The sequence below is a fragment of the Anoplopoma fimbria genome, chromosome 18, assembly GCF_027596085.1.
Source record: "Anoplopoma fimbria isolate UVic2021 breed Golden Eagle Sablefish chromosome 18, Afim_UVic_2022, whole genome shotgun sequence".
In the NCBI taxonomy this organism is placed as follows: domain Eukaryota; kingdom Metazoa; phylum Chordata; class Actinopteri; order Perciformes; family Anoplopomatidae; genus Anoplopoma; species Anoplopoma fimbria.
Genome location: NC_072466.1, coordinates 22,799,795 through 22,864,812, shown reverse-complemented (window position 1 = coordinate 22,864,812; position 65,018 = coordinate 22,799,795). Strand labels below are relative to the sequence as shown.

General features: G+C 40.0%; 5 protein-coding genes across 5 annotated transcripts in view; 3 read left to right on the top strand and 2 right to left on the bottom strand.

The window, feature by feature from the left end:
* Positions 1-6,551: 6,551 nt before the first annotated feature.
* On the bottom strand, positions 6,552-18,837 carry frk (fyn-related Src family tyrosine kinase). The gene is made up of 9 exons (XM_054618119.1): positions 18,774-18,837; positions 18,161-18,632; positions 15,711-15,832; positions 13,762-13,925; positions 13,455-13,623; positions 12,310-12,468; positions 10,076-10,257; positions 8,905-9,070; positions 6,552-8,752 (listed from the first exon to the last, which is right to left on the bottom strand). The coding sequence occupies exons 2-9, from the start codon at positions 18,553-18,555 to the stop codon at positions 8,544-8,546; spliced, it is 1,566 nt and encodes a 521-aa protein (XP_054474094.1). The 5' UTR covers positions 18,556-18,632; positions 18,774-18,837; the 3' UTR covers positions 6,552-8,543.
* A 3,540-nt stretch (positions 18,838-22,377) lies between these two features.
* nus1 (NUS1 dehydrodolichyl diphosphate synthase subunit) lies at positions 22,378-33,984 on the top strand. The gene is made up of 5 exons (XM_054618442.1): positions 22,378-23,023; positions 24,036-24,167; positions 26,917-27,069; positions 30,916-31,015; positions 31,809-33,984. The coding sequence occupies exons 1-5, from the start codon at positions 22,624-22,626 to the stop codon at positions 31,897-31,899; spliced, it is 876 nt and encodes a 291-aa protein (XP_054474417.1). The 5' UTR covers positions 22,378-22,623; the 3' UTR covers positions 31,900-33,984.
* Positions 33,985-35,799: 1,815 nt separating this feature from the next.
* On the top strand, positions 35,800-46,804 carry slc35f1 (solute carrier family 35 member F1). Its single transcript, XM_054618901.1, has 8 exons — positions 35,800-35,894; positions 38,497-38,672; positions 41,022-41,149; positions 43,203-43,362; positions 43,501-43,657; positions 44,603-44,655; positions 44,785-44,939; positions 46,571-46,804. Exons 1-8 carry the CDS (start codon positions 35,800-35,802, stop codon positions 46,802-46,804), a joined length of 1,158 nt encoding a protein of 385 aa, XP_054474876.1.
* Positions 46,805-49,919: 3,115 nt separating this feature from the next.
* Positions 49,920-58,810, top strand: LOC129107251 (serine incorporator 1-like). The gene is given in 11 exon segments (XM_054618687.1): positions 49,920-50,044; positions 50,636-50,657; positions 50,660-50,796; positions 53,275-53,468; positions 53,738-53,817; positions 54,766-54,903; positions 55,306-55,475; positions 55,614-55,704; positions 55,895-56,036; positions 56,212-56,436; positions 57,666-58,810. Coding segments are annotated over 11 exon segments (1,377 nt in total). The 5' UTR covers positions 49,920-50,005; the 3' UTR covers positions 57,805-58,810.
* Positions 58,811-62,897: 4,087 nt separating this feature from the next.
* Positions 62,898-65,018, bottom strand: part of hsf2 (heat shock transcription factor 2) — a 12,768-nt gene continuing 10,647 nt past the window's right edge. The window contains exon 12 of the mRNA XM_054618682.1: positions 62,898-65,018. This exon is cut by the window's right edge and continues 541 nt beyond it. The gene's annotated coding sequence lies outside the window, so the exon portion shown is untranslated.

Below are 65,018 nucleotides of genomic sequence, written 5' to 3'. Positions count from 1 at the left end.
TTCATTACGTTTCCTGCCCTTATCTACTTCAATCGTTTATCCAATACTTAAACTAGGAGTAGGAAACCTTTTTGATGTGAAGTGCCAATTTTTTTATTTACTTTTATCAGTGTGCCACATCAACAATCAGGCAGGCATAAATTGACACCACATCACGATTTAAATAAATGTATCCTACCAACCCTCATACCAGTCTTGTTCTTTAGCAACAAACTTAATAAAACTCTGCACAAAAAACAATGGGTTCTAACCCATCAGAGGCACAGTAGGGCGGGCCTTCCATCGGCTGTGAAAGAGGTAATTTGGCATGCGGATAAGAGGACACTTCAACATGTCCAAAAAAACTCTCTTGCAAAACGTATTGCTGGTGTGTCATTGGTGGAGCTTGTGCCAATGGTGACGCACGTGCCAGACAGCCAGGCTGCTTTGATGACGTAATGGATGCAGATCGTTCTTGGAGCAGATGTTTTTACATCGGCCGCCGTAATATAAAGCAAGATGTTCCAAGACGCACATGGGCTGCCCAAGCAGGCAGTGTGGCCTGGGTTTAAATTAACATCCTCAGACTGCAGTCTGCTATTAAGGGGACAAAGTTACTAAGCAACTGCCTGATACTGGCAAATAAACTCAACCAAACTTACAATACTCTTACTCTCATCAAGCCATTTCCTATATATATCCGTGGTTTTATAAAAAAAAAAATGATATAGACACTTAATGACCAATGTCTGTGTAAGAGGGCTGTGCACACCTTGCGTAAAAAAATATAAATTGAGGACTAGCGTATTTTTGTCTTTTGTAGAGCTGTTCTCCTGCTATTCTCACGCCTGGTGCAGCCTTTTGATTATATCTGACGCTTAGTATTGCAGCAGCCCCTCTGCAAACTCCTCCTTTTTTTACGTGTTCAAATGTAGCGTAGGCGTTAGGTTGTAAGGTGCAACTGTTTAAACTTCTCTGCTTGTTTTTTCAGTTGCAACATATAGTATGCAGGTGTTGAAATTTCTATTTTGTGAAATTAGTTGTGCAACTCTACAATGTTTCCAAGTACTCAATGACAACTACAAAAGCAGTAGAGCACAAGTGGTTGGGAACTGCTGCTTCAAATTAATACAAACAAAACTATTCTAATGATCCAACAGCTTTGTTGCCTATGATTGATTGCTACCAGGACAGTTAAGAGAGAGAGTCTGGCTGTTCAGGGCCGTCTCCAACTCAATCAACTACTGGAGGTGCACATGTAGAGCAGATTAGGTATTGACCTGTGCATTTGTTGAGCGCATTCTCAGCAGGACGGCTAAGAACATTGAAGCGTGTTGATGATAGATTTCCACTGTGAGTCAACGCCACATGTGATTTTCAATCAGAATGCATCGCATGATGGACTGATAAGAGACGCACGCGTACACAGGGTCTCAAAGTGAGTGATGTGACAGATCACACTGTGTTCCTTTTAAGATGCTACGCTTGCGTTCAAAAGTGCATTATTGACAGGGAGTGTGGAGAAATAGTCTGTCTCTACCTTCTTTTTCTTTAATTAATAAGGAAAGGCCAGGGTTTGATTGTTTCTTTTCCCAGGATGCTTTCCTCTGCTTACAGCCTGTAGAGCAATGATTTAGATTTTAATGTGCAGAATCTGTTCTAGAGTTCAGTGGTAGAGGACTAGAGATCTGCTTCCTCTCTCAGATCTGATAGGTCTGGACAAAGTATTGAATTTTGGGGATGAGTTCAGGCTGCTCTTTGGGTTTGAGTTATTTTCACATTTCGTTAATAAAGAAATTTCTCCCCTTCAGTCTCTGTCTTTGCCAATTGTCTGTGTTGATTAAACTGGTTTATCAGTTTTTCAAAAGATGAGCAACTGTGTTAGAAAATATCTGGTGCTTTGATAGTTAAAAGAAAGCCTGTAGACTCTCCAAAATATGCAAGCAGTGAAGTTAATTATGACTCCCAAGATGCATTTCACAGGAACCATCGATCCCAGATCTGAACATTATGTTGCAGGCAGAAAGCTAGTGATTTTTCTCATCAGGGAACTGATAATACATATACATATATATATATATATATATATATATATATATATATATATATATATACTATATATACATAATATATATATATATATATATATATATATATATATACTGTATATACATAATGCATAGCAAATATGGGCATTTTCAATTCACTACAGGTCTGATTTGCCCCTCTTATTGACTTCCACTCAATAGAGAGATTAACCATAAATAAAAAGTATCAAATAGAGGATAGTATTAAATAGTATCAAAAAAGTCATACTCAACAAAACTCATTCAGTACAATGTGTTTGGTTGATGCTTTTAATAGGAGTGTAGGAATAATTTGCACATTAATATTTGCAAATTATTGATAATGAAGGCATTAGCCAATTAAGTTGGACCAGATGCACTTCTTTTGTTTTTACCTTTCACAATAAAAGCACTTAAATGAGAAAAAATGTTTGCAGGCAAGTATTTCTCATTTTCCTGTTCATCACGGCCCCGGTGTGTAAAGGCTTTTAAAGCCTTTAAGCAATGCTAAATGAGGTACTAGGCACATAGAGAACAAGCAATTGTCATGTTGAAAGCCCCTAAAACACCATTGAAGGGATCTTATTTTCAACAGTTTTATTGTCTTTCTCATAGCTTATATGATATAAAAGGCATCATAAGCGGCTGGTCCTTGTGCACCTCCGCCCCCTGGTGATCTCATCTTTGGACCCTCTTCAGTTCGCCTATCAACCTGGCATCGGGGTGGATGACGCTGTCATCTACCTGCTACAAAGATGCCTTTCTCACCTGGAAAAGGCTGGAAGCACTGTGAGAGTCATGTTCTTCGACTTCTCCAGTGCCTTCAACACCATCCAGCCTTTGCTTCTGAGGGACAAGCTGGAGCAGACCGGGGTGGACCACCACCTCACTGTGGATCCTGGACTACCTCACCAACCGTCCACAGTATGTGAGGATAGGGGAGTGTGAGTCAGATCGGGTGTCCTGTGCAATACATTACACATTACACTGTGCAATAATAGTTAAAAATAGTTAAAATAGTTAAAATAGTTTTTTTCTGTCTGTAAATATAATATTTCAGTTATTGTTGTTTTACTGTTTTTTTTATTGCTTATTTATAATACTTTTTTTTTTTTTTTTTCATTTTTTATTTTATCTTGTCTTCTTCTACTATGTCTCTTGTGTGCACTTTACTCTCTGCTGCTGTAAGCCTGCAAATTTCCCCGCTGCGGGACTAATAAAGGATTATCTTATCTTATCTTATCTTATTAAACATGTAAATCACACGGTTCAATCAAGCGTTGTATTCAACAGTGGTCCAGACGCACCCTACATTCTCCATGTTCTGGGAATGAGTCACAGTCAATCATACAAAGATGCCTGCAGACATGAGGAAGAGGAGGAGTAGCGCATCCGGAGTCTTGACATGTCTCTGTGAAAAGGGGAATTAACTCCGCACTCATAAATATGTTGGCTGCAAAAGGAATTACCGATCCCATTCTCGGCAGCCTATCTTTTCAAAATCCCCCTTTTCTCTATGCAAACAAGAGCAATTCATTTGAATAATTCTCACTAAACCTGTCTCATCCACTTGTTTTCCCTTTGAGAGGCAATCACACGTTGTCTGCTTGTAATTTATGACCACGGGGCAAATCTGCCGTGGTTTTTACAGGGTTGCATTAGAACACACTCTTGTTATTGCGAAGCATTATGGTAAATGGGGAAAAATACACTTTTTAATGGAAAAAGACAGGTGCTGTCCAAGGTAGATGCTCAGCCTGGTGCGTTTCTGAGACACTAAAAGGAAGATGGATTATTTCGCACTGCTACTTATTATCCAAATTATGCAAATCGTTTATCACTGTGAAATGTTTTTAAAAAGCTTTCAAACATTCCAGCCCCGCATCTCCAATGAATTAAGATGCATTGGGACTCTCCCAACAACTTGATTATTAAGTTAGTGAGCTTACAGTGCCGCGTACGGTTAGCCTTGTGACATAATTAGGCCTATAGCAACAATCACTTTCAACATGTTAGAGTGATTACAAGTCCTGAATTATTATCAAGCACTCGCAATTGTCTGCAATCACTGCTGGGAGATAGCAGATAACTCAATATGTAGTTTTATTTTAGAGGAACATTTTCATGCAGCTTTGTTGGCATGTCTTTCTCCAACAGGTGTAATCTTTGAAAGCTTTTACCAACAAGCAGAACTATTTCCATCTTAACAAACATGAACATTAGATCTAAATCCATAATATCAAAACCTTGGAACATAAAGAACAGGTTTGGGCGGTGGAGGGAGTGGCAGCGGCAAACCAGCTGGCATGAACACATGAAGAGATGTCAAAAGATGTAAAGATGTCATCACTGGCACATAGACATCAGCACATCTGTGTTTTCATTCATAAGGCCTTGTTATCTAAGTTCCTCATACCTACTCTGAACTGGGGAAAACATGTATCAGAAACTATGCACCTCACTACTATAATGCGCTAAAAAACTAAATGAAGTCCATTGACCATTGTAGGTTCATTTGAAACAGCTCTATGTTCTACTGCAGATATCTATCATAATACGTGTAAAGTTGTCCCTCCGTTCTTCATGTGCAACATGTCTTACAATGTAGCTTTTTGGCGAGTAATACGTTTGTTCCAATATCACATTTTTTCACATTGTGTCAAGGGGACAAGAAAGGCCCAGAAACAACTAGAGCAATATCCTGGCTTTTCCTATAAATAAAATAAAGTTTCTCAACATGGGTGGGTTCTAGATGAAACCCTTGAGTATAAAAGGGTTCTTGGTATTACCCCCTGGGTGGGCTTTATAATATAAACCCTTGGAATATTAAAGGATTGTTGGTAGAACCCCAGGGCGGGTTTTGTTGGTACCCTGAGAAGGTGGACAGGTTCTGGATAGAACCTCTCTAAGCTTCTGGTTGGAGCAACTACACCATTTCAGGGTTTTCTGTAAAACCTTTCATAATGGGTTTGGGTTGGAACATTTAATGGACAGTTTTAGGTACAACCCTTTGAAAGGGTTCTACGTAGGTGGACCTACCAGGAACCAAAAAGGGTTATCCTATGGGGAAATGTCAAAGAACCCTGTATGGTTCTAGTTATCACCTTTATTTTCCAAGAGTGTTTACGTGTCAATTTCAACATAGTGCACGTCTAAACATGCAATATATAAGTGCTATTGGACAAACACCGAAGAGGTTCCAGAAGATTTTAGGGGGGAGAATAGCAGCTCAAATGGACACTTCCTGATAGAATTCAGGTCATGTTTCTGGAGGGAAGTGCAACAATATTCTCAAGATGATATCTTAATTTAGACAACCAATCTGTGAAGTATCCCCTGTGAATATTATTCTGGCAACGTAAATGGTAATGGACGTATCTCACGTCTGATTAAAGGCGGCCATACATATCACCGCTACAGTCTTAAAATGTTTTGATCTGTTTGATTTTCAAGGTTAAATGTAAACATTCATTGACCTGTGATGGCTTATTTTAAATTATACACATACGTATCAACTCACAGTATTATCTGCAATTACGCGCAAATTCGGGACATGTTCATTTTCACCCAAATAATCAAATGTAGAACACACAACTGTTTACGGCTGAAAGTTATCAACCAAGATATTCTCAAATCTCCCTGAGGTCACCGGTTACACCGATTCCTGCCACCAACTCCAATGCCATGCCACTTACACACTGCTCTCTGACAGGGAGGGTTGCAGGAATACATATCAGAGGGATTTTTTCACACACTAAAAATGTAAAAGTTAAATCTGCTGGTTGCAGGTTAAACTGTCACATATGACTGGTTTTAGTTTAGAGATTGTTGACTGACTCTGTTGGCTTCAGTCAGGTATCAGGAGGAGGCATGAGTGGAATCAGGAGAGTGTCAGCACCACTTTGTGGCCAAATTGAGAAATTACATGTAGGCATTTTTTTTAAGACAGCCCATGTATTTCTGCTTAAACTATCAAGCTTTTATGAATTTACAGGCTGTGATGTTTAAGCACGCAGAAAATCAAAAAAATTGATTAAGTAACTTTTTCATTTAAAGTTGTCTGCTTGATGTTTAAAAATTGCTTAAGAAAAGAATTCTTACAATTAAAATGTAGGTTTTGACTATATACTATACAATACTTTGATTGGTGCAATTACAATGTTTATTTTCTCACTTGTATTGTTTATAGCATTGATTTAATTTAATTATGATAATCTAACCATATATGTATATATTTTTTTTATATAGTATTTTTTCATACTTTAATTTTAATATTCTTTTCTATATTTGTTTATTGGTTGTTGGCTACACTTTTAGTCCTATATAGAACATGAGGTAGAGGTGCACTTCCGATGAAAATAAGTAACTTTGAAAGAACATCCAAGCATTTTTCCCCCCAGACTTGCCTCTAAGGGCTTCTGTATGATACTATTTACTTAATTCCAAAATACAAGCTTTACAATTGCACTTTTTTGCTATAATAAATAAAAACCAAAAACCAAAGACTGAAGTAAATACAAATCATTTAATTATGCCATTTACAAAGGATCATTTTGATAAAATACAGTAGGATTATATAAACACCGTCATGGTTAAAATGTACAATTAACAATAATTTTGTTCATGACACTAAAAACATTATATACAATCATCAGAGCATGAGATAATCCACCATGTTCAAAGACTTAAGTATGTGTAATGCGTTCCATTAGGTCCAATCGCTTCGTTGCCGTAGTTAGTAATGGTCAGAAAGAACACTGCCACAGATCTGAGAGCAGCTCTACAGTGTTTACCAAAACATCATTAAAAAGAACGGATTTAGTCCAGTTTCACATGGTTCAGTCATTGAGCAATTATACTGTAGGTCCTCCATGTGTAAGACTTACAAAAAATGCATACAATTAATATACCCCATTATGAGAGCAGAAAGGGACAGGTACAACTCAGATGTGTGGGTATAGTGATACAATGTAGCCACCAGGGGCAGACTTGATGCATTTTGGGGACCTACAATTAAAAAAAATGGGCCGGCAGGCTTAAATGACAATAACAAATTCCTGTGTGCACACAAAATAATCATTTGTGCTCTTGAAATACTTAATTTTTGCACACAGTTTAACAGAACATTAAACAATCTTTAACACACGTTAAAGGGTTGTCATTTTCAAAAATACAAAGTTTTAATGGGCAAAAAAAAAATCTCCATCCAGCAAAGAAATCAAAAAGCTCTGATAAACGGACTGGTGCCGAGCGGGTAGCGTACAACCAGCAGTAAAGTTAGCAACTAGCTGGTGGTCATAGTGGCGAATCTATCAGCTGAAGAGCTACACATTTTTGTTGGGAGCTTGTGGAGACCAAAAACAATGCTAAAAGAGAGGGAATATTGGACTTTGATTCATGAGGAGGCCGGAAATAAGAGAAATTAATGCTACCAATGCTCTGCGTCTGCTGGATGTGTAAATAAGCTGTGTAAATAATTGCTAGTACCTTCTCCACATTAACTTCAATATGATGTGCACCACCCTAAAGCAGCCCAGAAAAAAATATACATTTTAAATACGAGTTTAAATAAAAAGTATAATTTCATTTAAGTTTCCAGACATTTGTATTTAAGTATTATTTAAATGTGCGCCCATGAATTAGTTTTTCCTCCAGGACACCTGCAGGGCTCTGTTCAAACCTCACTGTATCTTGTTTGTTTTTTTAATCTTTCTTATGGCAGTTATTAGAGTGGCACAAGGAACCTGAAGTGAAACAATTTGATCGTTTAATGGAGGGCGTGTACTTAACTCTTGAGTGAAATAGTATGTACGCGAGCACTTTGTAAATTAGGAGATAATCTTATTGTTCTTTGATTTAAATGGGCAGCTCTGACTGCTGGTCACAGACACAGTTTCCTACCTTTTAATAAGGTTAAATCGCTTCTGGAATCTTCATAGGAAATCAGTAATGATCAGCACATGCCACACCCTGTGTCACAGGACACAAAGCCAAACAGATCGAGCAAACATGACTCACGGCTCCTCTCAGGTACCTGCCGGTAATAGCTCGGCAGGTGGACAGTGGAAAGAATGCGCACTATGCCGAGTGCGAGAAGAACCGGTCCGTCGAGATGGGCCGATAGCAGCTTTCTGTCTCTGCTGTAAAAGGCCTCTTCCAATCGAGTGTGCTTTAAATAGTTAGGCTAGACAAGTACACGGCCTGTCTGAAAGTGCATTCAGTTGTCAAAGAAGGCCAAACCTAGGAGTGTTGCTGCAGTCAAAGCTTCCTCACTGCATGTCAGGTACAGCCCCACCATTCTATCACACACAGATCAAACATTTTAGATCCTTCATTTCACCGCAAAGGAGTTGAATTTAAATCACAATTCAATCTGTTATTTCATAAAAACATCGACGTATGTTGAAGTTTGGATACAGGTGATTTCGATTTAGCTTCGGTGCAGAATGTTTTTTTTGTTATCTCTTTCTTTACGTGCGTCCCAGCCTCGTCGGTGTGCTAGTAACGGCCGGCGTCATCGTAGGAGGTCACGTCCATGTCGAAGAAGTCCTCCAGCTTCCACTTCAGGGTCTCGAATGTGGGGCGGTCCTGTTCGTTCTCCTTCCAGCAGTCCATCATAATGTCATACATGATTTTGGGACAGTTGGGGGGGCACGGCATCCTGTAGCCCGTGGGGAGCTTCTGGACAACCTGGTAGTTCGACATGGCTGGGGATCACAGAAGGACATTATAGCTTATCTTGCAGGAGACAATTGATAAGCATTCAATGTTTGAAACTCTTTGAATATTCAAAATAGATCGCTTCCATTTATCTCTATGTACAAAGTATCATTCATGACAAGGCTGACTTAAGTCTCACCTGGGTAAGGCATCTGTCCAAACGTCATGATCTCATATAGCAGAATTCCAAAAGACCAAACGTCCGATTTGATGCTGAACTTGTTGTCGTGGATGGCCTCTGGCGCCGTCCACTTAACGGGGAATTTAGTTCCTTCTTTGGCCTCATACACATTTTCATCCTCTTTCTAGAAACAAAACAATATTTTTTATTTTACAGTCAGTAAGTCAGCTTTAGTGTAGAGATCAGGTGGTAACCTCCGGGTTTAAAAAGTGAAACCAATGCAGAGGTGCCTTTACAAACTGGGGGAATTTTTTTTTCATGCAATCAATTCGCAACCATATTTTTTCAAACTGTTGTTTTTGTCAAGAATACGTTCACACAGTACGCAAGTATTATATAGCAAAAAAACGTTTGTTTTTGGAAGGAAGTCCCTTTCTTTGAGCTTTCGCACCGCGACTAAAGGCATCCAATAACCCCATTGTACAGAACAGGTTGAATTGCGCTTATATTTACGAAACAACAAAACCGAGGCTGAACCAAGACGGCCAACTTTATTACTCCTTTCAACCGTGACAAAGGCAGTGCAAACCAGATTCACTGCTTCCGTTCTTAGCTTTCAACTTAAATGGCCTTGACATATACGATTTGCAGGATTTTGATTTAGTAAATTATGGTTTCATTTTTACTAAAATAGACAATAAAGAAGGGTATGCTTTAGGGCGTGGCTACCACAGCGTTGTACGTTCTGGGAGTTGTTCATGTACTTAAACATTTTCAGTGCGTTTTCAGTTCATGAAAGCGTATTGTACTACTTCCAATTCTTATATACAGTCTATGGCCAAAACCATTACTGTCGCAACGTGTGTCAACATGTGACAATACCTAATGTGAAACAAACTGTCTGGCTTAGGTTGTTGAGTTTATATTAGGTTGTATGATACATGCCAATAAATGAGGGCAGTGTCCGTAATTAGTATGCAGGCTTGCTTTAACTTCAAGGAATTAAAGTTCACCAAAAAGGACAGGACCAACACCTACCAAGAATCACTGTACACTAAGTTGATCAAAAAGTTAATTTAGTTAATTATTTCTTGAGTCTAGTGAACATTTTTATTTGGTGTGATTAGTGAGAAGGACTTTTACACCTGCCAAATGCATTATACAACACCGCTTTGAATGTCAAACCCACCATGAAGACCCTGGCGAGGCCAAAGTCAGCCACTTTGCAGATGTTGTTATCGCCCACAAGGACGTTCCTGGCTGCCAGGTCTCTGTGGATGTAGTTCTGTAACTCCAGGAAAGCCATGCCCGATGCCACCTGGGCAGCCATCTCAATTTGGTCAGAGATACCCAGCTTATTGCCCCTATCCTCTGTAATCAAAAGAGAGGCACAAAATCAGCCGCAGTCCTTCCATGTTAAAGGCATCATAGGTGGAAGAAAAAGAAACATGATAAAGAAGAAAATTGTTCTGCCCATTGGCAAACCTGGCACATGCCCAGGAGAACAAAGTGTTAGCGGGCCCCCTGGCTTTCATGTACAAAATATAATTAAATGAGATGCGTAAAGCCAGGAAGTTTTTCAAACTGACCACAGAGAACATAAAAGTATATATAAGTCTTGTTCATATGTATGAGAGATGGTGGGGCCATTGCATGTCTTTTTCCAGGGGCCCATTGTCTCATAATCCTCCCTTGGTTGAGCCATTAATCATTTTAAAATTGGAAATCAAATGAAATTGAAATAAATGTAAATTTGAATGAATTGCATTCTTACTTGACTGCACGACAGCCAACAACTCACATTCATGACTTGGCAAGCAAGAAATGGAAGTGATGAGAATTTTTTTTTTTTTTCTGTGAATATTAACAGTCTCAAGTCATTAGTCACACTTCGGTTCTCTGGCCACATAACATGTAACTCTCCGAGTCTTTGCTTCCCACTGGCTAGCCAAACGCCGTCGCTCTGCACTGCGCTCATACAACGGTTAAAGCTGATAATGCAATCCCCCAACCAACAGTCATCGTAAACCCTGTTAGCTCTTTGGGCACTGTTGCCTTTGTTTGCACCATTTGCGCTGTGAGCACCGTTAGCTTCTAGCTGCCAGCTCAGCCGTCGCCATGTTGAGAGCCGTGTGGAGGCTTTCCTTCAGTTAAAGATATGCTCTTATGGTCAAGTTTAGCAACTTTAAAGTAAAATTTTGCCAGGGACTTACTCAAACAGGCATGCTTTTAATGTTCACTACGGTTATAAAAAAAGATCTATAGCAGTTACAGTCTAGATTACGTGTTATACTTCCTACCTGTGACTTTGAACATGTCCTGATTCATAGTAGAAGAGTGTATGGTGGATTATGGTGTGTCACCACATCAGTTCCACATGAGCGCTCCTTCGAGTGACACTCACTCTCAATGGAAGCTACACTACATATCTCACACTACCGTACGTCATGTCAGTCTAAGAGGAGACGCACTACACATGTCAAGCAAGTACGAGGTCCAAAATGAAGCAAATCAAAGGGGTTTCATCAAAACACTATTTAGCATCATGGCCACTCTCTGTCTACTACAGGTGTTCCTGTACATTGGGTTTATGCCACACAGAAAAAACAGGTCACAGTCACCACTGCCCACAGTTTAAGTCCATCAAGGAATTTCCATCCATTCCTGATTGTCTACTGCTGCAATGATGATTGTATACATTATGGACAGATCTGCTCATTATTTCTTAAATTAATTAGCAATGGTTTTGTCCATACAATTCCCAAACATAATACAGGTTCAATGCCAACATAACATAGATGTGAAAATATTTCATATTTCGAAATCAACAAATCTTCACACTAGAGTTAAAACCAAAGAATGTTTGACACAGCTGAAAAAAGCATTGCCATTTATTGTCAAATTTATTTCAACTTTCTCTATTTTTAAAGGTGCATTTAGAAGGGAAAAAAGTCAGAAGAGGCTAAAACTCTTGCAAATTAACAACTTAAACGCTCAGTTTTTTAGATTATATTAGTCGTTGCAGTGTAACAATGGATGTACGCACAACTATCACTGGATTATCTTGATACTGAAGAATTAGATTCACAGAGAAGTTTTGGAGTTTAAAAAAAAAAAAAGGAAGAAAAAAGAAAAAGATTCACTCGGTGAGAAAGTGGGCCGACCTGGAATCTGGAGGGGAATTTGTACACAGGGTAACTGATTTATAGGCGACTGGGCTACCCTCTGGCCGAGACTAAATAAAATGAATGTGTGCAGCTGGGATCAAAGATTTATAAACTGTAGGCTCTAAAATGGTTTTGTTGCTGTGGGATAAATCTCTCCTGCAGCCTGACCCTTGCACATTAGCGTTGGACTCTGACCCTGCCATAAAGAAGCAGTAGCTCATAATCACATGGGAAAGTTGATGGCAGGTTGTCTTACTGTTGAGGTACTCCAGCAGGCTGCCATTTTTCATCAGCTCTGTGATGATGTAGATGGGCTCCTTCATGGTGCACACAGCATACAGCTGGATCAGCTTGGGATGCCGCAGCCTCTTCATGATCTGAGCCTCTCTCAGGAAGTCTTCCGCGTCCATTGTACCTGCGATAGGTGTTCAGTGAGGGTATAAAAAGGAGTGGAACTTTTTTTTTTGTGTGACATCTTGGCTGAGTGTGCTGTGCAGTGTTTTGTACACTCACTCTAACAATCAATACTTTTTTTCCCCCCCCAAACAAGAAACTGAGCTTGCTTAGAATTCATTCTCCCCTGTCAGAATGTTAAAATTAAGTACATTTCAGTTCTAAGAATATGTGACAAATTAGCCACATGAATATGTTAAATACCCAGAAATATGGCCTGGGCTTTCATCAGGGTTGACCGGCAGAGCAGTGAGGCAAAGCTCTGCTGCTGCATGGTGCAGAGCCCTCCACCAGCTGCCGGTAAATCTGGGTCTTGGTCTGCAGTCTGAGCCTTAAGGAGTTTCTGGTGAGCCTGAATGATTTCGTCTCATTTTGCCGGAATCGGAGCAGCGAGTAGATTGACTAATTTCTATACAGTTACTCTACGACTTGTTCTGATTTCGGCGCAACCAGAATTTTTACTAGAAACCCGTTCAGCTCAGACTACAGCAGGGCCTCCTTCAAACTGCGGTATAAACTCAAGCGGGAGTTGGCCAAATTCTGCACACGGCAACAGCTGCTCTTCCACTGTCCAGCAGCAGAGCTTCTCCTCTCTGGTCCACCAGTTCCAGCTGGGAGACGACACTGATGCCACACTACTGGAGCCCAGGCCGTACTGCCAGCTGAGGGGAATTGAGGCCCTGGAGAACCAGGGTAAGGACCGCACGTGGGCAAATTATCAGACTTTGAGAGTTTTTCTGAAGGGACTCTGGCACTGGGAAACTTAACCGCTTTCTGTCCACAGGGACCGCCAAACTCAACACCGAATTACAGTGAAAAATTTGCTTTCTGATGTCGTTGATCACACAAGGAACTATTGACATGATCAAATCAACTTGTTTACTCATTCCTAAATAGTTTGATCCCGTTAAACACCTTCAGTAGGAGAAAAAGGAGGCAATAGCGTACCAGGTTTGAGGGTCTTCACTGCGACTGCTGTGGTGTCGTTCCACAGTCCCTCGAAAACTTCTCCGAACTGTCCGGCTCCGAGCTTCTTTAGCATCTTGATGGAGCTGCGCTCAATCTCCCATTGGTCCACCGTTTTGTAGGACAGGCCATGGGTCTGTGGAGCCTCCATCTACACAGACGGGAGGAGTTACTGTTTACTGAGATGACGATGTGACTTTATGCAGTAAAAAAATCTTAAAGACTTTTTTCCAGCAATAATGAAATTTAAACAATCAACAGGAAGTGTTAAGTTCACAACGTGTCTAACATTTTTGCATGGTTCTCCAAGGCGCACACAGAGGCCATCGGCCTGCATGGAGTAATGCTCCACTAACTCCTCCAGCGTTTGAAAGGATCTGCTCCTCGACACGTAGTAGTGACCATTCTCCAGTTTTCTCAGCTTGTAATGCTTCACCTTCCCATTGTCCAGCACTGAAAGACAAGTCCACATCAGTGATGCAATCATGAGTCAAGAACTGCATACGCAAGTTTTCCGCATGGCACAGGAGGTTAGGGAAAGGTTTTTTTAATCAAAGCAAGTCAACGTACGTTTGTCACGGTCTTTCTTAAACAACCAGCATGAGACATTCTAACAAGTTTATTGACAAAGAAGTTTCCATTTCCAGTCATTTCTAAAATATGGATTTGTTAGGAGGAAAAAAATAGGAATTGCTGCACTTGGTCATATTTTTTTTTAAAGGGTTAAAAATCCTTTATTGATACATGGATAACCATGTATTTTTATTATTCTTTTGACTTGCCAATGTTAATATAGCATGTTGTCATGATAGAAGCGTGTTTCTATTAACTGCATTAACTGTGGTTTCAAGCAGTGTTAATTGATGATGGGTGCTAATGATAAAATTGAATACAGACAAGTAAAAAATGGTTCCTGTAAATGTGCTTCATTATGAAGAAGTAGCGCCACGCATGTCAAAAACAGAATACTGTCCCTAATCCTTGATTGGTATCCAAACATGTCTCACCAACTTCATATTGAAACCATTTTAGGATGTTTTTGGAGGAAATAAGCCTGAAATTAGTTTTAATGCTGTAAAAAAAAAAAAATAGAACGACAACTATTTTTTTTTCATCTGTGCTCCCATCAGCGGAATTTAGGTTGTTAAACACATACACCAGATTCACGCACAAACTCAGTCGATAAGCCTGGAGTTAGCGGCTTATCAACAGGCTTTAGTGAATGAACATGGAAAGAATTTGGTCCCAATGGAAAGAAAGAGCAAGGCCCGGAGTGAAAGGAAAGATTAGAGCACAGAGATAAAAGTGATCACGCTGCTTTATATGAACACAGACCTTTTTTTATTTCACTTGATGGCCTTGAAGCCATTAATCATTTGAGTCAATTGAGGATAAGAGTGATTCACTGAACAATGCAGGGGCTGTTTGGAAAGGTAAGTACACAGTACACACACTGCAGAATGCTAACTGGGGAACTAGCATGACTTCATCTGAGGAAGTAATATTGATCAAGTGGAATAATACAATAGTCCAATTAGAAATGATTGGCAGTGTGATGGCTTTAGGTACGTCATTAATACATCTCTGCATCAAACAGGTTAAGTTATAATAGATAATAATCATTATGATACATTAACCACAATGTTCTGTTTTTACACACTTGCATTACCAAAACTGCTATCCGTGTTTGTATATATGGGGATGCAACACATTTATCACAGTCCCTGTTAGCGCTAAAGCTTTTGATCATTTTAAAGAGCATTTTAGTTTTAAAAACACTTTTGCTTTCTTGAGGAGCAATGATATGTATACAATAAGAAAAATAGGAAGGAAGAACTCATTGGTTTCCCTTTTTAGAAAAATTTACATTTTATTGCATTACATTTCAACCTTCCCAAAGTCAGTGGGAACCATCACAAATGTAAAATGTTATCCTTTAACTTTTGTTGTAATCATATCTCAAGTATATCAATATTTACTTACTCCTCTAGCTAAAAGCATGGAGGTCGGTTTACTTTATTTCATTACTTAGTAGAAACTAAAAACCCATTTGAGATACATCTCTTTTATATATTCATTTTCATTTGCCACCATATCTCACTGCCCCCTGCATTTTGCTGCTGGATTGAACAAGCGTGTGTTTTCTTACTTCTGAATTCAACTTTTTGAAAGAAGATTGCGTCATTTCATCTTCAAAATGTACACAACCCTTGTGAAGAGAATTTCATCAGAGCTTACCTGAGAGGGAGCGTTCCCCTTTCTGACTTTCACAGTTTCTGATGAGGAAGGCGCCATGCTGATTCCCTCCTGCCAACAGCATCTTCTCTGCATCCAGCCTCTTTGTGTCGGGAAAATACCATCTGCAAATGAGGATTCAAGTAAAAAAGGAGCAGAGCAGGTCAAACACAATAGCTTTCTGAATATTACCAATCATTTAAAAAAATGTATCAACCGTCTGGGGGCCCAAAGGGTGACTAGTAGTTTGGTTGATTGCAAATTGGGTTATCAATTCTATTGTTCTAACTAAAGCACTTAAAGTGGCCGAATTATGCTTTTCCACTTTTTCCCTCTTCTTTATTGTGTTTATATATATATATATATATATTTTTTTTTTTTTTTTTTTATTTATAAAGGTCCGTAGAGCGTACAACCTGAAGTCCACGCCTAAAAGGAGTTACCCCCCCCCCCCCCCTCAGAATCACTGCTCCTGAGCTGCCTGAAACGGCTCCATTGAATTCTCTTCTTCACTTCCGTAACTTTATGAGGTCATAATGTTACGGAAGTGACGTAAAAACTCCTTCCGGCTAGTTTGGCCCTCAAACAACAAAAGAGAGAGACGGAGCTGAAGATCCGGGGGAAGAGTTTTTTGAAATGTGAAATGTTGACCAATCACAACAGACCTAGCTGACCAATCAGAGCAGACTTTGCTTTCTGGAGGGAGGAGCAAGCGCTAAAATGGAGCGGGTGAAAAGAGGTGCTGCAGGACAGCCAGGATGAGAAAAGCAAGGCAGAATAGGAGCATTAACGCATGAAAACATGTTGTAACTGTAACTTGAGATAAAAATATGCACCCGGAAAATAGCATAATAGGGCCTGTTTAAACAAAACATACATAACAATCAATAATGTTTAAAATTGAGTGTTAATGTATAGTCCGGGGATATTCTGCAATTGTCCTTTTGTCAACAAATCCTCTGAAAGCCCTTTTTGTTTATTTTGCCTAAAATCCCACATACACAGTCCCGCTGTCACTAGAGCACCAAATGTGTGTCAATCGGCCGCTAAAAAAACAGTACCTATTAAATGCACTATTTCCTCATGTTTAAACAACGACCGTTCAAAACAACAGTGCCCAGCTGTTGTAGGAAATGCTTTAGCATCTTAACAATTACAGCTTTTATACAAAACCTATTGTTATTGACTTATATCCTCAGTGGGAGCAAGTGGGTTTAGGGCTGAGAATCACAAACAGGCAGTGAAAGTCTGACTAATTATTGTTGGATTGGTCTTTTCATGAGATTTGTTGACAATAAATAAGATATAGAATGAGACCAGCTTTATCCCCTTCGAACTTTATTATATACATTTAGTCTAAATATCTTTCAATCCTTCACAAAGGATTCCTGGACTGATGGAGGCAATCAGAACTATTTTTAACCCTGTGAAGCAAACGGGAAAAACCAGAGTACAGCTGTAAAGAAACAGGCTCCACTGAGAAGGCCAAGTATGCTTAGAGGGCATCGGAAATACGGGCTGGATTCTTCTGTGACGTTGCTTTTCCCAGGAATTCACATACTCACAGCCATACAGATTTTATAAATGAAAAAACCTTCTGGATAGGTTACCACATACTGTAGCATTTGATTAAGGCCTTTCATGGCATGTTGAGGTGATTACCTGCAGCCACAAATAGGTTTGCTGCAAACTAGTTTCTGTGATTTTCCAGAATGTTGTCACAGTACGTTTTGGCTTTTTCTCAAGTGAACCAGCCGATGCCAACCTCTGGGTTGGCATTCAAAAATATGTCATCCCTGCTGCATTCTATTGCCCAAGGAATGCTTGCATGAAAAGGCATCTTAATAAACTATTAATGTTCTTGTGTTTATTTACTATACTTTTTTACAGTATTGGCATTAACATAAATTGACATTTGCGTACATATGTTGTTCTTACTTATAGCATTCAGGCAATGTTTATTTAGCATATAAAAATAATAATAAAGTAGAGAAAATTAAAAAAATAATACCCACACACACACACACACACACGTTTAATTTGCTAAAATATAAAGCATGCTAGACATTATAATTACTTGTCAAAACACATCTGTCTGACTTTCATTCTTATGCCGCAATCTGGTATTTATACATTTCTAATGAATTTTCTTTTTTGTGTGTGTGCTAAAGTATCTCATGTACATTTCCAATACCTATACTCTGATTTGTGGATTGCTTTAAATCACGTGATCTTCTTCCAGTCTTTTGTTTATGAGCTTAACCCCCAGTGGGAATTATTAACCTGTAAGCAAGCCTACATGTCCTGCTCCTAGACAATCATTACCTGGTTTAACCCAGGACTTAAACCTGTGTGGACACCATTTCATTTCATGTGGAAGTGTGTTTTTAAAGGTGCTTCACCACCTCCACAGACACCACCTGTCCATCACAGGTAGATGGTGTATTACTCACGCCTCTGCGTCGATGCTCTCCACGGGGGCCACGTAGTTGGCCGGGATGTAGCCCTGTTTGGACGCAGACACCCCGGACAGAGCTTTGGCAAACCACCAGTCCCCATGGCTCTTATCCAGAGCCTGCAGCGTGTCTCCGGCGCTGAAGCTCAGGTCCTCCTCGGTGCGTGCGGAGTAGTCGTACTGGGCCACGAAGAACAGCCCGGCCTGCTCCGACGGCAGAGGAGGCCTCCTGTGGAACAACGACTCCTTCTTCTGATGGACCCCCGGGTTCTCCATCACCGTGGCGGTGCAGGTGGTGTTGTCAGGTGTGTCCTCTCTCTCGGTTTCATTTGGCTTTGTGAAAAATGACAAAAAGCTTTGCCAGCATGAGGACAGCCTCTCCTGGATCTCCATGGTTCAGCCGTCAATCACTGCGAGCCATTCCGTGTCCAGGAGAATCCCTTCTCCTCCTCCTCCTCCTCCTGCTCCTCCTGCTCTACCACATTACATTAGATCATTAAGTCATAAAGTGATTGTTTCACCCAGCGGTCTTTGACCTCGGCACAGTCCCAGCCAACACTTAATGTGAGTTGTTTCCTGGTTGAATGGGGAGTTCAACAGGTGTTACTCACCTGTACCTGTTGAGGAATGGGGAGCGGCTCGACCTTACAGACGCCCCCTGGTGGTCACCTGGAGGGCCGCACCTGGAGCAGAAATCAACGCGTCATCATTTTCCATCCATTTTTCTTTTTTTATGTACTTTATAACTATGAGATCACTGTGGAAGTTAATTCCTGCCAGGAAAATAAACAATAATAATAAAAAAAATAATCATGGTGAGTCACAATTATGTGGTACTCAGTAAAAGTTGTGGCATGTTAAAAATGTTTCAAAGTAAGTACAATTTTTTTACTTATTTAGATAAAGTTATGATGAATCGAAATGATAAGATAATAAGTCAAAATCATGGCCATATAACTGCGATGGGGGAAATACTTTGAAAGCATAAAGCTGCTATCTACATCACACTGGAAGAAGTAGAACTACAGTAATGTTAAGTTGGGCCTCAAGGTTAAATAAACATACTAAACCAAAATAAGATAAAAATACCCCACTGAAAAAGATATTCAACTTGCATATTTTTCGACCATTTGTCCGACTTGAGCGTCGGTCCAAACAAAAATAGGCCTGTCTTCTTACTTGTCAGTTTTGTAACATTTGACTTGTACAATCTTAACAACTAAATCAGTCTTGTCTCCCTCTCCTGCTGTCCCCTTGTGTGCGTGTCCTTCCTGTCCTGCCACTTTCTCTCCTGGCTTCCTGTTCACCGCCCTCGTCGGTTCATCATCCTTGCAGTATTTAAACCTTGGCACTTTGGTAAATACAAAATTAAATACATATTTACACTTGTAGCTCATTGAGATGTGGTAACCGATGCTTTGTAGCTTTACTCGACCCTGTTTAATTTATGGACCACCCTTCTCTGTTTCCTATGTTAATGTCCTGATTAGTGTATAGAGCAGTTATTCTCTAAATGAACCTGCAAAAAAGTGCATGTTTGTCTCAGTTTGGGGCCTCCGTCCTCACTAGGTCGGCGTTTTTCTCAACCAAAACCCAAAACGGCCCAGTGTGGGTCGGGGCTGTGTGGTAATAAGAACGTTTTTGTTTCCTCCTGTGATCACTCATTTTATATGTCAATAAAGCCGATCAGATAGTACTGCTGCTGTCAATAAAATGCATTTATCTTCATTTTGTCAGATGACATTGTGAGTGATTAATGATTAGCAGCTTGGCAATAACTGATTGTACTTTAGACGTGATTAAATAACACTCTTTGTGTCTCAGCAGAGACAGAAATATTTATAAAGAGAACAGCTGTAGTGTGAATTTTGCTGCATTATAACACAGTATAGGTGAACACAGAGAGGAGGAGACTATATGAACTACAAACATATGTAATCCGTTAGTCAGTTGTAGCAGTATTACTAGTGATATTTAAGTATTTCTAATGATAGCTTTAGTTCTAGTAGAAGCAGTAGGTTTAGTTTTGACTTCACAACAGAAACAAAGAGCTTTAAGAGGGTCTGCTGTCAACATTCCACCTGTTTATTGCTAGTTAATTTGTCTATAATGACCAAAAATATATGAAATTCTTTTACTGCCATCATTCCTTGTGTTTGAGTATCTCAGTATATTGACTACTAAACCAGTGTCAGAAAGTGCTGACTTAGACCGTGGTGAGCGTGCATACAGGCCACAGCGGTTGAGTGCATTACTTATTGTTTTCTTTGAAACAATTGTACCTGCTGATTCCAGGTCTTTCTGAAGCTCTCCACTAGTGGTCCTTGGCTCTTGGACAACTCTTCTGATAATTATTTTCACTCCTCTGTCAGAAATCTTGCGAGGAGCACCTGGTCGTGGCCGGTTTATGGTGAAATAATGTTCTTTCCACTTCCGGATTATGGCCCCAACAGTGCTCACTGGAACATTCAGAAGTTTAGAAATCCTTCTGTAACCAATGCCATCAGTATGTTCTGCAACAATAAGGTTGTGAAGGTCTTGAGAGAGCTCTTTGCTTTTACCCATCATGAGATGTTTCTTGTGTGACACCTTGGTAATGAGACACCTTTTTATAGGCCATCAGTTGGGACTGAACCAGCTGATATTCATTTGCACTGACAAGGGGCAGGACTGCTTTCTAATTACTGATAGATTTCAGCTGGTGTCTTGGCTTTCCATGCCTTTTTGCACCTCCCTTTCTTCATGTGTTCAATACTTTTTCCCTGTGTCATTCCATTTTATTACACATAACTTAATTTCTGAACTCATTTGTTTGGTTTTCTTTGTATGTATGGATTACTTGGGTTGTTACCGACATCTGGTGAAAATGTCATGTCAATGGCACCTTTAGAAATATATTTACTGAGAAAAATGGTGACATGTTCAATACTTATTTTACCCGCTGTATGTGAAGGTATCATTTCTGACTTACTAAAGTTAACTGTTTTTATGGCTTCTGGCAAATCTATCTATAATACGACAGCAATACTACAGTCTACAAATACTATTTTACAAGTGAAAGTCCTGCATTCAAAAGCATACTAAAGTAAAAGTAAAAAAGGATCAGCATCAACTTAAAATACTCATTATACATAGTGGTCCATTTCGGATTCATATATATTATATAAGTGACTTATGATTAAATGCATAAATGTGTACATCACTTTAATGTTGCAGCCAGACAGTATATAGGTTGCAGCTTGTTAAGGTAGAGATCATTTGAATTACTTTAAATAGTGCAAGGTAGTTTTACTTAATAATACATCATAGTTTGTAAGTTAATTTAGTGAATAGTGGAGTAGAAGTATAAAGTAGCATAAAAAAAAGGAAATACTCAAGTACCTCAAAATTAAACTTAGGTACAGTAATTGTGTGGATGATACATTCCACTATTGGTAACTCGAACTGATGCTTTTATTTAAGATCTGAAAATAAGTGTTATTGACCTTGTGTATATGTCTTTATTGTATGTACGGGGCGGCTGTGGCGTAGTGGAGAGCAAGGTAGTTCTCCAATCAGAGGGTCGGTGGTTCGATACCCGGCTTCGGCAGTCGATGTGTCCTTGGGCAAGACACTTAACCCCAAGTTGCTCCTGAAGGCCATCGGTGTGGACTGGATGATGAATGTTAGTTAGAGTCTGATGGTGGCACCTTGATGGTAGCCTGTCATCAGTGTGTGAATGGGTGAATGATATGTAACATACTACTGACTGTAAGTCGCTTTGGAGAAAAGCATCTGCTAAATGACTGTAATGTAATGTAATAACTCCTGCTTTAACATCATTTGATTTGAATTCATAATAGGCTTAATTTTGTCGCTTCAGTTTTTCAGAAAATCTATAACCAAGGCAGATGTGAAACCAGCAGTACATTTTATTATATATTTATCATCAAACTAGAGCAATACTGTAATGTAATGTAATGTAATGTATGTAAATTTAAAATAAACTCCTTATCTTTGGTCTTTTTTTCCAGACTAATGTAGCCTAAATAAAAACACAAAAACACATTTATTTTTTCAAAAAAGAAAATTAGTGATATATATATAATATATATATATATATATATATATATATAGTATATATATATATATATATATATATATATATATATATATATATATATATATATATATTACAATAATTTAGTTTTGTTGGTTTTTACCACTGACAATCTGAAACCCCACTTCACTGTGTGACGCGGTGACGCGGCCCTCAGTAGCGCGTCACTCTTGTCTCAGCCAATCAGAGCGCTACGTGTATCACGCTGAGGGTTCAGAGGTCAGGGGTTGACCACGAAAGAGGAAGATGGCGGCGGGCGGACCCATCTGCAGACAGCGATGAAGCAGCTTTAGCAGGCAGAGACGACTGAAGAGAACAGCGACCACTATCCTTTACGGTTCTTACGAGGAATAAGCACGCTGATGGCGCTGCTTTACGGCCTGTTGTGGCGGCTGCTGCTGGTTCTGGTCCACATCAACAGAGCGCTCGTCGTGTGGCTCCGTGTCCGGCTGCGGAGCTGCAAGGGCCGGCTGTGGGAGCGAGCTGTGGCCGCCCTGCTGCTGCCGGTCGCCCTGGCTGGGTTCCCGGACCACCACAGGAAGCTGAACGAAACCCCCGGTGCCACCGCTGACCCCGGGACGGGAACCCGCACCGCAGGTCGCCGGTCGCGGTGTCTGTCCGACGGGAGGTCTCTGGAGAAGCTGCCGGTCCACATCGGCCTCCTGGTGACGGAAGAAGAGCCCAGCTACACGGACATGGCCAACCTGGTGGTGTGGTGCATGGCTGTCGGCATCTCTTATGTCAGCGTCTATGACAGTCACGGTAAACTACCCGTCTCTCTGTCTCTCTGCTGTCTGTTTGTTACCGTCCTGACAGCATAGCAAACGGACCAGCTGCCAACTCACCATGTTTAAGAGTCATGTGTGTCAAGCAGCAGCAGCTATTGGGGACTGACTGCTGACTGACTGCTGACTGACTGCTGACTGACTGTTCTCTTGTCCTACTTTTCATTACATTACACATTACATTACAGTCATTAGTGTTTCTCAGTCAGCCCTCTGAAGCTGTCTAAATATGCCATCGTGTGCATATCTGCAGTGTAATCCGGAGGCTCAGGTTTGCTGTCACTGAACAGACTCCACTTTAGTCTAAACTCCAAAGTTGTTGTTTCCTTATCTTATCATTTACAAGCACCCCCTTTGTGTTTGATTAGTTTGTTTGATACGGTTTGTTTGGCTTCATAATGTTCCATTACTCATCCGGCCATAATTTATACAAGTCGAAAAGAAATGATCCTCCCCTCCTTATTTCTGTAATGTCATGTGACTGTAGAAGTTATATTGGTTTGTTCCACTTTATGTGCCTCAGTTGTAAAAAAAAAAAAAAAAAAGTTGAGCTGCAGAAACTATGCTCATTTCAAGGTCTCTGAGGAGACAAAAGTGAGACTATAGTATTTGGGTCTAAATCTTTTTTCCTGGGTTTAGTTTATTTGATGAACATCAAAGTAGCATTGTAACATGCGTTTATGAGCAAGGACCAGACGCACTGTGTCAAGTCTTTGTATTTACAACATCCCGTCCAAAGGAGGCTTATTCTCGAGGTTATATACGGCACACTGTGTGACTTATTCCAGCCTCTTCTAGAGCTTTATAGTAGATGTAAGGCCATTTTGTCAGAACATGATCCCAGTTTAGCTCACAAAGTGAGTCAAAGACTCCTCTGTAACATTGCCCTGTTTCTGTCTCCTCTTTTCTAACTGATGCATGAAAAATGTCTCTCTTATTTTAGCCCGGATTGAATGATCCTTACTTATCCTCATCGTCTCTTCACTCAGGTATTTATCGCAAGAACAACTCCCGCCTGCTGGAGGAGATAGTAAGGCAGCAGCAGGACCTGCTGGGTGCGGACGGATCCAAATACAATGTGGAGTTCCTTAGCAACGGCAGTGACAAACAGCAGCACCAAGGTAAAGCTCTGATGTTGCAGTCACTGCGTTTCAATGAACTTCGGTAAAATGAGGTTCCTCTAGTAAACTGATTTGTTAAATGTCATGGAAAGGAGAAATCTGGGCTCTCTCCGTGCCCACATGCGCTAATCAATATGAAACAGATTGAAAGAAGCCATAAGACAACAAATAATAATAATAAGAACAATAATAATAAACCAGCAGAAAATTAATAGGGTTCAACCCCCTTCTGAAAAAGTCATGGCTGACAGCACACAGCATAAGAAACAGATTACTTTAGTGCACTGGATTACTAACACAATATTAGTTATTTGATTTACATCGAGTTGGCGGTGTCATTTTGTACCAGGGCAAGTACAATCCGTATTTAAATAGTTCTCAATCAGTTTGTTCTTTTAAATCTTGCATGCTTGTCAAATAATCTAGTGTCTCCGTAGCTCACACCAAGATGGTTGTGTAAATCTGGACATAAGTCATGTATTGCCTCACTCACAGTAGGTCACAGTTTAGATTGTTTCTACTTCAGTCACCCAACTAGTTGTCAATGCACCATGTAGATGAGTGTAGATTTCTGCACATGAAATGAGAACCAAATGTAAACATTTGATTGCTGCCATTTTAAGATTACTTGAGACACAAGCGCAGTTAATATACAAATACAAATGCCAAGATTTAGGCCCTAACCTTGTTATCCTTTAATGTGGCTGCATTATATCACCTTTTCACACTATATAGATCTTAGTGATGTGAAACAGGATGTCACCATGATGACTGTGATAATCGCTTTGTTTGACGTCTTGGCAAGTAAGGGATTTACTCCAACATGTTGCTCAGAACAGCATGAAATGTATCTTTGCAATCAAGGCAGAGCATTTGTAGCTTCACTTAATGTGTCCCTCATGATTGGTTGGCTAACTGTACTCACTTAAACATCATATATAAGGATATGGCCATCTTGTTTGTTGGTTGGCGGAGTGGCTGTTTTTACAGTAGAGCTGAATCCCACTCCACTTCTGTTACACAAGCTTTCATCACCTCATTCCTTTTGAAAAGCTGAATTTTGATACGCTAAAGCTGAAGGGATATGTACTGTTGCACTAGCTGGCACCGGGTCATTTTCATTCCACACAGATAAATATAGAGCGTTTCCACAACATTTACAGTGCAAAGTGCAAGCTTGAATAAACTGGTTGACATTATGTAGTGGGGCTACCTTGTGATTGACAGGTCGCTACCTCTACAAGAGCTGTATAGGGTGTCTCTTCATCACTCGATCGTAGTCCTAATATGGTGACTTCTGTTCACTGGTTGCAAAAAGCCAAGATGGCGAGGGCCAAAACACTGTCGAGGCCTCAAAGCGGCAGTGCACAAAGCAATGCGTCACGTCACGGTGACTACGTTCACTTCATCTATACAGTCTATGATTATAGCATATGCTTGCATTCCTCTGATTTCATGTGGTTTTTTTTAAAAACCATCTTGAATCCTACTGTTATTGTTTATGTGGAAATTTATAAGCCAGGTTTTGTGCCGTCCGCTTTGTTTTCCTTTTTAAAATATATTCTTCTTTTTTTTGCACCTGGCAAGCATGTGTTTAACTTTGCAATCCTATGAATTGCGGGTAATTCCCTCAGACAAAGTCTGCAGAAATGCGAACTTACGGAAAGTGTTCATAAAGAACAAAAAATCTCTGTAAGAGAGCTCTCGAGCCCTTGGTTTGACAGTGGAACAGCCCTAAACCCTCGAGAACATTGCAGGAAGGCGCCTTAAATTTCACGAGCCCTTGTCTTGTTTTCTAGGATATTCATTCAGGATACAAAAGACAGAAATTGACACCGCCGGCTAGCCAACAAAAAGCAGCATCCACAGGTTTCGATCTCATACTAGATCAGTACAATGAAGTACTCCAAAGCAATATCAGAGTTGTATTGTGGAGGTCAAATTCAAGAATGCAGCTATAACATATTGAATTCTGCACCACACTAGACTTGGGACATTAGTTTGTCTGTCTGACAAGGTACCTGCCATTCTGTCCCGTTGACTTTCCTTGATGGTATTTTATGACTCAATCATATGGTGTCAGTCTCCTCCCAATGAACCCATTAAAGGAGAGTAGTTTCCGGGATGGTGATGTTTGTACTGAGGAAGCTGTGGAGCAGGTTTTTCTCACCATGCAGGCAGCGTGTAGGTTCTTGTAATATTTGTGTACCTCCTATAGACTGTAGCTCCAGTTTTACTTGTATTAGAATTCATTTGGCATGGGGACACAGATAGACTCACCCCCACCCCGGCTTCCTTTCAACACAACTTACTCAGAAGTCTGCTGTTGCTCAACCGATTGTGGGCACCACATGTTAACTTCAGGAGATGTAAGTCAGTCTCTACCCTATAACGTATTTTATAGAATGTTTATTTGCATATCAAGTTTTAAAGACAAAAAAGTCCTCTAATATGCACGTCATTTTTTAACCAAAAGTATTGAAATTGGGGATTTCCTTGTTTTCTAGCTTTTTCATCTTCCTTTAAAGATAAATACGCCTTATTTTTGTGCAGAGTTCCCCAAATTTAAAGTAAAAGTAAAAGCCTTCTTGTTTCCGAATTGTGTTAAAGGAATTAGTGCTCCAGGGTCAGTGATGTGAAGGTACATTATGCTCAGATTTTTAATCATGGAGCAGTGGAAGTTAATCATGTTTGTTGTGTGTGTGTGTCTGTGTCTGTGTGTGTGTCTATCTCTGTCTCTCTCTCTCAGTGGTTTCCTGCAGGCCCACAGTGAAGGTGTTGTCTCCAGAGGACGGGAAGCAGAGCATTGTCCAGGCAGCGCAGCAGCTCTGTCGCTCTGTGGAGAACAAAGAGAGGAGCTCCAAAGACATCAGCGTCTCCATGCTGGACGTACTGCTAAGAGGTACAAGTTTGTGTGTGTAAAAGTTCCTCACACCTTTTTTTACATAACATGCACCTTTTCTTTCGATATTCGTTCGTCTGGTATCTCTCCCAATGAATTTGTCTTGTGTTTGGGATGCAGACGTTCAGGCATGTCTCAGCTTTATATTTTCTATTACATTCTTGACATCAAAAACAGTGACGCAATACGCAGCAACCAACACACAAAACAAATTAAATCCCCATAATCATTTGCAAGTAAAAGTCTGGAAAACACCTCAGCGGAGAACACAAGGCGTGCTGCACTGCAGCTCCACAGCACGTTAGCAGAGCAGCAGCAGCAGCTTCATGGCTCCGTATCTGTCTACACAGGGTGCATTCAGGCACAGTATTGATTGTAGGTCACCTGCGTTTTTGCAGCGGTCAGAGCCCAACACACAATGTAGTTGCAATATTTAGAAAGGAAGGATGCACTTAAATAATTAAACATTAATTTAACACGGTTATTTTCTGCATTGTGCCAGTTTGCTGAAGTAAATCTGCACTCTGCAGTGCACTTATTTAAAATGGAAAAAAAGAAACTACCATCATTATTGCTCACATATTTTTACACATTATTAACTCACTACAAGATCTTAAAATTAACAAGATTATGTCAGAGTTCATTTAGGTTTCTTTATTTTTTGTATTTAGTTTATATTAAGAACTTTGTAATCGGTGTCTGTTGTTCTATTGTTTTATTTTTTTGACAGTGATTACTAATGTGCTTTCATTCAGTGGTCATAAATCATCAAGGTGTCATCATATCATCGTCCACCAGAGAGCACTCACAAGTACATTTTTTACACTGTGAGATGTCCTGCTCTGTATGTATCATGGTCACAATTATTTTCCAAATAGAGCTCAAGGAGATCTGAATAAGGATTGTTGTTTATGTTGTGTGTTTGCATCTATTTATGATGCAATAACTTGCTTCATTCACATTTCTGGATTACTCAAAAATGCAAGGGTCATAAGAAGAAACAACATACAGACATTGACACAATTTTCATCATTTTGGCTCTGTACACAACCACAATGGATTTGAAATGACACAATCAAGATGTGCTTTGAGTGCAGCCGTTCAGCTTTAATTTGAGGGTATTTACATCCGAATCAGGTGAACACTGTAGCAATTACAACAAATGATATACATGATCTCCCCTTTTGAAGGGACCAAAAGTAATTGGACAAAGTAACATAATCATAAATCAAATTGTCACTTTTAATATTTGGTTGCAAATCCTTTGCAGTCAATGACAGCCTGAAGTCTGGAACCCGTAGACATCACCAGACGCTGGGTTTCATCCCTGGTGATGCTCTGCCAGGCCTCTACTGACACTGTCTTCAGTTCCTGCTTGTTCCTTGTTTCCCTTCAGCTTTGTCTTCAGCAAGTGAAATGCATGCTCAATTGGATTCAGGTCAGGTGATTGACTTGGGCATTGCAGAACATTCCACTTCTTTGCCTTGATAAACTCTTTGGTTGCGTTTGCAGTATGCTTGGGGTCATTGTCCATCTGCACTGTAAAGCGCCGTCCAATGAGTTTTGAAGCATTTGGCTGAATATGAGCAGATAATATCGCCCGAAACACTTCAGAATTCATCCTGCTGCTTTTGTCAGCAGTCACATCATCAATAAATCCGAGGGAACAGTTCCATTGGCAGCCATACATGCCCACGCCATAACACTACCACCACCATGCTTCACTGATGAGGTGCTATGCTTTGGATCATGAGCAGTTCCTTCCCTTCTCCATACTCTTCTCTTTCCATCATTCTGGTACAAGTTGATCTTTGTCTCATCTGTCCATAGGATGTTGTTCCAGAACTGTACAGGCTTTTTTAGATGTTTTTTGGCAAACTCTAATCTGGTCTTCCTGTTTTTGAGGCTCACCAATGGTTTACATCTTGTGGTGAACCCTCTGTATTTACTCTGGTGAAGGCTTCTCTTGATTGTTGACTTTGACACAGATACGCCTACCTCCTGGAGAGTGTTCTTGATCTGGCCCACTGTTGTGAAGGGGTTTTTCTTCATCTGATAAAGAATTCTTCGGTCATCAACCACAATTGCTTTCCTTGGTCTTCTGGGTCTTTTGGTGTTGCTGAGCTCACCAGTGCTTTCTTTCTTTTTAAGAATGTACCAAACAGTGGATTTGGCCACACCTAATGTTTTTGCTATCTCTCTGATGGGTTTGTTCTGATTCTTCAGAGAATTGACAGCAACAGATTCCAAATGCAAATCCCACACTTGAAATGAACTCTAGACCTTTTATCTGCTCCTTGTCAATTAAATAATGAGGGAATAACACACACCTGGCCATGGAACAGCTGATCAGCCAATTGTCCAATTACTTTGGACAATTGCACTCAAAGCACATCTTGATTGTTTCATTTCAAATCCATTGTGGTTGTGTACAGAGCCAAAACTATGAAAATTGTGTCAATGTCCAAATATTTATGGATTATGTGTTGGAGGCAAAACAAGTGACACAGTTTCTCCCACAAACATTCATTAAATGAGAATAATTAAAGTATTGTTGCCTTAAACTGGTGTGTAGTTTTCATTGTTCACTGAGTGAGTCGAGCAGTGATTAGGATTCAAGCGGTGCTGCTTTGTTCCGCTTTGCAACTAGACCTGAATCCATGTTCATTTTCAATGGCTGCTCATCGAAATGATGCAATCATTTGCAAAAAAGAGTGTCAATTAATCCACGGATAGTTTGCTGAAACGATGCTTCACCTCACGCTCTGCTGCACAGTTTTATTTCAAAACATTTACTTTGATGTTGAAGGAGGCTTTTTAAATTCTCAAAAGTAAATTTACAGGGAAACACAACGCCAGTGTTAACCCTCTTAATTCAGCCTCCAGACCGGGTGCACAGGGGGGGATTTGTATGGACCATCCTTTACCGAAAGACTGGAGATAATGCCGGCCCATCATTCCTTGGGGCCAAACCCACCTCAATAGCATCCGCCGTTGCATCATAATTACGTAGCCGCCATGCAAGTACAATCCTAAGTCCTAATGAATTACCCTCATCCTTCCTCAACCTCATGACGTCTGCCATCGAGGTCAAGGAAATCTGGTTCAGAAGACATAGGACGTCTTTTTTTTTTTTTTTTGACAATTCGTCTGCAGCCCTTTTTTCCACGCAATTGTTTTTTGGTGAATTATCTCATGAAAAAAGCTGGATGAAAGCGATGACTTCAGCATAACTTCCCCCAGAGCTGTCAAACACACCGCTGCATCTGTAGGGGAGACAATAAAAGAGACCTGTTTTCAGCTCCTCTGTGTCGCCGTCGTGCTTCGGAAAGCAACAAAATGCATGCTGAGATGAGCAGAAACAGAAGGACAGCAGCAGCGAGATCTAGACAGCCAAGCTCTGCTTTTTATTTGCCATGTTTTTTGCTCAAATTGGAACCTTGTGCTCAGGTAGACACTAAATATACCCAGCTGATGGAAACACACCTAATACACTTTTTATCTGTTGTCACATTTGTAACTTTGGCTTTAAATTCCCTTGCTTTTGGAGTCCAGCGATTAAGCAAATTATTGCGATCAGGAGATTATGTAATAATTGAAGAATTCCACTAATGATGATCCGGCTTCACAAATATATGCAAATGCAGGCCCAGGACTTCTGCGCACACATTACTTAGTAGATCCCACTGCACTTAACGCTCATCACCGTTTCATGATTGGCTCTATTTAAATGCAGGTTTTACATTTTTTAAGTTTTTTTTGCTGTGTTTCCATTCAAAGTGTTAAAAGAGGTCATATGGACACATCAGTCGTGCTGATGTGCTTTGCTTCTTCTTTTTTTTTCAGAATCCAAGAACGTGCCGGACCCTGAGCTGGTGGTGAAGTTTGGTCCGGTGGACAGCACGCTGGGCTTCCTCCCCTGGCACATCAGACTCACTGAATTCATGTAAGCTGCTGTCTGAGTTTCGATGTATCACTTAAATATATTTATGACGGAGACACCAGGTATTATAAATTAGGCCTGATTTTTGCATAAAAAAAAGCAGAAGATTCAGGTTATTATATATATTTTCTCATATTAAAGTTACTACAAGGAATCTTTGGCATTTTGTGTCGATTTTTGCTGTCCCTGTTGACGAAAGCGGTATTGTTTCCAAACACCGGAGTCCCTTTTAGAAGACGTCTCACTTGACTGCAGCAGGGGTCTGACAGTCTGCTCTGCTCAGTCCTGGTTCTGGTTCTCCCGTGCCTCACTTCCCTCCAGTTGGCCAAGCAATGCGGCCAGCAGCGTGGTGTCAGTGTTGGCCCCCACCAGGGATTGACGTAGCAGCCATGCAAAGCTTAGCTCTTTGCCGGAGGAGGAGACTCTGCTCCCGGCCGTAGCAAAACCCAATCTAAAATAAACTAAGATAAGATAAGATAAGATAAAATAATCCTTTATTAGTCCCGCAGCAGTCTGTCCGTGGTGGGCTGTATGCTGACAGAGTTTCTGGTGAACCTGCACGATTTCATTTGATAACGCATGAAATCAAACCCGCTGGTATCAAGACTGTTTCATAACAAGTTTAAAGTTTAAAATCACCAAAAGAAAGCAAAAACACTACCTTCAACATGAACACTAGGTGGCACTGTTTAGCTCTCAGTACGGGTGTGTGTTTTTTTCCTCTCCTGATGTGTTTAATGTTGTACTGTTTGACATTTCCTATGTTTGACATGTGTTTCCTGCTCTGTGTCCTCAGCTCCCTGCCCTCCCACAGAAATGTCTCCTATGAGGACCTGTTCGGTGTCCTGCAGCGGTTTGGTTCTTTTCAGCAACGGCTGGGCCAGTGACGTGCCGGGCCCCTGTGTCAGGCTCCTCAAAGAGAAAAGAGGTGTGGGGGTTCACACGCCCAAACTCTGTCCATCTCCTGGATCTTTAACAGACTCAAAAGACCAGCTCAAAGACCAGGAAGCTCACTTCCTGGCCCCAGCTCTTGTCTCATGATAAACTCACATTCCAGGACTTCTGGAACGCGCTCTCCAAAGCCAAGAGAAAATAGCACATCACTGACATAAGAGGACTGTCTGCACAGACTCAGTGTTCCACAAAACCCTGTTCTGTTTCCTCTCTAACCCTCTTGGCTCGCTGTTTGCCATTCAGTCTCCAGCTGCTGTTGTCTGCTGTAGACTTAGAAAATGACTCGCCTTCACTCGGCGGATGACAAAAGAAGAAACGAGGCTTTGTGCCCGTCTTCGCGAGGCCCCCGCGGGTAATACAGCTGGGTCTCGACTCCCAACCACCCATGAGGCAGAGAGGCGGAAGTTGAGCTTAAGGACAGAGTGGTTAATAATGTGTAAATATGATAAATTCATGTGGCTCTGTGTTTGTTGTCCCCGTGGCCTCCAGTTTGCAGTCATGTGTTCATGCGTAGTGATGCTTCAGACACATACAGAGGTTTGTTTCAAGGCTCCTGTTAGACAGACCAAGCTCTGATATAAAGAAATGCACTGTCTGCCTTCAGTCCGATTTTACGTCACTTTAAAGGAGTCCCTGACAAAACTCCCCCTAATAACTATCCTGACTGACATAGTTTACTTATCTGAGTTCTCACTCAACACAGGTCCATGTTTGGGTCTCATAATGACGCAGAACATGAGATGATGTGTGATGATTTATGAAACTCAAGCATAAAATTGATGTATCCACCTTAAGTTTAAATCATTTTGTCAAACTACTATTTGAACAACCTTTCACACTAAACTATCATAGATTTGAAAAACGTTTTCTATCATTCATACTAACTGTCCTCACAGAGTCGATATCTGAGATCTGGAAACATGGTGACATCACTGAGAAGAAGTTTGTAACGATAAAACAAGCAGTGAGACGTTGGGACAGGTTGGAAACGAATCTCAAGTTTGGAAAAAATAATTTGGAGGAGAAACAAACCAGTATCAACGTTAACTGCCTGGGCCTTGACCGGGGGAGTAATACATTTTGACTTGTCAAACAAGGGTGTAACTAAAAAAAAAAAAAACATGAATTGTTTCACCTGTGCTTTTCGTGTTGTGACAAAATATTTGCTGTGGGAAAAAGATCTGAAAAAATTGGTTCCATTTGGAAATAATAAAATGTTCCACTGGTTTAAACTGCCAAATAAAAACGCTGGCAAATTTCAACTTGTATTTGTTTTATGCCTCCGTTTCGTGGACAGTCGTGGCTGGAGGCCGGATGTTCTCGGGTTGTCCGTCCGTCCATTTGTTGATATTTCAGGAACACATAGAGGGAATTTCTTCAGGTTTGCCACAAGCGACAACCTGGGCTCAAGAATGAGATGATTAGAACTAGTAGGTCAGGTCCGTCCTATTCTTGTGAACATAATAATAGGGGAACGCCTTGAGTGACTGTCTAATTAAAATTTCCATCAAATTTGGCATAAAACGTCCACAAATGGACCAAAGGTTATTAAAATTTGGTGGTTTAAAGTTCACTGCGACCTCACAAAACACATGTTTTGGGCCATAATTCAAGAATTGATATTCTTATTGTGACAATTTAACACAAATGTCTAATAGGATAAAATGATGAATTGATGACTGTTTTCCAGACTTTTACTTGCAAATGATTATGGGGATTTCATTTGTTTTGTGTGTTGGTTGTTGCGTATTGCGTCACTGTTTTTGATGTCAAGAATGTAATAGAAAATATAAAACTGAGACATGCTTGAAGGTCTGCATCCCAAACACAAGACAAATTCATTGGGAGAGATACCAGAGAACGAATATATATATATAAAAAAACAAGGTACAGAGGTAAAAAGGTGAGTCATGATTGATTTTGGACAGACATGAATGTAAACTGCAACAAGACTTGGCATTCATCCGCGAGGTGGTTATTTTCGTTTATTTGGACAAAGGAAATAAATTAGAAACATGGTCATGTTCTAGATGATGCTTGGCTCCTTCAGTTAATGGTTTCCATAGTTTTGTTTCTAGTTGATAAACAATGAACACTGACGTATATCTGCTCCAGATGAGGAGGACTTGAACGCTTTTTTCATACAATGATTTTTTTTTTTTTTACTTTTTAAATTTGACACAACCCTAAATAAACCACAAAGCGCTGCAGCATCAAAATGTGTTTTTCATTAAGTAATGTTCATCACGGTTGTTTAACAGGCATGCGGCAAAGTTGGTTCAACATACAAGTAAGTTAAAACACTTTATGACATGGTAACAAATAAAAGCAGTTGCTGTGTTTATACTCTTAAGATCATATTTTAATCTGTTCTTACTTTGTAGGGATAGTTTATTCAGCCACTTTTGGAATCTTGGGATAATAGTCAGTTGACAGGATGGTAATATGGAGTAAATACCCCTTACAATCAAAGTTATCTTGTGGTAAATTAAAGAAGGGATTTAGAGGACAGAAACAGAATCCTCTCCATTTACCTCTCAATTAGTGCACAACTATCTCATAGTCTCAATCGTGACTGAGATGGATAACATTTTAAGAATAGCTCTTGGCTTGTTGACGGACAGTTCTGTGTTTTTGTTTCCAGTTTCAGTGTACAAACTTGAACAAAAAATGGTAGTTGGCAGATAAAGTATTGTCTGGGTGAGAGCTGTCAACCCCGAGACGAACACACACTGCACATCAAACTGATGGACGTGATAAATGTCACATATCATTTCATCATGAGTTTTTTTCTGCTGCAGCTGTGTCTCACCTCTCAGGTTTAAAAAAATGATATTTCTGAGATCGTATAGCTGTGTTCCAAACCCATATACTACATGCTCATTCTAAATAGGTTTGTAATCTGTTCACATTAAAATAGTGAGAGAAAAAAAAGTGAGAAAATAAATTCAAATCCTTTGAAGTTCATGGGATCTGGTAGAATTTAGACTGCACAAATTATACACAAACCAAAAGAAATACTGTACCTCCAGGTAACATAAAAACAATATTCACAGACAGAGAGGGGGGGGTTGTGTTCAGAACAGTATGAAGAGTAGCCTATGTCTATTTCTATTTGTCGGAACATTTTGTTGAATGCTTTGACTATAAAACTCAGGCAAATATAAAGTCCAAATATAATAAAACAGATGTTGTTTTCCTGATACTAGGGTTGTACATAATACCATGTGGGTGGTTGTTTATGAATTATAAGAGAGAGAATGTGTATATTTTGCTGTAACTTTACATTTGACTTATTTTTGTTTTCAATTATTTTTGATAAATGTTTGTACACATTAAAAAACAACAACTATGCAGACAGATCAAGGTCTATATATAAACTCTGGCTGTAAACAGGGAGTGGAGGAGGAATCTGGACTCATGTAAATCTCAAATTCAGACTTTTGTAACGCTTTTCCAAACCAAACCAACCACACAATGTATCAACTTTAAATCACATGTTCACACACACATCCTGACGTGTCACGTCTCCATCCCGTGGGTGTGTCTGGATGAAGAGGACGCCACCTGGTGGTACAGTGAGCTCCCCAGAGTCTCATCCATGCAGACAGCCTCGTTGTTCCCTCTGAACTGCAGCACGGAGACCAGGAGGGTCTGAGGTGAGCCTGCTCCTCCTCCTCCTCCTCTCCTCCTCCTCCTCCTCCTCCTCCTCTCCTCCTCCTCCTCCTCCTCCTCCTCCTCCTCCTCCTCCTCCCTCCTCCTCCTCCTCCGGTCCTACCCCAGAGCAGAATGCGCTGATCTCCGCTCAGTCTTTTTGGGGGGGTAAGGAAAGGATGATGTCTGTCGTCTCCACTGTGGAGAGCGTCCCCAGAGGTACGGACACCCCGACGCCGAGCCTTTACCAGCGGATCAGGAGGGTCTTAACCAGGTAAGAGATGATGATGATGAGGATGATGAGGAGGATGATGAGGACGGTGCTGATCCGAGGCGAGCATCCTTTTTGTTTTTGCATTCACCCCACGCTCAGCAGCAGCTCATCACTGCGGACACCTTTTGTTTCAACCTGTAACATCAGCCTGTATTCAGTCTGCTGCTGGAAGAAGAAGAAGAAGAAGAAGAAGAAGAAGAAGAAGAAGAAGAAGCATGTTGTGCAACAGATATGATAACATGCAGCATCTGCCTTTTGCATGAACATCATGCATGCGTTAGTGTGTGTGTGTGTGTGGTGTGTGTGTGTGTGTGTGTGTGTGTGTGTGTGTGTGTGTGTGTGTGTGTGTGTGTGTGTGTGTGTGTGTGTGTGTGTGTGTGTGTGTGTGTGTGTGTGTGTGTGTGTGTGTGTGTGTGTGTGTGTGTGTGTGTGTGTGTGTGTGTGGGTGTTGCTGGTTCGGTGCTCTTGGACGCTGGCTGGCTGCCGTGGGTGTGTTTGTCAGCGTGTGATGAGGTTGTGCTGCACAATGGCTGCTGTCCTGCCCTGCATGTCTACTTACTTACAGGCTTCACTCTCACTGTTTGTTGCAAACTCCCATTTGTATTTCTAATGCACTCAGACACACACACACACACACACACACACACACACACACACACACACACACACACACCAATGCATCTTACCAGGGGCGTACATATAGACAGTGCGGTTGCACTGGGGCCAGTGGGGTGGGGGTGCAAATTGCAACTGATCAAAAAGGAATTCATATCAACTATTTGCTATTTGCTATATTCTCCCCCTTTAAAAGGCAACCCCATCTCTGTCAGTTTCAATTTTTGCAGGGTAAAATAGGCAGAATCAATCTATGACAAGCTATTTGAGTCAGCATGGACCTATATCTGATATCGGTATTGGTGAATCTCTGATACAGATATGCACTGGGGATTTCTGGGTAAAATGTATGTTGATGTTATCCAGTTTTAGGTCTCTATTTGATCATGTTAGGAAGCGAAACAATGATGTATGTGTGTGTGTGTGTGTGTGTGTGTGTGTGTGTGTGTGTGTGTGTGTGTGTGTGTGTGTGTGTGTGTGTGTGTGTGTGTGTGTGTGTGTGTGTGTGTGTGTGCCAATGTTCTCTTATTGATGTTCTTGTGGCTGCCACAGACACAGAGGGATGTTATTGTAATAAATCCTTTATCAAAGTAGGCGGACAGAACAAAGCGGACTCACAAACAAGGGCAGATGGCGACATGTCAGGCAAGGGAACGGAATACAAACACAGAACAGTAAAAAAAAAGATAGATATTTACCACTATTCTTTAACCTCTCAGTCACAGTTAACCAGGCAGGAGAGAGGCTGCACAGAAATGCATGTTAATCCAAACCAAGAGTTCCAGTCACAACGAGCCAGCAAGAAATAATTGCAGCTCACTATTAGCTGCTGTGAGGCCAAAATGATCCAGCTCCTTTCAGACGAGGAAAAATTTGAATTCTTAATTTCATTAGTCAGGCCCAAATTTAATTTGCAGTGAGCTGCCCTTTAACTGCTGCAAACAGAAGATCCTGGTTATTAAATAATACTAATACTGTTTTTTTGAGGCTGATACTGATATCGATATCTAGGCCGATAATGTTTAGTCTGATTTTGGTTTCCCTTTACACTTCTTTTATGAGAAAATGACCCAGCTTCTCACTTGATTTATTCCCTCAGTTAACGCTGTAAACATTAGCTTATGGTCTTAATTGTAAATTTCAAGTCTCTTCTTTATTACAACATAATGTTCATTTAGTAAATTATGATCCATTTAGAGTCAAATAGACCCTAAAGCAGGGGATGCTTTAGGGGTGGGCTACCTTGTGATTGACAGGTATCTACCTCGGCGTTGTCCGTGATTTTTGTCTCAACTTAAAACAAAACCACAGTGTGTTTTCAGTTCATGAAAGTTAGTTGTAACATTTTGGTCACATAAAATTGTCTTATTCAGCTTTCGATTGTGCTAAGCTCCACCCAGTGTCACCTCTGGTTGCAAAACACCAAGATGGTGACAGCCAAAATGCCAAACTCGAGGCTTCAAAACCGCAGAGCACAAAACTAATGGGTGAAGTCATGGTGACTAAATCCACTACGGCCTATTGTTCCACTGTTACAGAGAGCATAGCCTGGACAGCAGAAAGATGTAAGGGAAACATTTTGCCAGATCTCAGTCGCTCAAGCACCTTTTGAGCTGAGGTGAGAGGGGACAGTTTTAGCGTTTAGGCAACGGACAAATCTGCAGACACCGCAGGAGGACAGGTCAACATGGACAAGAAATATCTAGGCAATGTTTCCAGCAAATAGTTGAATTTATGCCACAAAGAAGTCAGACTATACTGGAGGCAAAACTTCCACAACCAACACAAGAATGATGTACCTAATAAAGTGACCACTAAATGTGTTTATTAACTATGTAATCTTATATATATATATCTTTGTGCTGTTGCTCTCTGGCTGCTGAATGAGTATATAAGATTATTATATCGCCTTGGTGTTAAGCACAAAGGATTTGCCCCATGTAAAATCATCCCTAATGATAATGCCCATGCGTCCTCCCCTCTGCAGGGACCTGCTGGTGACTCTCGCTCTGGGTCAGGTCCTGTCCTTGTTAATCTGTGCCATCAGTCTGACCAGCAAGTACCTGGCTGATGACTTCCATGCCAACACGCCGGTGTTCCAGAGCTTCCTCAACTACATCCTGCTGTTCCTGGTGTACACAACCACGCTGGCAGTTAGGCAAGGTATAGTACAGATGGAACTGAGAGGTGTGTGTGTGTGTGTGTTACTGATGGAAATGCTGTGAGTATGCTGAAACAAGGAGCAGGGAACACCAAAAAAATGTGCTTTGCGTCCTGTTTGAAGTAAAACCGGCCAGAATCACCAATGTCAATACAGAATAATATTATTAATAAAAGCTTTGAGTAGATGTGCGCACACTTGCAGACACACATTAATTTACGCCACTTCTCCGGCGCAATGCTATTTGACGTCTGCTGAAGTGAAAATATATAATTAATAAAATCAACAGGGATTTGGAAAATGAACGTACATAACTAACAATTAATATGCTCTCCTCAATGCCGCCATACTGTAGTCAGACAACAGTAATTTTACCATCCTGGTCATTGTAAAACACAATAAAAAACTAACAAACAAAAACTTAGTCTTCCTTCTGTTCCAAGAGTTTGAAGGAGAGTTGAAAGAGAGACTGATTAAGTAACAGATATCAAAAAAAGAAGTAACCACCCTAATTTCACTGTTTACTAATTCTGCGTGTATTTGACGTAGAACATGACACACCAGAAAAACAACAGAAACTCAAGTCTCCTGGCAATGGGAAAGGAGTCTGTAACCCAGTTTAAGCGGGTTTTCCTGTGTTTAAAAATCCCAAGTATGTGCTAATTTTGGTGGAAAACGGGTAAGAGGAGTATTCATGTCCCAGAATTTAGATTAACATAAAATATTTTTTTTGCTATCGATCCTATTCAAACCAATATCTATCGACCACCGACTGATACACCTCTCATACTGTTCAAATGCTTTATGTGTGTACCCAAAATAATTGGTACAGTGGTCCCATTTTGGGTCACAATTAAACATTTTAATGACCAATTCAACCAAGTTTGGCACATTTTGATGTAGTTAATACATCAAAATGTGCCAAACTATGTCTGGTTACATACATAGAATATCAAGTCTGTTCCAAACGGAGCAATTAAAACCCCTAGAACATGAATGTATTACATAGTATTACATATTCCTCTAGCTCTAATTTGTAGAGTTTTTATTATATAGTCACTTACAGGCCTTGTGACAGACAGGATTTTCTTTTCACGAATTTGAAGATGCAAGTTATATGCATTGTAGCGTTTAAGTCCTTTCATAAATATTCCGACATTCATTTTTCAGATCAGATTGTGCAAGTTAAAGATTGTGTAAAGTGCAGTCACAGGAAGGGAACCTGCTGGCCATCCTGAAGCAGCGCTTGTGGAAATACATCATTCTGGGTTTGATAGACATCGAGGCCAACTACATATCTGGTGCTCAAAGAAATGTTTAACAGGACGGAGCCCTGGCTCTGCACCGGATCGTTAAGTTACATACAGTTTAGTTAAAATGAATGGAATAACATTTATATTGTGATTGCATAATCTTGAAATCAATCAGAATAATTTCTTTCAGCTGCTCTTATCACATGAAACATCTATACACAGTGACTTTAAAAATGAGGAAATGTGTCTCCTACATCTTCCTGTGATCACATTTAAAGATTTAAAAGAATTTGTACATTTTAGTTGCCTTACAATGTATGAATATATTGACAATGTTTAATGTAGTTTATACCAACACAAACACTCTTCACTTGGAAACTCATTATTGATTCTACACCTTGTGACTTTATCCAACTTATATTCGTCATATACCTCAGATTTGAGCGTCTGCTCTTCCTCCCTTTTTCATGTATTCGGTTTGTTCAGCCTGTGCTTTCTATACAGAGGTTCTTTAAAGGGGAAATGATTTGTTTCTAAGTCAAACTCGCACACTTGCTCTCAACACTCCCACAGCAGGAACAGGACCGTATGGCAGTAAATTACACCTGTAGGGCAAGTCATTTACTTGCACAAGGGACAGAACAATAATACACAAGAGAAGAAACACATCCATAAACTGAAGCCTGGCCATTAGAAAACAGCCTCCTGATGGGGACTCTGATCAGCTTTTTGCCCTCACACTAGAATCACCGTTTAGCAGCCAAGGTTCGAAGCTAAAAACTGTCACGGCAGTTAGATATTCTATTAAAAGCACATGAATGTCGGAATAATTACGGGGACTTGGAGGTATTACTTTTTTATGGCTTTCCTCAGCCAGTAAACTGTAATGGATTGGATCCTTGTTATTTTGTTTAAGTTGATATGGCAGCTGTGGATAAGAAGAGATGAAGCAGTGAAGGACTTTACATACTTAAAGGCAAAATCATCTGTTCATGTGTTGTATATTTAGCACACTGATTTGTTTTAGTATTTTCAGCGTGTTGCCTGTCTCTCTCTCTCTCTCTCTCTCTCTCTCTCTCTCTCTCTCTGTTGTACCAGGGGAAGGGAACCTGCTGGCCATCCTGAAGCAGCGCTGGTGGAAATACATGATTCTGGGTTTGATAGACATCGAGGCCAACTATCTGATGCTCAAAGCTTACCAGTACACCACACTCTCCAGTGTGCAGGTAAGTTTGTGTGTGTGTGTGTGTGTGTGTGTGTGTGTGTGTGTGTGTGTGTGTGTGTGTGTGTGTGTGTGTGTGTGTGTGTGTGTGTGTGTGTGTGTGTGTGTGTGTGTGTGTGTAAACTTTCTCAAACGGACCAAATAACCACAATGATGTCTGCATTACATACTCTGGGGGGCGGAGATTTAAAGACATGGACCTTTACCAGGAAATGGAGGTCTAACAAAAAAGATCCAACTGCATTGGATTATTGGAAATGTAGGCTCCACTGTCTTTGGAGCTTTACCAATATCATAGTATTCGTAAAAAAAAATATTTCAGTGGCAGTGTCTGTGCACCATTTTGGTTCGGACTGAAATATCACAACAAATATTGAATATATTGCTATGACATTTGGTGGACATTCATGTAATCCTTAGGATGAATTGTAATAATAGTGATCCTCATCAAATACTTTGGTTTATGACCAAATACCTGCAGAACTAACAGCATCCCAATCAGCCTCAGCTGGACTTTAGACATTGGACTCTCTGAATGGGTTGGTGCATGTTGAACACTCATTGAGTCTATTTGAGTCCAGCATCACACGCTAATCGACTGTGTGAAAGAGACATTAGTGATTTTATCGTCTCTTGTAAGTCCCGTGACCTAATGGAGTACAATAATAAAAGACTAAAATACCATTTATCAGGCTCACATTAATTAGTACCTATGAACACACATTAGATGTAGTTAATTTTTTGCAATTCATTTCCTGTAAGTAATGCAATACATCCTTAAAAAAATCAATATTTGACATTATATTCAGGCTGGGTGTAGGCACACTCATGAAGAAATCAGCTTACATTCCAGGATCTAAATTAGCATGAAATCAATAGCACTGAACATTTGCCAGGACCATGTAGATCTGGCAGCATCCCTGCAGGACTGACAGTCCAGGCACAGAGCCCCTGGAGTGGCTTTTTAAATAACTATCAGGAATGCAGGAAGATGATACTGTTAAACAGAGTGAATGTACAGAGACATTTCTTTTTCAATTCTTAAAAAAACAGCAACACCAAATCAATACACCCCTCCCTATTTAAGACAGTCCAAATTACATAGTCAGATCTTTTTCATTCCCTACTCTCCTTGATGACCATATGAAGCTTAAAGCGCCATGTTACAGGCTTGTTCCACCCACCAAGCCTCTCTCTTTTTCAATACCTGCTTAAAGTCCCAGTGAAACGGAAGTTTGAGGCAATCAGCTTGGGAGGGGGGCCCAGGTGCCGTTCAGTTGAATGTGCTGCAGTGACACTGAGCTGGTTGAAAATCTGCAAAGTTTCCCTTTCATCTCTGCCTCATCTTCCTCCTGATCTTACAACAAGTGAGGGAAGTGAGTGGAGCCAACAGTCTTTTTTAGCTCCATATTGGGCTTAACTCTAAGCCCCTCCACATTTTGGGGTCCAATCAAATGCGAAGGATTCAATTTAACCTCAGAAAAATCCACCTGCCCGCTAGTGGGAGAGGGGTAGATTTGTTTTGGAATGATGGTATTAGGGTAATTAAAAAAGGAAAGTTGGGGCTTAAATGGTTATATCCCTCTTGTTACTGTACACAGCTCAGTTATTCCGTTTCACTGTGAAACACATCACAGTACTGAAGTTACAGATGCTCTGTTTCTTCCTGGCTGGATATTTGGGCCCAAACACAAAGAAGCCACCTGAAGCCTAAAACCACACCCTTAATTAATCAAACAGACAAACCTCTAAGATCAGAATCCAGGTGTGCTGTGAGTCTTGTTGGAGCTGTACAGTCCTCAAGTATAGTGGTTCACAGGGACAGAAGCAAGTCCCGGCTCAAACAACTTATTCAAACATTGGTGGAAGGGATGCTGTAGCTGAGAGTCCATTGTTGCATGGTGATTTTCCAGCCCACTGCTGCTGTTGTCTACTGCTCACCAGTCTGAGATGATGAACCCACCCAGGAGGAAGAAAACAACTAACTGAAACCATAAACAAATAGAACTCACCATGTCTGTATGTGTTTGTCTCTGTGTGTCCGTCCTTCCGCTCAGCTGTTGGACTGTTTTGTCATCCCAGTGGTCCTGCTGCTGTCCTGGTTCTTTCTTTTGGTGAGGTACAAGGCCGTCCACTTTGTCGGGGCAGGACTGTGTCTGCTGGGTGTCGGCTGCATGGTGGGAGCTGACATCCTGCTTGGTCGACAGCAAGGCCTTGGTGAGTGCCCCAAAGCATTCTTGACCATGCATGGCACGCCAGGAATGCAGGTAGATGTGGAGGTTGCCAGGTTTGTTGGACTTGCAGCCTCGCTCAGGTTTGTCTTCTTCACCACCTTTGTTCTCCCTCATTTACCAGGAGAGCAGAAGCTGTTTGGAGACCTCTTGGTCCTGGGTGGAGCGACGCTGTACGGGATCTCCAACGTCTGTGAGGAGTTCATTGTGAAGAACCTGAGCCGTGTGGAGTTCCTCGGCATGATGGGACTATTCGGATCCTTCTTCAGCGGCATCCAACTGTGAGTTTGTGTGTGTTGTGGGGACAGATACACCTCATGACAGCTTGGCAGTGGTGAAAAGTAACTAACTAACAGTACTCTAGTACTGTACAGAAGTACAATGTTGAGGTACTTGTACATTACTTTACTTATATATTTTGGGAGAACCCTCACTTTCTGAATGTGCATTTTTAGAGCTCAGTGGGACAACCTTCTTAGTAGATACCATGCAATTCCTCCTGTATGTGTGCAGGGAATGTGGAACGAGACTCTTTGAGGCCCTTAACTCCCCCAGGTGGCTGGTGTCCTCAGCCAACATTACTGCCTTTTGGAGGCTGTAGCACGATCAGTTTTAAAGCTACATGTCATGTTAACTTGTTATAGGCTAAATGTTGGTAAGGGAAAAACTAGCATGGCCATATATACCTCTCACCTCAATATATGTGAATGACAATGGGTTCCATGGGTATCCCCAAGTCTCCCCTTTACAGATATGCCCACTTTATGCTAATCCCATGCGGCTGTTTACATGCAGTATAAATGCGTTGTTTTTCGCCTTTTCTAAAAGAGGTGTATTTGAATATTTCTGCATACTGGAGTCCTTAAACAGTCTTAAAATTGCAAATTGGCTATGACTGTAGAGCTGAGACTCTTGTTGATCCAATGAGCCCAATTGTATACATGTGTGTTGATATTAGTCCCCATAGTAGCCATTTTATAAGGGCAAGACCATTGATTGAAACTTGACTTCACTATGTAAATTACCTGTTGTGACCTCTAGGCTTTTCAGAGGATGTGTGGTTTGCCTAGGAATTTTGACACTAAGGCAGTTCCTGATCAGTTTCCAGAACAGAAGTTCTTGCCATCCAACTGCCCTTTTGCTCGTTCAGAAACAACTTATGAGACAAAAATAGAGCATGGGAATGGTCATCAATGGTTAATCTTTGTGTTTGTGCTCTGTTGCAGGGCCATCATGGAACATAAGGAACTGCTGAGGGTACCCTGGGACTGGCAGATAGGTGAGAATGCACATGCAGCCAGAAACACAGACATACACATACAACTTGGATTCATACACACAACTTAGTAAGATAGTAAAATGCAATGACAGTAACTGGTTAAATCATTTACTCCCTCTGTGTCTGCAGGTCTTCTGTACATTGGTTTCAGTGCCTTCATGTTCGGCCTGTACAGCTTCATGCCGGTGGTGTTGAAGAGAACAAGCGCCACCTCAGTCAATCTCTCTCTGCTTACAGCCGACCTGTACAGCTTCTTCTGTGGCCTCTTACTCTTTCACTACAAGGTAAGAGCAAACTGCTAGGGCGCTTTCATTTGGGGATGTCCAGGCAGCTAGCATAACACATGCGAATATCCGACCGAAGTGTCGGTGCTCAGTTTGCATGGTGGGTAATGCGGGCGCCGGGTTTTGACTCGGAAGAACTATGTGTGGAACAAAGAAGACAATACCTGTAACTTTTTCAAAATCATAACTCCAACTATGTTACAGGAGTTCAATCAGTGTTCAAACAGTAACACTTGTTCCATGTTATCTAGAGAGTCTCTGGACAGGACACAAAGACCCATAATATACTGAAGAATATCATGAAATAATTGTTTGGAACTTTCACAAAAAGTCATGAAAGGTCTATCAATGGGTCTGTGTCAAGTCTTAATAATAATAATAATTAAGCCTTTATTAGTCCCACAATGGGGAAATTACAATTCTCTGCATTTAACCATCCCGGAGGAGCAGTGGGCTGCTAAGAAGCGCCCGGGGAGCAAGTCTTGCCCAAGGACACCTTGGCATGTTGACTGTAGAGGGGTTCAAACCACCAACCTTGTGGTTACAGGACGAGCGCTCTACCTGGTGTGCCACAAACAAGTTGATGGCTAAGCCTAGAGTCGATAAATGTGTGATCAATGCTTGAATTTCAAATTCCAAAATGGCACCATGTCTGTCTTACTGCCCTTACCGCCCACTCATTTACGGAAGAGAATTAGAGAACTGGGGCCTCATTACAGACATTCCTAAGTCTGGAATCTTGTCATCTCAGTGTGGGATGACATTTAATATTTTTGGTATAACATAAACATGTTTTCTTACTGCATTAAGTAAAATGTCTATCATATCTTTGGATAGGAATTTAGTTTTTATAGAGGCTTCCTAATTTTGGGATGTCCCAAGATAGATATCCTAAATTAGGATGGCATAAATGGACGCTGTCCAAAAACCCAAATACCTGCCAGAAATGGCAGCAGCACTGTTGGTAGGTCTGTAACTTTACGGCAATGACCATGAAGATGGAGAACAACACAAACACTGAAATATATTGATTAAAAAGGCTACTCAAACCATATGATGAGGCTTTAAATTTCCTGAACCATGTATTAATGAGTATATATCGACTGCCAAGACAATTAAATCTGATTTTGATGACGTCTGGCTCTGGAGAGGCCTGCATGGAGGCCCGTGCTCTAGATGGCTAGCTAGCCAGTGACAAGTGAGTGTCATTGATATTATGGCTAGACCATCTTGAGCAGCCTACCAGAACATTCAAATAAAAGATACAAGTATTGCAAGATCAAGGCTGATTGAAAAATCAAATACAGTACGAGTTAGGATTTCTTAAGTTGGTTTTTCCAAAACTTGCATTCCTTGTTTTTTGAAAGCAGAGTGACAGGGCGAAGATGGCACTGTCTGCTGATACATAAACAATGTAATGTTATTGAACATCATCCACAATACATGCTAAAGGGAGATAATAAATGCAGAAAAAGAACTAAAGAGGAGGGGACCAAACATAGATCGACATCACATATCCATGTCACTGATCCTTACACACTGGTTTATAGAAAGAAGATGGAATTTAAACCAACATAAAGCAGAAGTGTAGATATACAGCTCCTACTTTTAAGTCTCTCTCTGTGTTGCAGTTCTCGGGACTCTATTTGTTGTCGTTCTTCATCATTATCTTGGGCCTGGTCATTTACGCCACCTCGTCCACCTACGTTGCTCAGGACCCGCGAGTCTACAAGCAGTTCAGGAACACGGGCGGCCAGCACGCCATTGATCGGCCTCCGCAAAGTGCTGGAGTCCTTGAGCCCTCCGTCACCTACACCAGCCTGGGTCCCGAGGCGGGGGACGAGATTCCTGTACGCGTCGCCTAAGATCTGGGTGGGAGTTTAGTGTGCCAGCTCCAGCCTCCAGAGTCTGCCCAAAGTTGTATACAGATGAAATATGCTGGCTGTACCCGGTCTCCTGAGCAGGACGGCTGGGTGATAACCCAGGTAGGTCCTGGTTATCATTTAATGGCCTGTATTGGTGAACAAAATCTACACCTCCTCAGTGACCAAGGCAAATACATGTATCTGAAAAATGAATGAGCAGAATGTCGTTAAAACAAATAGAAAAGTGAGTGAAACTGTTGAGTTCACTGTGATCAAAGACTGTGAGTAGACAGTAGTGACTGATCATTCATGTAAATAGATGGTAATGTACTTTTACTGTATTTAATCTGCTTTCTTTTTATATCTGTCAAGAAAGGTTTGTGCTTCACACGTCCATTTGTTAAAGCTGTATTCATTTAATTTCTTATTATCTGATTTGAATCTATTTTGTTTATAACTCCACCTGCTCAAATCCAATGATGAGCTTAGTAAGTAATACGCAGTCTAGAGTCAGTTAATACTTGCATAGCAGTGCACAAGTGGAGAATTAAAGTATGAATGACTATGAATTAATTTACCGTCTTTGTATCACGCAAAGCTACACTGGTATGTAAATACTGCATCAGCTACTGAGGGTTTGTCCTTTGTATTTTTTCACATGATGGATATTTTAAAGGCTGGTACAAATATATTTAGTTTTATCATAACTAAGTTTGACTACTTTTACACACAAAAAAGCATTCAGTAGCTTATTCACCCGCAAACAGCATTTAGACCTTCATCTTGAGACATTGAATTTACAGAAAGTAAATAATTGAACTGATGAAAAATCGAAATAATAAAAATTTGAGAGTTTATTTTAGGGTCTGCTCAGGTGGTTGGATGGGTTCTTGAATTTAGGGAAATTGGATTTGTGACAGCGTTTTTTATTTAATTACCTTCACTTCCGCTGAAAAAACCCTGATGACATCACTATGTTGTCACTTTCTTAGACTTGACGAAGCTCCTGCCGAGCCTCAGAAAAGAACAATGAGTAGAGTAGAGCTAACCATAATGACCATTAGCAAACTGCTGTGTTGTTGGTTTCGGCTTTAATGAAATACAGTCAGTGATCGAGAAGTGACAGAATGGAGGTTTGATATGCTTCATTGTAGTAAACCCTAATCCTTACCAAAACTGCTATTTGCCAGCTGAAAATGAAGAAGGCAAAAGATATTCGGTTATGTTTCTATTGATTTTGCCATTTCACTGTCGACAGCCATTCTGAAATCACTGCTATAAACTGAACCGTGTTTCCACGTATGGTGCATTTTTAGCTGTATTAACACCAGTGTGAATGTGGCCTCAGTGTTTGTTTCCATGAGACTGAGTGCTGAGACGCCCTACTGCTCAAATCCAACTGAATGATTCTTCTTACTGCTCAGTGTGCACACCATGAGAAAGATTGTTGCTTAATGAGAGGAATAACGTGCTCCAGGCCGAGGAGCATTGTTTGATCCCTTGTATTATTTGTCTGTTCTTCCTATTTAAGTCCTAATTCTGATTGAAACATAACATTGGAAGCAATATATTTTCCTGTCGATTGACAGGAGAGACATCACAGGGTTACTGAACGGACCGAAGATAAAGCTGTTCACTTTGTTTGGTCTGCTTCTTTGTCCACTTCATGACTGTATATAATCTCATGTCTGGATTATTTACAAGGGACTTTCATGATGCTCCTCTTTCAATGGCCTTTTGTATCCCGTTTGATGTAGTGCATCGGAGTTGCTGTCAACAATGTGCTTACAATGATGTTACTTATTGTAAAATAAATAATCTTTGTCAGAACATCCAGCCCAACATGCTTTGTGAGCACTGTCAAATTTTTTAAATGTACTTTTGAACAATTGAATTTGCCAATCCTAACAGGAAGAACAACCTAAACAGCAGTAAATTGAGTTTTAAGATTTGTGAAGTGGCAAAAAGAGCTTCGACTTTTAACCGCATCTCATGGTCTTCATTCAGCAAATGAAGCCGGCTCTACATCCAAGCATGGAAAAATCTGCTATGATCTCTGGAAGAAGTTATACCTGACAGTGTAAGAAAGTTTTATGGTACAACAATGGTAAGCTACATATTGTTTCTCCAGCTATTTTTTCCACTCCAGCGTGCTTGTGTCATATAGAATAATGGGGCGGCTGTGGCGTAGTGGAGAGCAAGGTAGTTCTCCAATCAGAGGGTCGGTGGTTCGATACCCGGCTTCGGCAGTCGATGTGTCCTTGGGCAAGACACTTAACCCCAAGTTGCTCCTGAAGGCCATCGGTGTGGACTGGATGATGAATGTTAGTTAGAGTCTGATGGTGGCACCTTGATGGTAGCCTGTCATCAGTGTGTGAATGGGTGAATGATATGTAACATACTACTGACTGTAAGTCGCTTTGGAGAAAAGCCTCTGCTACATGACTGTAATGTAATGTAATGTAACCAGAGGTGACACTGGGTGGAGCTTAGCACAATCGAAAGCTGAATAAGACAATTTTATGTGACCAAAATGTTACAACTAACTTTCATGAACTGAAAACACACTGTGGTTTTGTTTTAAGTTGAGACAAAAATCACGGACAACGCCGAGGTAGATACCTGTCAATCACAAGGTAGCCCACCCCTAAAGCATACCCTGCTTTAGGGTCTATTTGACTCTAAATGGATCATAATTTACTAAATGAACATTATGTTGTAATAAAGAAGAGACTTGAAATTTACAATTAAGACCATAAGCTAATGTTTACAGCGTTAACTGAGGGAATAAATCAAGTGAAGAAAAGCGTCTGCTAAATGACTGTAATGTAATGGTCCAGTTTAGGGACAATTTTGTTGCAATTACTTGCTTGATTTTAATTACTTTACAAATGTATTTCTTAGAGAATCAAACACACTACTTTATTTGTTTTATTTTCACTTGGAATTGCTTCAAAAATGTCTGATTGTATTTATGTGTATGTATTTATGTAACACATAGATGTGCTGCCTGCAGTCGTCCTGTGGGGGGCAGCAAAGCTACCGCACTTTATTCCGAAGAAGAAGAAGAAGAAGAAGAAGAAGAAGAAGAAGAAGAAGAAGAAGCAGTCTGGTGGGGGCTCATCATCCATCTTCTGGGAAAGCAGGAGAGCAGCAGCCATCTAACGACGGACCAGAAGACAAGGAAACACATCGGCCATCATGGGAGCCGTTTTGGGATTGTGCTCCATGGCGAGCTGGGTTAGTGACGCATTAGTTTCTGTTTCTCTCGTCGGCAGTGGAACCAGTGGAACCAGTGGAACCAGTGGAAGCAGCGGATGTGTTGTTTGCTGCTTCACTGCAAACTAGAGCTGTCATGACTGCGCATCACACAGCAGGCCGCACACACAGCGGCTAGCTAGCATTAGCATTAGCTGCTATTCTGCAATGCTAACACCAAGTCTATCGTTGAGATATATATATTATTTATATATATATTTATATTTATACTGTCGTTGTGTAAGCTAGCTGTAGGGCTACGTCACAACAGCTCACGTTAACCTGAATAACAACAGCCTGGATGCTCTGTTGTTGTTGTTGTTGTTGTTAGCTTATGCTTCGTTACAGTATTTAGGCGTGTTTTTAATGTTGGTGATTATTGTAAACAAAACATGTCGATGACGTCACCAGAGCAGCTGTTGCGACACTGCGGCGGCCATGTAAACAGAGGATCAGGTATCATCTCTACCCAGAGACAGAGACAGACAGGCTGTAAACACAGACACACATGGTGAAGCAGTCTGTCCGTCCATCACATTAACGGTGCTGGTCTGTGTGCTGGTCTGTGTGCAGGTCCCGTGTCTGTGCGGCAGCGCCCCTGCCTGCTGTGTCGGTGCTGCCCCAGCGGCAACAACTCCACCGTGACGCGCCTCATCTACGCCTTCTTCCTGCTGCTGGGAGTGGGCGTGGCCTGCGTCATGCTGATGCCCGGCATGGAGGGCCAGCTCAAGAAGGTATGGACTGCAATAGACTTAATAATTCATTATTACAGGACAGGAAAGAATAGGATATTAGTCCCACAATGGGGATGATCTTATCTTATTGACCTGCTGGAGGAGCAGTGGGCCACCATTACATTACATTACATTACATTAGAGTTATTTCTCGCTCAAGGACACTACAGTCATGTATGTTACATATCATTGAACCACCTGATGACCTATGTGGTTACGGGATACAGACACATAAATACAACCAGACATTTGACAGCAACAAGGAAAATAAAACAAATAAAGTAGTGTGTTTGATTCACTAATAAATACATGTAAATAATTAAAATCTTATGTGATTGCAACAAAATTGTCCCTAAACTGGACCATTACATTACATTACATTACATTACAGTCATTTAGCAGAGGCTTTTCTCCAAAGCGACTTACAGTCAGTAGTATGTTACATATCATTCACCCATTCACACACTGATGACTTAGTTTAACCCTGTGACACACTGATGTAGGTGTAAATGAATGTAGAACATGACTTTTGCAGTAGCACGAGCAGCGTCACATTAAAGTTTATTTACTGAGGAGACATTGCAACGACTGACTCACTAAATCCCAATTAAACTTCAAAGTTTGACTACAGCCTTACATTACATTACATTACATTACAGTCATTTAGCAGAGGCTTTTCTCCAAAGCGACTTACAGTCAGTAGTATGTTACATATCATTCACCCATTCACACACTGATGACAGGCTACCATCAAGGTGCCACCATCAGACTCTAACTAACATTCATCATCAGTCCACACCGATGGCCTTCAGGAGCAACTTGGGGTTAAGTGTCTTGCCCAAGGACACATCGACTGCCGAAGCCGGGTATCGAACCACCGACCCTCTGATTGGAGAACTACCTTGCTCTCCACTACGCCACAGCCGCCCTCAACGGACGCCTTTCATATTTGTTTTATTTGCTAAATGTGGTGTGGTTAGTAGCTGCTTTTATTGAGAAGGTGCGTTTGTTTTGGGTAAGTTGCAGCAAAGTGTGGAGACAATAATATAGTTATTTTGTTACATGTGTGTTAATTTATGAATCTGTGTTCATGTTACTTTGTCCGAAAAGCAAATAAACTTGCATGAGAGATCCACTTGTATCGGAGACACTATAATGATGGCAATCATGGTCAGAGCTCCATCCCTTTTTATTTTTTACTTAAAGGTATATGACAAAGAAGATGATACAACATTTATTTTATTTGTTTAATCATTTGTACCTGCCCCCTGGTACAGTTAAAAAATTGCAACTCATGCAACAATGCATTACAGCTGCTTTGAAATTATACAACTTCTGTTGTTATTTGGTCATTTGCCACCTCAGTGCACCTGTTTACAGATTATTCTGGGTAGGGCTGTCCTCAAAACAATTCTTAGCTAACTAACAATCATACGATTTGGTTGACTTATCGATTACAGAGATCTATAAAACAAAACAAACTTTCTCCAGAAAGAATCACTCAAAAGCACCATTTTAAAATCTTGAAATTAAGCCATTGAGCAAATAAAAGCATATCAAAATGACAATTATTTTATTTTTTGACTCAGACCAAAACAAACGACAGTAACAACAACCACACAAGCTGGCATACTTTCCTCTAACATGTAGTTATATTTACTGGTATTGTCCTTTACTGTGCTATGGTTATCAAATAGAGAAGAGGACAAAAATTGTAAATTTCCTTTTTCATTGAAACGCAAACAGCTTTGTGCAATAATCGATAACCCTTAAAAATGATTAGCTCATATGCAGGCCTATAAACAAAATGAATACATAAATAGAATGTAGCCTATGCCAGCATATACAATGAAAGACCTGGCTTGGTTCAGAGCATTAATTCCCAAAATACACTGGCTTCAAAGTGAAATTGGTCGCATATGAAAAAAGAAAAAAATGTGTCCGTGTAGACCTGTTCATAAATGAGAGCTCTGGCCACAGGCGCTGAGAATAACTCATAATAATTAATGTTGATGAATAATGTGGGATTACTATTCCTTATTTCATAGGCTATTTGGGATTTTTTGGTGTAATGCATATTTAATAGTAATAATGATAATGATTGTAATAATTAAAAAGCTGCATAAAAAAAGCTGCATTGGAGTACTGATTTGGAAGTGGATTACCATGGCAACAGTGGAGGCGTTGAAGTATCTGGGTCAGCCATATCACACATACACCATTTATATTTACATTTGTGTATTGGTGTTTTAAAAAAATGAAGTAGAGTGTTTTATTGAAGCACTTGAAACGCCTTGAGAAGACTTCCCTAAAGGGATCAGAGTTACATTTGGGGGAAAGTCAGAGCAGCTTTCTTAGTGGGAGTAGGACTCTCTGTTCTGTGCTGCATACCAGCTCTCTGAACTAAAGTCTGTGATTTGTCATAAAATGGCTTCCCCGGTTGCAGCGTCACAGCTTCTGTCCCGTGTGCCGCTTTAGATTCCAGGTTTCTGTGAAGGAGGGACGGGCTCGTCCATTCCTGGCATTGAGGGTCACGTGAACTGCGATGTGCTGGTCGGCTACAAGGCCGTGTACCGCATTTGCTTCGGCATGGCCATGTTCTTCCTGCTCTTCTCCCTGCTCATGATTAAAGTCAAGAGCAGCCAGGACCCTCGAGCTGGGCTGCACAACGGGTGAGTCAGCATCCAACCGTCCGTCCACAACCCTGTCTGTCTGCTAGGACATACATCACTGGCATTATAGAGAGAAATCAATGTAGCACATCCTTACTGGAAAGAGAACAAGTTTTCTTGATAAGTTACTTAAATGATTAATCCATTATCAGAAGTGTTATTGATTAGCTTTCTGATCGTAGACTGATCCTTTCAGCACTAATCTGTGCAAGAATTGAGTTCTGCATCTTTTGCCTGCGACTGATGTGAAAAAAACCTCTCAATTCCAGGTTTTGGTTCTTTAAGTTTGCTGCTGCTACTGCCATCACGATCGGATCATTCTTCATCTCAGAAGGCCCCTTCACTACTGGTAACTGTTCTTGTCCATTATGTTTTTTCTCCTCTCAAATGAAATGTAGAATGCAACTGTCTGTACAAGGGTTTAATCCCAGAATCCAATTATCCCGTTTCCTGGGAAATAGGATAACGGGCAGACAGGGAAAAACTAGTTACGTTCTAGGCATAAACCAAGAAGGCTAAAAATACATGCAAAAAATAAGGCTATTTTTTGAGACAAATATGAATCTTAAATCTGTCCCTCTGTGGTGGTAGATCAAGACCTCAGGTATCAGTTCTATAGGGATTTGTCTGGCCCTACATAAACATTTTATAGAAAACAACTCTGTCTATTCAGTGCTGTCCAAAACCATATATGAACACAAAAAAGAGAGCCTTAAGTTTTGTGGGTTCTTAAAGGATTTTATTAGCTCAAAGGCCTTTACATACCGGGGTGGTGTTTTCGTGAGATTAATTTGCATGTCAATATATTTTTCTCTCTAGTTTTTGTCATGAGTACTATAACACAGAATGCGAATATCACACCGCGAAAAAGCGACATCATTTTACAGAACAAGGTTGTTTTTTTATTAGCAAACTCTACTTCTTTCAACGTTGCCAAAGGCTTCGCAGACCAGGTCCACTCCTTTCCTTTCTTACCTTTCCCAATAAAATCCCTAGCCATAATATTGGCAGGCGAGTATTTGGCATTTTTCTTTTATTGGTCCTGCCCCCGTTGTGTAAAGGCCTAATGAACTTTCGGGAAGGTACATGGCTTTTACGGGACATTGTTGTTATGTTTTTGTATTTCTGTCCTGGCAACCAATCATGGCCCATCATAGCTGGCTCAGAACAGGTTTTGATAGATTTGTCTATATTCTAGTTTATAATATCATTTCAAAGTGATAATAAGGTCCAAAAATGAGACCCCGCAGATACTGTGACATTGTAGCAGCTTGACCTCGCTCTGCGTCTTCCACAGTGTGGTTTTACATCGGCATGGCTGGAGCCTTCTGCTTCATCCTCATCCAGCTGGTCCTACTTATTGACTTCGCCCACTCCTGGAATGAGTCCTGGGTGGAGAAGATGGAGGAGGGCAACTCTCGCTGCTGGTATGCAGGTATGGTGACGGTGTTATTATGATGATTTATATCACAGAGAAAAACTTGATCAAATAATAACCTTTAAAAAAAGCTCAGTGTTATTTATAGCTTGGCAATTTCAGTGTAGACAACAAAAATAAAAATGTCTTAAAAAAAATGTTTTACCGCAAAGTATGTCAACATGCAAAAATAAGTCAGTAGTAGTTTGTATTTCTTTAAGACATGTATTTGTTGTTATGAAGAAGAGAAACCATAAAGAGATAAGGACAGAAATGATAATGAATTCATGCAAACTCATGTCAGAGTAAATCAGATTGTCTCGTAGCTTTCAGGTAAAAGGCTGTAAAGCCGGTTTAACAGTGTTGGATTCTTAATGAAAGGCCTAGCGGTAAGTCTGTCTTGTTACTTTGTGTTCACAGCTCTGCTGTCGGTCACCGCTGTGAACTACATGTTGTCTCTGGTGTCTCTGGTCATGTTCTACGTCTACTACACCCACTCCGACGGTTGCACCGAAAACAAGGTCTTCATCAGCATCAACATGCTCTTGTGCGTGGCTGCCTCGGTCCTGTCCATCCTGCCTCCGATCCAGGTTCTCTCTCACATTCATTTCTGGGACTTAAAGCCAAAATACGTGTGCTATTCCCTCCATGATGCTCAGCAGATACACGCTGAGTGCTTTTGTTTGTGACTTGGACTTCGATTGATTTTCCTTCTGCTCTCTGTGTAGGAGTCCCAGCCCCGGTCTGGCCTGCTGCAGTCCTCCCTGGTCACCCTGTACACAATGTACCTGACCTGGTCTGCCATGACCAATGAGCCTGGTAGGGTTTCTTACTTTTCCAAGAGCTGAAATAGGCTGTCTCCTTAGGTGCATGTAAACACAGTGTTTGTTACTGTTACATAACTGGTGGAAACACTGGCTAAAGTCCACGCAAGTAAAGAGAAATAAAGCCTACATTTACCCGTTAGTCACATAGCATGTATTGAAAATCTTTTTCTTATGGCTCACAGACAGGAAATGTAACCCGAGCCTTCTGGGTATTATCGGGCTGAACAGCACCAGTCCTGCCGGTCAGGACCACGTGGTTCAGTGGTGGGATGCCCAGGGCATTGTGGGATTGATCCTCTTCCTCATGTGTGTCCTCTACTCCAGGTGAGGATTGCCTTTTTAATCATCTTGCAACTTGTGAAGAGACTAATCAGTTTAATTAGCGACCTGCAGGCTGCAGCCTAAACTACCTGTCTGTCACCTTGTTTTGTTGTTGGATAAAGCAGCTGACGTCTCAATGTCCTCTCTCCTCCTCCTCCTCCTCCTCTTTGTCCATCAGTATTCGTAACTCGTCCAACACCCAGGTGAACAAACTGACTCTGACCAGCGACGAGTCGGCTCTGATCGAGGATGGGCCTCAGGCCGACAGCTTCGAGGAGGGCAGCGGTGCCAGCAGAGCCGTGGACAACGAGAAGGACGGCGTCACCTACTCCTACTCCTTCTTCCACTTCATGCTCTTCCTGGCCTCACTCTACATCATGATGACTCTCACCAACTGGTACAGGTAGGCAAAACGTCACCCAGCGTTACAGTGTTGAGCCCGATGGCACAGAGGAAGACAGGGAGTTCCTCAAAAGAGGCACATTTACTCTGAACACTTCTTAAAAATATGTAATAGTTGAATCCAGACTACTGGCTTTGCTGCCATCCTATGGTTTAACACATTTACTGACGGTAACAGGATTGACCAGATTCTAATTCTGCTTTGCCCATGCTTTATTTATTCTACCTAAATAAAAATATATGTTGCTATGCGTAATTTTGAATAATGACAATAGTAGTGTTGCTATTTATAGAGATACTAGAAAAGTATCCAATGCCCTGCTTCTAAAAACGGTACCATAACCTTTTTTTTTTTTTTTTTTTTTTTTTTTTTTTTTTTTAAGTACTGCTACTATAAAGGTGCTAAATGTGAAATTCAGAGCACATCTATTTCTAACGGCGCTAACAGTGCAAACAACAACAACAGTGCTGACGCCCGCCCTATAAGACAAATGTTTCCGTTATTGCTCGTAGTGACGGCCACTGTTCAAAACACCAAAAGAACATGAAGGTGTCCATGGATTTTGACAACCGAACATTGAACACCAGCAATTTTATTTTTTTTTAATTTTGCAACAATGTAGCTCAATGAAGAGGATCTTCAAATCCTCTTAAAGCTGCTCCACTTTAAACTTGAACTTCTTCCACATACCTTCAGCTACAGCCTTCATTTGAACTTTAAACAGGTTACAAAACTTTAACCTATTAAAATATCAGTCAGCTTTTCAAACTCTTTTACAGATTTTGAATCATCGCAGTCAATTTTTTTAGCCGCTTTCGAATTATGTCGGATGTAAAAGAGTCTTCAAGGGACATCAGATTACTGAATATTATTATATTTTATATATAAATTATATTTTTTATATAAACAATTTTTATTATTTTTTTTTTTAATTACTACATTTGAAAAATATATTTCTATGCTCCATGTTCTGTCATCTATTATTCACTTACTTTTCCTTATGTTTTAGGTATTTGCCATTGTAAAGTTTCAGTATCCCGATAGTTAGCCAGGGTATCGTATCAAAGTCATCATTTAGGTGAATTGATGACACTAGTTTATATAAGCTCCTGTCACATTCATCTTTCATCTTCATTTTTTTTTTTTTTGTACTTCATTTTACAGTTTTTGGAAGCCAGACTCATAGCCACAGAGCATAAATCTGTCATCTATTGTTTTTCTCTCCACAGCCCCGACATCAACTACCAGGCCATGACCAGCAAGTGGCCGTCGGTGTGGGTGAAGATCTCCTCCAGCTGGATCTGCATCGCCCTCTACGTGTGGACGCTGGTGGCTCCGCTGGTCCTGGTCAACAGAGACTTTGACTGAAAACACTGTCCCACCGCTCACGCACAAACACCTCCATGCTCCGCTTCACCTGTGTTTTTGTTTCAGCAAAAAAAGTCAGTAATAAAACAGTAGCTTGCTAGCCCCCAGCTGCAGCAGAGGGGCCGGGGGCTGATTCAGGACTGTTTGGTTTGGGGGGGGCTGTGGGCCCTGTAGTCTGGGGATGATGATCGTCCCGCCACAGCTCTTGACAGGACCTGACTCCTCTGCTGCAACGTCATTGTGAATCCTCAGCAGCCTGTTGTAGTGGTTTTCCCCATGCTGTTTGCCATTGTAAATACGTCCTGTGTATTCCTTGAGGAGGATTTAGTTTTCTTTCTGAAAGACTGAGCTGCATGCTTTTTCTTATAAAACCTAATGTGACATGAACAGTAGCTGTATATGACGCTTGTGTGAAGACGATGATGGCTTTGATCGGTCGATAGTTGACTACACTGTCTGCAGTATTACATATGGAAATGCCGTTACATGTATATTAAGTCCTTAGCTTGTGCCGTTGTCGGATGGATTCAGTTGTGTATGAGCAGGACTCCAGCTGTGGCACTACAGACACCAGAGCGAGCTCATTTTGGTTTCCCTAACCCGCACCCACGACCGGGAATGAGCAGTGCTGTGTAGCGTTGCGTGTGTGTGTGTGTGTGTGTGTGTGTGTGTGTGTGTGTGTGTGCGTGTGTGTGTGTGTGGTTATTCTAGTCATCTGCTATCATGTGTTAAAGCTCTACCAGCTGCATGTGTCCTCTGCAGCTTGCACATACAAAGGCATTCCTGTTTTTTGTGTTGCTTCTGATTTGGATTTTGACTTTAAATGTAAAAATTTAAAACTTCTAGATAAATTATTTGGTAGTGTTTAGCATGTAGTTATTCACACACGTTAAGTGTTTGTGTGCATTTGTATAATTGTCTCACCCATGCTTTTATCCTAATATGATTTTCCTCCTGTCATGTAAAAGTGTATTGTAACTCGTTTAATAAAACTGACAGAACAGAAGTTGCGTGTTTACTTATTTGTTTTCCTCCGTGCAGCTGGGATGTGTACCGGAATAGTCTCGCAGCAGTACGTTTGGACAAAAGAAAAATAATACCTCTTCCCGCCATCTCAGCTTGTGATGTCATGAACTTCATCACAGTTTATCTTTCACAGTACGCTTTACACTAAATAAACTACCTTCAAACCCTTGCTGCATCTGCTAGTAATAAGAAAATATGTCATTTTATTAATCGGTTTATTTAACCAGTTCCAATTATGTGCGCCAATAAATAAGTGGTTCCAATAAAACAATCTTTACATCGGTGGGTTATTGTCATGGAAATATTGTTATTATTTTACATTTTATTTCATAAATCCCTTATGTCTCCATACCGGGGACAGCCTTGGCCAGAGCCATTATGTTTATCAAAACGCCCACTTGGACCAAAGGATGAACTGATTTGAATTTTGTGGTCAAAGGTAAAAGGTCACTATGACCTAAAGTCAATCTAGTTCTTATGAATTTGATATTTTACGCAATGCCTTGAGGGAATTTCTTCAAATTGGTCTTGAACAAAACAGGTTTGGGCCATAACGCAAGAATTTAAATGCTAGTTATGTCAATTTTATACAAATGTCTAACAGGATAAAATGATGAGTAATGGCATTTTGGACCAACATGAATGAAAACTTGACTGCTTGGCAGAGGCAAACAACAAAAGTTTTTTATGACTTATTATTACTATTTAATGACGTAATATGCTATGACTTTTAAAGTAATAGTATAGTATTTCTTCTAAATAAATTATGACTAATGACTTACTATACATTGACTTTTTAAGACATATTATACCATGTCTTTTTATGAAATTGTAAATGACTTTTTATGACATAGCATACAAGGACTTTATTTATGATATACTATACTGGGATGTTTAAAGGCATACTATACTAGGACCTTTGTATTGTCCTATAACTTTTTATTACACACTGTAGTATGATATTTCTTTTTTTTTTTTACTTTTCATGAAATACTGTTCCATGACTAGATGAAATTATTTCCATGACATGCTAAACTATGACTTGAAATATGATACTATGTATTTTATGACGTAATAAACGAGGAATATTTATGATATACGATTCAATTACTTTTTTGTCATGCTCTACTATGACTTTTTTATGACATACTATACTTTAAATGGCTATTTGTAATATTTGAAATTCAATGCTATGACTTATTTGGCTTTATTTGGACATGCTAAACAACAGGCATATTTGTCATACGATACGATTACTTTTTATGACGTACTATACTATTTTTGGAGGCTTTATTGAGGTATTTTACAATGAACTTTTCATGACATATTTTCACCAGAGCTTTTGGGGACTTTTTATGATTACTAGGCTATGCTATTACTTTTTTTGACATACTGTTCTTGGACTTTTGTGGGGGTTTTTATGTAAATACTACATTATGGCTTTTTTATGGCTATTTCTTCTTTTTACCTACTATAATGTGCTTTTTTGTCTGCATTCTATATATTGTCTTTTTTTTTTTTTTCAAGATAATTTTTATGGATTTTTATTGGACATAGTATACTATGCCATTTTTCTTTGACATACTCTGCTTTGGCTTTTTTCAACATACTATACTATGACTTTGTTTCTGCATACAATACATTTTATTTGTATCGCCATACTATACTGTGGCTCTTTTCTACATACTATACTATTATTTTTTCAACATACGACACTGAATTTTTTCGACAAACTATACAATCACTTTTTTGGGACTTTCTATAGTTTGGCTATTTTGGACATACTATCCTATGACTTTTTTTTTATTACCTTTCCAACATATTATACCATGACACTTTTTACATTTTCTAGTTTTTTTACTTACTATACTATGACTTTTTTAAAAACTGTTTTCAACATACAATACCATGATTATTGTTAACTTGTTTTGACATACAATACTAGGACTTTTTTTTACTTTGTTGGACATGCCATAGTCTGACTTTTTCTTCTTTTTTTTACATACTATTCTATGACTTTAAAACTTGTTTTGACATACTTTACCATGTCTTTTTTTTTATAACTTTTTACGACATATGACATTTGTAAAAAAAACAACTATTCTATGCCATTTTTTGACATGCTATACCAAGGCTTGTTTTTACTTTTTACTATACTATGAATATTTTTTTTATTCTATTCGACATGCTATATTATGATTTTTTTTCATTACTTTATTTCGACATGCTATACTATGACTTCTATTTCCTTTTTTTCCGCATGCTATACAATGGCTTTTTCTTGACATACTATACTATTACTTTTTTTTCCTTTTTTCTTTGTACTATAATATGATTTTTTTTACTTTTTTTTCGGCAAACCTGACTATTACTTTTTTAAAGTACGGTTCTATGACTTTTTTTGTCATGTTAAACTTTGTTTAACATGCTATACTATGACTTTTTTTGACATACTATTCTATGACTTTTCTTTTACTTTTTTCGACATAATATACCATGACTTTTTATTTTTAACTATTTTCATCATCTATACTATGTTTTTCTTTTACTTTTCTCTCGGCAAACTTAACTATTACTATAACCTTTTTTGACTTAATATTCTATTATATTTTTTGTCCTTTTTTCGACATGTTATACTATGACTTTTTAATTACTTTTTCAACATAGTATACTACATCTTCTCAACATATTATACTATGACTTGTTTACAACTTTTTTGAGACACCATATACTATGATTTTATTTTTACTTTTTTTACATACTATATAATAGACATTTTTATAGCTTTTTTTAACTTACTTTATCATGATAATTTTTGAAATACTATACTATGACTTTTTCGACACACTGTACTTGACACAGTAAACTATGATGTTTTTATGACCTTTTTTTACATACTATACTCTGACCTGAGTTTTTCAAGTAATAATATTAAATTACAACCCAATGCCTTTTTTCTACTTAGTTTACTATGACTTTTTTATAAGCTTTTATGACATACAATACTTTTTTTGACACATCACACTAGGATTTTTTGATGTCTTTATGGCTTACTACACAATTACTTTTTATGACCCTATAATGACATACTGTATTATGACTTTTTAATGACATACTATACGATGACTTTTACGTCACTTTTGTATGAAACACTGTACTATAACTCTTTTCTGACTAACAATATTATGACTTTTTAATGACTTTGTATACTATGACTTTTTATGGCATACGAAACATTTTCTTACATACAATGCTATGCCTTTAAAAGGCATACTTTGCAATAACTTTTAATGACATTCTATTCTACTACTTTTACGGCATACTATACTATGACCTTTTTATGAACTTTTTGACTGACTATACTATGATTTTGTTATGCCCTACAATACTATTACCTTGTATGACAATTACTGAATGTTTATACTATATAATTACCTTTTAATTACATCCTATACTATGACTATTAGTGACTTTTTTTTAATTTACTTTACTATATTATATTGTGAGCTTTTTATTAACTTTTTATGCATCCACTCTGAAAAGAGCTGTCGTTGTAATTAGGTCTGTCCTTCATATGCACTTATTTGAACACAATACCTCAGGAACACCTGAAGGAAATTTTCTTCAAATTTGGCACAAAAGTCCACTATAGGAAAACCTGATTTGAATTCAATGGTTAAGGTCACTGCAACCTTATGTCGATCCAATTCTCATGGACCCAATATCTCAGGTATGCCTAAAGGAGTTTCATTATATGTGGCATAAAATCCACTTAAGTTCAAGGATGAAGTGCATAAATTTCAGCTGTCAAAACTTGTTTTTTTGCTATCACTCAACAATTCACATGTTAATTATAACAATTTCACACAAATGTCTAACAGGACAAAATGATGAAGTGATGGCATTTTGAAAAGACATGGATGTAAACTGCAACTTGCTTATTCAATTCCACAAAACTTTTCACAGTGTGTAGTTATGATTAAAAAGGAAGGCTGAGTTCTAAGGTATGCTCCGAGCTAGAATGAAAAAATGAAAGAAGCAAGGAACGACAAATGAACACTGTAGCATTTGCTTTATTTAAACCGCAAGGCTTGCAACAATGACAAGACAGCTCATAGGAAGTGGGCAGGTCACAGAGAAGTCACATGACCATGATGAAGTAATACTCATGGAGAGTAAACTATAACCAGTATCTGAGATCTAAAGTGTAAAGCTATCAGAAGAAATGGGCAATTCCATATAAGTGAATAGAGACAGGGGAAGACTTTCCCTTAACAACAACATGAACTTACTTAGGCTACTCAACACAACGAGAGTGAAATCATAGACAGCTGAGATCAGGGCTCTGACTTAAGCACACAACGTTTTCTCTGTTGTTTCCAAATTGTGAACAGGGAGCTTGGAAGATGATTTGGGGCGTAATGGAACGACTGCGCGCTGTAACAAAATCAGTGAGTGCTCCTTTAAAAATACAATAAATTCATGTTTTTAGCTGCTTTTTCATTCATGCCAACTGGGACAACAGGTCTCGTTACTGTTGAAGAATGTTGGTTAAGGTGATTTAAACCGAGAACATTGGATCACTTTGCTACAAAGACAACCAAAGCTGACCACAACATCAAATAGACCCCAATGTTTTCTTAGTGGACGGCAACATCACCTGCTGGACACTCACGATTTAATGACATTTCTACCATGTGTATCCCTCAGTCGCACGCAAAGGCCCCATTCCTTTGTGGTGACTTGTCTATGGTCACACCAGAGATATTTAGACTACATGTATATAAGAAATGTTTATTGAACTAGCATTCAAATGTACAGCACTCCGTCATACATATGTTTTAAGTACTGTATACTGATGTTGTTGAGAAGAGGTGGTGCAACTAACAATCATCTATTGCACAATGTACTTTACAATGTGTCCCATCCCCCACTTTAACAGACCACTAAGTGATGTGCAAACTGTGAAATTACTTACATGACACTATTGACGCTTTAACAGGTACGTTTTTACTCAACTTTTGTCCCAGTTTTAAAAAAATGTTGCTGAACTCAAAGTAAGCCCGGGCCGAACACCACCCTATCTGAAGGAATGTTGCTTTCTGCAGAATCCTAGCCTTTTTTAGACAGAAATGTAGCAAAAGATGAAAATAAAATAGGAATAAATACATTTTCAAAAGTACATACAAAAAGTTCAATGTGTTCTTAAAGGTTGGTTGAAGATGCCGCCTCAACGACTTTGTAGAACTGGGTGTGATGCAATGCTTTACTGATGGCAGAGATACTGAAGAGGAGACCAAAGATGAATCTGGCTCAGAGTGTCGCGTGCCTTCACCAGCCGCCGTTGGTGCAAACCATGTCACTTTTTACATTTGAGAGCATTGCGTTTCAGAAACATGGACAGTCATGGATATAAAGTACTCTTATAATCACTTTTCAGACACACGGCAGCGAAGTTTGTTTACTCTTTTGAGCCCTCACCCGTTTCTGCTCACTTTTGACTCCATTTAAAAGGATGATGGCAATCACTGCATTTTAGCTACATGTCATGTACTTATTCACAGAATATGGTCAGCGGAACTAAACATGTAGAAAAGAAACACGTTAACGCAATTAAAACATTTTGCCTGTATGTTCATAAACACACAGCACAGTACATAGGTGTATATGAGTGGATAGAGTAACTGTTCCGAGAATATAAGAACCATGTTGAGGAGACATTTTGAGTCAAAACATTTATTGATCAAACAAATCTATTTTGCATTGGTTTTGTAACTTTGTTGTTTTTCTTATTTCCATTAAGATTAGAATGTTTTGTGTTTTGTTTCCAAAATTCCCATCATGCTTTGGGTGATGTTAACCGAAAGTGTGATGTTCCCATGGGTCCGGATGTTCCTATGACTACATTTAGGTTACTGTTGATAGAGAAGAAGAAAGTTCACTCTGGTGATCATGATATGAAGACATGAGGAAGGAACATCTTCCTGCTTTTAGAAATGTATGGACACAATCCGATTTGTCTGTACAGTATGTGTATGATGTGTTTGTGTTCTCTCCTGACCAAGTAATGACTCTGTAAGAAGTGGTGCAATTTTTTCAAGGGGTTAGTAAACTGCCACAGGTTGTTAAACTGAAATAATTTTATTTGATGAGAATGTGGCTTATTTTTGTCACTCCGTAGTCATAAA

What these genes read in the sequence shown, in the direction of transcription:
- frk (XM_054618119.1), bottom strand. Translation starts at nt 18,555, where the DNA reads ATGGAGATCCAGGAGAGGCTGTCCTCATGCTGGCAAAGCTTTTTGTCA. An exon ending in TTGGAGAACCATGCAAAAAT is followed by an intron (nt 13,624 to 13,761) that starts GTTAGACACGTT and finishes CCGTCTGTGTAG; the next exon opens with ATGGAGGCTCCACAGACCCA. An exon ending in CCTGCTGGAGTACCTCAACA is followed by an intron (nt 10,258 to 12,309) that starts GTAAGACAACCT and finishes TTTTGATTACAG; the next exon opens with AGGATAGGGGCAATAAGCTG.
- nus1 (XM_054618442.1), top strand. Translation starts at nt 22,624, where the DNA reads ATGGCGCTGCTTTACGGCCTGTTGTGGCGGCTGCTGCTGGTTCTGGTC. An exon ending in GCTGGACGTACTGCTAAGAG is followed by an intron (nt 27,070 to 30,915) that starts GTACAAGTTTGT and finishes TTTTTTTTTCAG; the next exon opens with AATCCAAGAACGTGCCGGAC. An exon ending in ATCAGACTCACTGAATTCAT is followed by an intron (nt 31,016 to 31,808) that starts GTAAGCTGCTGT and finishes CTGTGTCCTCAG; the next exon opens with CTCCCTGCCCTCCCACAGAA.
- slc35f1 (XM_054618901.1), top strand. Translation starts at nt 35,800, where the DNA reads ATGATGTCTGTCGTCTCCACTGTGGAGAGCGTCCCCAGAGGTACGGAC. An exon ending in CCACACTCTCCAGTGTGCAG is followed by an intron (nt 41,150 to 43,202) that starts GTAAGTTTGTGT and finishes CCTTCCGCTCAG; the next exon opens with CTGTTGGACTGTTTTGTCAT. An exon ending in ACCCTGGGACTGGCAGATAG is followed by an intron (nt 44,656 to 44,784) that starts GTGAGAATGCAC and finishes CTGTGTCTGCAG; the next exon opens with GTCTTCTGTACATTGGTTTC.